Source organism: Danio aesculapii, chromosome 3 (genome assembly GCF_903798145.1).
Source record: "Danio aesculapii chromosome 3, fDanAes4.1, whole genome shotgun sequence".
Lineage (NCBI taxonomy): Eukaryota > Metazoa > Chordata > Actinopteri > Cypriniformes > Danionidae > Danio > Danio aesculapii.
The window spans coordinates 43,417,435-43,489,523 of NC_079437.1; the positions used below are offsets into that span (position 1 = coordinate 43,417,435).

The 72,089-nt window shown below is 36.9% G+C and overlaps 4 protein-coding genes across 4 annotated transcripts; 3 read left to right on the top strand and 1 right to left on the bottom strand.

Annotated features, from left to right (window-relative positions):
• The first annotated feature begins 22,546 nt into the window (after positions 1-22,546).
• LOC130221518 (KN motif and ankyrin repeat domain-containing protein 2) lies at positions 22,547-50,026 on the top strand. Its single transcript, XM_056454049.1, has 11 exons — positions 22,547-22,609; positions 22,745-24,118; positions 24,776-24,988; positions 25,080-25,185; positions 26,462-27,166; positions 27,264-27,351; positions 33,038-33,257; positions 35,386-35,528; positions 38,216-38,416; positions 42,132-42,230; positions 42,323-50,026. The coding sequence occupies exons 1-11, from the start codon at positions 22,564-22,566 to the stop codon at positions 42,377-42,379; spliced, it is 3,252 nt and encodes a 1,083-aa protein (XP_056310024.1). The 5' UTR covers positions 22,547-22,563; the 3' UTR covers positions 42,380-50,026.
• Positions 50,027-57,159: 7,133 nt separating this feature from the next.
• On the top strand, positions 57,160-58,708 carry hbae3 (hemoglobin alpha embryonic-3). Its single transcript, XM_056451942.1, has 3 exons — positions 57,160-57,306; positions 57,551-57,758; positions 58,493-58,708. The coding sequence occupies exons 1-3, from the start codon at positions 57,212-57,214 to the stop codon at positions 58,619-58,621; spliced, it is 432 nt and encodes a 143-aa protein (XP_056307917.1). The 5' UTR covers positions 57,160-57,211; the 3' UTR covers positions 58,622-58,708.
• A 6,327-nt stretch (positions 58,709-65,035) lies between these two features.
• On the top strand, positions 65,036-65,764 carry LOC130219527 (hemoglobin subunit alpha-1-like). The gene is made up of 3 exons (XM_056451953.1): positions 65,036-65,171; positions 65,256-65,463; positions 65,547-65,764. Exons 1-3 carry the CDS (start codon positions 65,077-65,079, stop codon positions 65,673-65,675), a joined length of 432 nt encoding a protein of 143 aa, XP_056307928.1. The 5' UTR covers positions 65,036-65,076; the 3' UTR covers positions 65,676-65,764.
• Positions 65,765-70,378: 4,614 nt separating this feature from the next.
• On the bottom strand, positions 70,379-71,153 carry LOC130221519 (hemoglobin subunit beta-like). The gene is made up of 3 exons (XM_056454050.1): positions 71,011-71,153; positions 70,688-70,910; positions 70,379-70,590 (listed from the first exon to the last, which is right to left on the bottom strand). The coding sequence occupies exons 1-3, from the start codon at positions 71,100-71,102 to the stop codon at positions 70,462-70,464; spliced, it is 444 nt and encodes a 147-aa protein (XP_056310025.1). The 5' UTR covers positions 71,103-71,153; the 3' UTR covers positions 70,379-70,461.
• Between the last annotated feature and the right edge of the window lie 936 nt (positions 71,154-72,089).

Genomic DNA, 72,089 nt, shown 5'->3' on the forward strand with positions numbered 1-72,089 from the left:
GTATCATCTGCATAGCAGTGAAAGCTGATCCCATGTCTTCTAATAATGTCTCCCAGGGGTAGCATGTATATTGTAAACAGCAAAGGGCCTAAAACTGTGTGTTTTTCTGTGTGTTTTTTTTCTGTGTGTTTTCCTGACTGGTCAGAGGAATGTATTGAATACAGTCACTGTCATACGAGCCATTTTAATGTGTGCTGATTTTTCACGCCATAGTCCTGCGGCTTAGTTAAGTTTTCCTTAGGCCTCATCAAGTCCTGCTGTGCTTTTAGAAGCGTATGGTCAGCAGAGAGCACAAAACGTAAAGCCAATGGTATTTGAAATGACTCACGCTGGGTTTCTTAGTCTGAAAGTATTTTTGCTGTCTCCTTTTACGCATCAGCCTTTGCTGTTTTAGGTGTTTGTCCTGGACCTACAGCCTTTGTGGGCTGATATTCCCTCCTTCCTGCAAAACTTTCACAGTGTATATTTTCAGTTTTTTTCTTTTCCTCCCTGATTTTGAAGTCTCCCCTGCTCCTGGACTGGGAGGAAGTGACCAACTAGTTTCAGGGTCTTTGGGGAACTGCAGCTCCTTTTCCTGTAACTCTTTCTGAACCTGAACTCATACGCTGTACGTACACATGCACACACTTGCTTTCAATGGACCGTTACCTTGAACTGCCCTCATAATGCTCAGAGCACAGTATCGTGCTCATCTATCTGAGGGTCGTGAACTTTAGTTGAGTACGTGCTTGACGGTTTATGGCATTTGCATTAGCCCCCACATGTAGTTGCCTAGTGTTTTAGTTTTTAAGCATGACGTTTGCTATTGTTCTTGTTACACTTGGTAATACGATACGTTTTAGATGATCGGATTACAAGTAGACATGAGAAACACATTCCTGTTCACACCTGGTGTTTTAATCTGTTTTATTTAATTTTTTGTCCACTTTCAATCACTTTGCTGATTTCTTCAAGATGACAGAGTATGGGTGGTTGGTATCTACAGTACCTACCTACAGTATCTACAGTATTTATGGGCTTTTTCTGAACAAATGTTGCAAATATCAGCTGTGTACCATTCAAGTGTTGTGGGTAAATTGAGTATGATTATTTACATAGCAAGGATCCACTAAATTTATTTTAGAAAAGTGATTTTTATGTGCTTTATTATGAATTTATCATTTATTCATGGATCATCCATAAATGTTTAAACTATAATATTCTGCAAAACAACTTTGAAAATAATCTGAAATTGCTGAGAAAAAATATTTGAAGGATAATGTGACACTGACGACTGTAATAATGCTAAAGATCGCATTTTTAAATATAGTAATAGTTTAAATAATTAAACAGAACTTTATATGACTGTTCTACTGTACACTACCTGACAAAAGTGTTGTTGCCTATCCAAGTTTTAGGAGCAACAAGTAATTACAAGTAATTCTAGTTGGTCATTTGGTATCAGACGTGGCTTGTATGAAAGGCAAAGTCGTCTAGATTTCGCTTTTTTTACCCAAATAAAATATGATCATGTCTTCATTTTTAATTATTAGGACAGTACGGTCTGACTTTGCTTAGACAAAAGTCTTGTCACTAAACAGAAATAATGTGCAGTATAGAATATAAAGTCATGGTGCAGTGGAAAAATAATTCATATTGTGTCTGACTCCCATGAGCTTGAGGGACTGCATCCATACATCTCTGCAACGACTCAAATAACTTACGAATAAAGTCATCTGGAAAAGCAAAGAAAGCGTTCTTGCAGGACTTCCAGAGTTCATCAAGATTCTTTAAATTCATCTTTAATGCCTCCTCCTTCATCTTACCTCAGACATGCTCAGTAATGTTCATGGCTGGTGACTGGGCTGGCCAATCCTGGAGCACCTTGATCTTCTTTGCTTTCAGGAACTTTGATGTGGAGACTGAAGTATGAGAAGAACACTATCCTGCTGAAGAATTTGCCCTCTCTTGTGATTTGTAATGTAATGGGCAGCACAAATGTCTTGATACCTCAGGCTTTTGATGTTGCCATCTACTCAGCAGATCTCTCACACGCCCCTATACCAAATATAACCCCAAACCATAATTTTTCCTTCACCAAACTTGAATGATTCCTGTCAGAATCTTGGGTCCATGCGAGTTTCAATATGTCTTCTGTAGTATTTGTGATGATTGTACACTGATGTAGTTCAACAGATGATTCATCTGGAAAATCTATCTTCTGACACATTTGTTATTATTTTTTGCTCTTACAACTGGGATCAACCTTTGTCGGGTAATGTATTTTTGTTCCAATGAATGCAGCTTGTTGAGCATTTGCACTTTTTGAACAGGTTGTTGAATTGATGTCTTTGAATCAGTATAGGGACCAATTTTTAGGATTAATGGTTTGTTACCTTCCTACTATTATGATATTGATAGTTCATTAGTACTCAAAAAGTACATTTTCCTCATGATCTTATTCTGCATCCTTAATCCTAAAAATCTGTGGATTTATGCAAAATGATTTAGGAAATATCGCAACTAAAAACTTAATATATAAAATAAATAATAATACCTTTTTAACTTTTATTTATGTTTACAATGCAAATGCAATTAGATCAGTTTTTTATATAACATATCTACTAAAAGACAAAAAAATGACTTTACAAACTAAATTGTAAATAAATCATATGAACATTTTCATATTTGTCAATAATATTACTGAAAATAATTTAAAAACTGAATTGATACAAATTTACCCACATTTACACAAGTAAATAAATAGTCTCTGTGGAAAATCTGCGGATTTCTGTGCGTGCAGATTCCATGTGGGCCTAGCTATAAGTCATATAATGGTTTATTAATAGCAAGAATTGTACCTTATAATAAAGTGTGACAGGTGTCTTCACATTATTTATTAAAAAATAAATGCAACAGCATTTAAGTATGTGTAAAATGTCTTGTTAATCTTAATGTTTCTTTGTTGTTAGATTTTTTAAAGGTCAAAAAAACTTGCACAAATTCACATTAGATTTTGAATTTAAAATGAGCTGTTTAAGGTATTTAGTGAATATAAAATTTCAAGCTTTAATGTATGTTTGTTACATTATGTCCTCAAACAAATGTCCACGATTTTTCCATAAATTCACACATATTTAACCCATAGTGAATACATCCAGAAACTGGCACACTGAACCAGTTTGTGATTACAGTAAGTTACTATTTTGTTTTCCAGAAAGTATAGAACTTTCTTAGCAGTGTGTTTTAAACGCAGTGTCTCTCTCTCTTTTTCTTTCTCTTCTACCACCCCCCCCTCTCTCTCTCTCTCCCAGCTCTATATTAGAACCAGCTGTGGAGTTTTAGGCTGAATGAATGGCTCTTTGTGATTTTGGCTGTCACTCCCGTATAAAGCTCTGTTTCTTTCTCCCTCTAGATACTGGCATGACAAAAGTGTTGGAACAATGTAACCTAATGTTCCCATTTTGACATTGTAACTCCATTAAAAAATGTATCAATTCACCACTCAGACTGAAGAAATGCATTTTTGATGTTGTTCTTTAGAAGGATGTGTGCTTGAATGATGGATGGCTACGTTTAGATGAACACTTCTATGAAACGTCTGCATCAGATTTTCAGTAGAATTTTTTTTTCAGTTGTGCAGTTTTTAGCCACAGAGTCGGTTGAGCCCCGCTGTTGAGGAAATCTTTGCAGTGTAGGAGTGTTTTTGTGAAGGTCCACGACGTTCTGGAATGTTTCTGGATGCCGTCTGGTGTCCGGCAGGGGTGTGTCTGTCTTTTGGGTTTAGGCGGGTGACTCAGTAGAACTCTGGACTAAAAAATATAACTCGGAGAGCTTTCCCAGGCTCAGGACGATTTGCCAAGAAACATGTTGTTGTGGTTGAGGGAGATGAGGGGTGTGTTGTGGTGGTAAGCAATGATGATAGGGAGCCAAGTCGAATTAGTCTCTCAGAGAAAAGCCTTTTTTGGATCCACAGGAGTGGCTTCTCGGGAGCTTAAGATGACGACGAGTGTCTAAAATGAAGGGTGCGACTGAAATCCCACCGTTATGTAAATAGATCATCATTTTTTTTCCTTTTCAGGATTTTGGTGGCACCCATAAAAGAGTTGCAGAAATCGAAAGAGGAGAGCGAGGAGGCCGGGGAAGAGAGACCATAATTGCAGCACAGTGAGTTCAAGTTCTTACGTTGTGTTCTTTCAGCTCATTGCTATTGCTTGCTGTAACAAATTAAGCAAGTTAAGGTTGTGAGCGTGTGTGGGAATGGGTAGAAGTGTAAAAATAGACACCTCAAGGACGTGAGGATGTCTGTAGGGAAGAAAAGGACGTCAGGGGTCACTGTCGGGGCTCTGTTGATACTATGACAAAGAATGGGAGTGTGTGTGCAAAATAGACAACTTGCTACTGTGATGAAGACTATGGTGAAGTACTGGCTGTTAAATCACCCCAGACACGAAGGGTGCTTTCATATCTGTGGTTTGGTTTATTTGGCCCAGACCAAGGGCACCAAATGATACATTGTAGCATTTTTCTGCCATTTTTGGGTCCTTTTCACACCACACTGATTGCTTTGGTCTGAACTAGTTGAAAAAAACAAAATGCAAGTAAACAAACCGGCAGACCCAAAATGTCGCTTATTACTATGGAGGGATGACTGCGCTGGCTAATTGTATCCCTGGTCATCGTATACTAGATAGTTTATTTACATCACTTTTGACAAACTACATTTCGAGAATAAAGTGTGGCTCTGGCTGGAAAGCAATGTTTTAATGCTATGCAAACAGCGAAGGCGCATCGCAAGTCACTTCAGGAGGAGGCGTGAGTTAATTTAGCTAAACTGTGACATGGTCATCTTCTGGAAATATTATTAATGATCCATCAGGTAATATTTTTCTCTTGGTTTAAAATTAAAGTAAAGCGATGTCAACAAATATTTTTCCTCCACAAATATTTGTCCCCATGGGACAGCACATCGGACTACAGCAGCTGGATTAGTCCAAAAGGGTGCAGTACTTTTTGCGGTTGGAAATGTTTTAGTTTTGATCATGTTCTCACCACAAACAAACGGCTCCAGGGTCCTCTTCCAGGTGGCCTCAGTACGCTTTTTTGTCCACTTTTGGTGTACACTCGAGTACGATTGCTACATTCATACCTGCCCAAACAAACAGCACCAAGAGGGAAAACTAACTCTAGAGCGATTCAACCGAACAAGGCAGGTGTGAAAACACCCTAAGAATAGGAGGCTCAGTGGGCAAAATAAGCACTTTGTTGACTTAAAGAAGACTATGGTTGAGAGGAGGGTGTTGGGGCACAGCAAGCATTTGTACATACAAAATGATGGTGAATTGCACTAAAAGTGGTTCTTTGATCTGTAATTTTAGGGGAACCACTTTATGTGCTACATAGCACATATCTTTAAAGACGGTGATATTTAGCACCTTAACCACTCCAAAGAACCCACTAAAGAACCATTACTGGTGCTTTATAGCACTTACATTGACTCCCCTATGATTACAAGCCAAATAACCACTTAGTGGAGCTAAATAGCACCTCAACTACCACAAAAAAACTGCTGAAGAACCATTTTTTGTGTGTAGATTAGGCAATTAGGAAGCAAATAAACAGATTGTGGACATGATGAAGACTATAGTGAAGAAGAGGCTGTTAGGGCACCACATATCTTTGCTAACACAGGATGAATAGGAAGTAGTAGGGCCAAAAAGGCAGCTCATTGATGTGAGGAAGACTGTGGTGAATAACAGGCTTTTGGGGCACTTTATCCCAGCAAACAATTTTGTTTAATAGACATCTAATGGACATCTAAACGTAGACAGCTTGGCTAAAACAAGGCTAAACTTGGGCTGTCAGTGTAAATCTACTAGACATCTAAGAATAGCCCAAAACTAGACTAGTTGTCAAATAGACAGACTTTAAATGTGTAGTCATTCATTTCTTTTTATTTGATGACTACTGTAGCTTTGGCCTATTCTTAGACATCCATTAGATTTTCACTGACAGCCCAAATTTAGCCTTGTTTTAGCCAAGACGACTATGTTTAGAAGTCTATTAGATAAAAAATGCTTGCTTGCAAAAAAGTAGATGTGAGGAAGAACATGCTGGGGGCCAGAGCAAGCCTTTATTGAGACAAAGAATAAAAGGTTAGGAAGCAAAATGGGCATCTTGTGAGGAAGAGTATGGAGAAGATTAGGCTTTTGGCTCTTCAGGTCTTCTTTGACAAAGAGACAGAAGAGGTACCTTTATTTGACTGTGGTAAAGAGCACGCTGTCAAGAGTCAACACAGACTTCATTGACAAAATATATTGAAAATTTTCTGCAAATTAGGCACTTAGTGAATGTGAGGAGGACTATGAGGGAGGGAGGGAGAGTCATTCTGGAACGTGCCTGAAAAATCAGCATAGATCTCTTCCTGCGGGATTTTGTGGGCGTGAATGGGACAAAATGTGAAAGTTGCGCTCAGATGTAAATACAACCTCCGTTTAATGAGGGCAAGACTGAACCTTAAGGGAAATTGATCCCACAGAGTTCTGCATTGACTTATTTAACTCTGACTTCAGTCTTTAGACAAGATACAAATTACTCAAGAGGCTTCATTGAGTTTAAGGAGTCAATTATGCCTAGTTTACAGATAAGCATCCCAAATTCCACGTCATAGCCAAGAAAAATGAAGCAACTTGTTGCAAGCAGACCTTGAGTTTCACACAGTGATAAAGAGACCTTTGAACATCATCGGCAAGCATCAAAACGAAACGCCCCTCAATGTTTATCCGTTCCTCGGAAAGCTTGTTTGAGTGAAACTAATGAGCAGGCATTCTTCCTGACAGGTTTTCATAATATGAGACAAGCTTTTGAGGAATCCTGTTTTTCCTGACTCCACAAGCATGGCATTGCTGAATGTAGACCGATATAAGATTCCCTACATCCTCTTTCTCTTGATTGCTAATCTTAATAATGTGGCCGTGGGTGGGGAAGACTCTGGAGGCAGGAGATGTCAACTTCCGCAGCTCTGGAATGTAAAGCAGGAGAGTTTGGAGAGAGAGGCATGAGTTTAAGGGATGCATTCCTTCTGGAGGAGGGTAGAGACTACAGCGTGCCACTGAGAAATGGCAGGGCGCTACTGTGGAGGGGGCACACTGGGCTCTGTTCACCGTCATCTCAATGGGACACTGTTTATGAGCAGACAAAGAAGGAGGAAGGTCACTGCAACACATGACCGCATGCCTTGATGTGCCCGGTCTAACCCTGTACTTTGACAGGAGTGTAGGCTGGGGAAGGGGGTTGTTTGGGAGCATAAGGCACAGGACTGAATGACTAAAGTCAAGAGAAAATGTTTTATCTAGTTGTCATGTGAATGGCCCAGATTTGAATCCAATCACAGTGCTGGCAATTATGTGATTTGTTATTTGGTTTGTGTGGTTGCTAGGACATGTGGCTGCTAAGGAGTTCTAGTGCCTTGTTTCCACTGAGCGGGACAGTTAATGTCAGTACAGTACAGTACCTATATGGCCTGTTTCTACTGAGTGGTACAATACCGTACGGGTCGGTATGGGTCACCTTTATCAGGCTTGCGTTTCCACTGCCTGAAGGGTACCAATGGCTAACCATTCTATAAACAGGATTTGATTAAAACTGCAGATAAATGACAGATAAATGCAGATAAAGTGCGAAATAGCCTACTGTAACATCTTCAGTTGTATAAAATATATAAATAAATGCAGCATATATGAATACATACAGACCCTTACAGTCTCCGATATGTTACCAATTACAGAAAAACTACACACCGCACACATTTAGTCCTTATTTGGTTTTCAAACAACACGCAACATATAACCCACAGTCAGTGCAAACCTCTCATCTGTGTCTTTAATCTTCAGCAACACATGTAACCTCTTGTTAGAAAGTAATTCCATCATTCTGAGTTCATAATAGTCCAAAAGGTGATGATAATAGTTAAACATGGCTGTTTGGTTATGTTTTAGGATGTTGAAACTATCATTTGCTCCGTTGTTTTTTCCGGCTTCTCCTTTGTTTTTTCGCACGTCACTCTTGAGTTTGTCAGTTTCTGAAAGGATCAGATGTCAGAAGCACTTCAATATTCACACGGATGTTATTTCATCAGCTCAAAAAATTTGTTATTTCAAATATAGACACAGACGCAAGTGAAAAAGCTAAACTTGCTTTGCCTTTGGTACCCTTTTGTTGTGCTAGGTACCCTTCCGAAAGGGTACCCAAAAAGTGTACTTTTTGACAGTGGAAACGGCCATAAAAGCGTTCTGTACCGTGCCGTACCACTCAGTGGAAACAGGCCATTACTGGTTTCCCACAGAAAGTTGCGATCGACATCATTCTCACTGGAAAAAGCAAGCCTTACAGGGCCATTCACATATCAGTATGGGCCGGTATAAGTTTCTGATGGTATGATAAACTTGGATAAAGATAACATGGTTTCACTGTATTGCGATTAAAACTGTAAAATAATTTCTTTTTATATATCTTATTAAAAAAGAAAATCAAAGCAAAAACATTTTTGTGATTTTAATACCTTGAATTTTCCAAACCGTGCTAAACCTTAAAAACCGGTTATCATCCCATCCCTACATATCACATCTTTTGCAAACACAAGTTTATTATCATTTTAAATGTAGACTTATGTTAATCTCACAGTTTCCACACATTTAGACGTGGCATGTCTCATAAAAAACAATGAAGGACACACAGCAGACCCTGTTGTTTGATTCTTGGCATGTGGTTGTTTGTCACAGGAAAGGACAAGGTTTGTTTGAGCATAGATCAGTGCTGCATGTCATCATTGTAATATTACAGTCACAGTGTCATGTTGTCATTCTTGGGTTGTTGCAGGCAATGCTGACGATTCTCTGTAGACCTATAGCATTCAGCAGCGAGTCTACCTTCACCCTTTAGTATCATGCTATTGTGCTAGTTAGCTTTAGAAAAGGGTGCCAAAAAGTGGTATGGTACAGTTCACTGTTTTGGTACTGTACTGTATTGAACCATACCACTCAGTAGAAATGAGGAATGCTGAATAACAAAAGTCAGAATGTGCAGCAAGTTCCCTCCAGTTCCCCACTTTACATTTGTATTGTATTTTAAAATGAAAATCTCTTCGGCATCTCCTGCTCACAGCAAACTAACAGCAAACAGATCATAAAATCATAAGAGAGCATCATCCGAGATGAAACCTAGTGACTTTTTACAACCCATGCTCATTCTGATTATGTACCCCTACATACATTTCTGGAGAGCGCCAAGTACATCCCAGGAGCTACGTTTTTTTTATTTATTTATTTTTTTAGCAGTTTTTGTTTTCACTAATCCACCAGAGGCCGCTGTGTTCGCTTTTTGAGATCTCACATTTTAATCTCACAATAACATCCAATCTCACAAGTGCCATTCACACCTGCTGTTCTTGCGTAAAGCCACCAGAGGCTGCTGTCGACTGACTGACTAACTGAATGACTGACCAATCGACTGAACCCACACTCCTCCCAACTGATAGTGTTCCCAAAAGCATTGATTGACCCGCCCACCCACTTCCCTAACATATGTACATGACGAGCTACTGGACAAACTGGTAACAGCGGGAAAACTGTCCATACAAAGGTAAGCGGTCCACTGGTAAGAGCAATAAAGGAATGGCATCATACCGCCCTGTAGAGTTCATTTTAAATACAAAATGCAGCCATTCATAATTCTGGCTGCATAATTTGCGATATTCAGAAATGTATATAGAGCTACATTTTCAGAATGAGCCTGTGTTGACTTATTATCACAATGTTTGCTGATTTATGCACGACACCACATAAAAAATAGCAGTTTGTTTTCTAATGCCCCTGAGAATGAATTGTGGGTTAATCTGGAGCAAGGGCATTGTAAAGTACATCAAAATAGCTCATAAAAATACCCCTGAAGTAATTGATTCTTGCTCAAAATAATACAATAATACAACAAGAGCTACAAAGAGAGCTATAATAGACATGGGCTGCTGTCCATTCCTTCTGACAGATGACAGATATAAACAGGTGCTTTCTGACCATAGAGATGGGAGTTTACTGTACTCAACGATTTATTGTACATTCAAAAACACCAAGATGAAATCGCAACATTGTAACCATAGACGAAGTTTAAAGAGGGTCAGGGGCTCCTCCAACCCCATTTTTTAATACTCCCACAACTAAAACGGTGGAGCTCTTTAACTCTGCCCCTTTCAATATTTGTTTTACTGCTGCCATATTACTGACACAGCATTCGAGGCTCTGGCTGAATTGAACAGGTGATTCTCAACTGATGCAATGGCATCAAGTGTGGCATGTGTTCAGCTGTGACAAAAATGGCATCAGTCCTTTACTAAACACGCATGTGAGCTTTAATGCTGCGTTCCAGACAAAGTCAGAGCTTGAAATTTCAGCAGTGAAATGTCCCACTTGAGTTCCAGTCAATCGCAGGTCACAGTCTCACATTCACCGCATGAGGTGTGAATATTTCACATCATTTCATAACCAAAACAGAATAAAACAAAAGAAAATGCTGCCTATCCTTTTAAAAACGGCTGATAAAAACAAAATGTACATGTTGATGCACTATAAAGCTCATATCATGTCAGAAATAGCCTGTAATATAAGGGCTTCCACACATTTTGTGCTGTAAAAATACTTGAGCGTTTATTTTTTTATGTTTCACATAAGCTAGAAGCCAGTGGTGCCCCCAGAAAAAATTCTTATGGGTGGCCAGATAAGGCCACACTAAATCTTGGGGTGGCACACAAAATAATAATGAGTTCAGTGTAATGTTATATCTTTTTGTTTCTTTATTATTTACTCTTAAAATATTGCTATTTACTCCTTGAAAAAAATCAGCAAGTACATGTTCATACCAAATAAAAATCAATATTTAGTTTAAGAAACTTTTTCAGTTCACTTATTTTACACATACGTTTATTGTAAAGCATACAGTATATGCCATGTCGAAAATTAATGAAGCTTAATGAACCAATTAATAAAACAGACATATGAACAAACTGAACAAAAGGAATTACTATACACACACACTCACTATACAGACCCTAATGTCATTTATTCATATTCCCTTTCGAGCCACAATATTATTAAAACAGCTTCTTCTATTGATACCTTTTTGCAAAATGCATCCACAAAATTGTGGCATCACGGTGGCGCAGTGAGTAGCACGATCGCCTCACAGCTAGAAGGTCGCTGGTTCGAACCCTAGCTGGGTCAGTAGGCATTTCTGTTTGGAGTTTGCATGTTCTCCCCGTATTCATGTGGGTTTCCTCTGGGTGCTCCGGTTTACCCCACAGTCCTAAGTCATGCGCTATAGGTGAATTGAATAAACTAAATTGACCATATGTGTGTGAATGGGAGTGTGAATCATTGCTTGAAACATATGCTGAATAGATGGTGGTTCATTCCGCTGTGGCAACCCCTGATGAATAAAGGGACTAAGCTAAAGGAAAATGAATGAATGAATGAATGAAAATATGGTATATGGTGTGTAAAACTAAAGAAAACAGAGCTTGTTGTCTTCTAGTAAAGCAAACTTTCGAAACAGTCTATGAATGTAACATTATTAATTCAGTTCCGGAGCAAAGCAAACAATCTACTGGTGTGAAAACATAATTAGTGTGTTGCTGTGCATATTGCTACGATATCCTAATGGTTGCTAGGCACTGCTAAGTGCATGAAAATCAAAAAAGCCCATCTATTTGGCTCTGTGATATTTTTGGTCTTGAGATGTGAGCAGATATATCGCCTTATCGCTTGCCAGATGAAAGTCATAAGTAGGTTATGGCTGCTTAGAAAATGAGATAAGCTGCTTTATTTGACGTAGAACAAACAATGCGGTACAAATGAAACAAAATGAGCTCCACACTGAGCTAAAAGTAACACAGAGGGGTTTATTCAGATATGAACCGTTAAAAGGGCACCTATAGTGAAAATCATCTTTTGGAAGCTGTTTGGACAGAGGTCTGTGTAGGTAGAGTGTGTTCACAGTCATACTGGTGTGATATAAACCCAAAAAGTCTCTTTTTTTAATTTCCTGACGTTAAAATAGGATCATAACCCCTCCCATTTTGAAGCCCACTGCAACGTGACGTAGGAGTGCGGTTTCCCTGCCCACCGAATTGATTGACAGCTATGTCTCTGTAGTAACGTGTATAATCATATCAACAAGGCAAGACGTGATTAATGGGATTAAAAGATCTGTTCAGCTGTCTGTGATCATCAATCATCATCAAATGTGATCAAGAGTGAGTTTTACAAGTTTAAAACAGTTTAAAACAGTGCATTTTTGTAATGAATTACAGCGATTTTACCATCTTTATCACCACAGCCGCATGTCAGTACCGTAATAAAAGATGACGCTTCAATCTTGGTTTATGGATGTTAAATCAGGTTTATTTTGTACATTAGCATAACGGAAATCCATACAGCAGTGGATATTAACGTGTATCCTGTCATCGTTGCAGAAAGTCTTGAATTAACTTCACAACAAATACATCAAATAATCATCTGCAAAGTTCTTACTGTAGTATTTCTCACAATTTCTCATGTTATGTGAGATCCGCTTCCTTCATGTCTGTCACTGTGCTGTTTATCTGACGCAGCCGAGGCGGAGATTGAGGCACACTCTGACAGGCACATGGGAACGGTGGGTGGGGAGAACTTGCATTAAAGGCACAGGCAACAAAAAACAGCTGCATTGTGTTCAGAGCATGTTCAGAAATGTTTACACACATTCTGGAGACACAAAAGGCTCATCTTAAACCTTGAAAAAGGGGTAAATTAGCTGCCCTTTAATATGAATTAGAGTAACAGAGATGTTTTTTCAGGTAAAAGTTAAGCAGTCTGTAGATAAGAGTCAGAGACAGAGAGAGATCAAGAGTGTGTCTGCTACAGTAAAGTGAGAGAGACAGGCAGTTTGTGTGTTACTGCTGAAGGCTGGATGTTTGTCATGCTGCGTGACTTTACTGGAGTCTCTAATTATGGCTCATCAACCGTCCCCCTGTCAGCACTCTCCACAGCACTAACACTCACTCTTCACACTTACACACACACACAAATCTGTGTTTGCTCTCACTTTCACCCAAACACACACACACACTCTTTCTCAAGCGTACTCTATGTTCATTTGTGACTGTGGCAAGGGAATAAAAAACACTAATTAAGATGATATTGACTTAAGCAGCTTGGCATGTTTTAATCAAATCTTTTGTCTTGTGAGACCTTGTTATCCTCTTTCTGCAGTCTAATATATTTAATTGGCTCACTCAGAAATAACATCCAATGTTTGTTTTTCATGCATTTGCAGACTCCATTTTTTTCCTTTTTTACTACCAAGTGATTGAAATGTCCAATAATGGTAAAAGCGTGTTTTTTTTTACATTCTTCATTGACCTCATGTCATTTTACATTGGAACAAAAATTTGCTTTACCCCTTTTAATGAAAGTAAAAGGTGATGCTACATTTTTAGCTGGCAGCTAGCTCCCTGCAACCCACTGAAGCAAAGCAGCCTGTTCCACGGACGTGCTGTCATGGATTGGTCAGGCTCTCACGACCCCCACTCACGAAGATCACCATCACCTGACTTCTAATGAGCACACAGCTGCATCACATTCACGAGCACCAGATAAAAGCACAGCACTCCAGTCGCTCATTGTCCGGGCTCGTCTCGACGAAAGCGGACAACTGAGCGACCACTCAGCGTAGTCATCCTCAGCTAAAACAACGATTTACTTACCTGTTCTCTTTGTATTCCTCCTAGTCTTCCTGGTCCTCCCGAATCGTCCTGTCTTCCAGTCCTTCCAAGTCTGTGTCATCCTCTGTCAGCTGTATCTGGTGTGTGCTGTCCATCCTCGTGTATTCCTGTTACCCAGCCACGGAGGAAAAGACCCCAACATCATTCCTGATCCTCCTGGCTATCCTTCATGTGCTCCTTGTTGTCATTTAATAAACACCCTAACGTTTCCTTACCTCTGTCTCCTGTCCGCTTCATAACAGAAGCCCGGACCTTTAACGACGACAACATGAGCACCCCCGATCACTTACAAGAGCTGGTGGACCAGTTGAAGCGGATTCTACAGCCACCAGCTCCACTTTCCAACGCACCACCAGCACCGAGCACTTCCGCCTCCACAGTTTCTTCTTCGGCCCTTCCTTCCAGTCCCATGGCCCGACCAGCGCCCTACTCAGGCGGAGCGGGGGAGTGCAATGGTTTTCTGTTACAATGTTCCCTCATATTCGAAATGCAACCTTCTCTATATCCCACAGATAAGTCGAAGATCGCCTACATCGTATCTCTACTCTCTGGACCTGCACTTAAATGGGCTGAGACGATCTGGAACCAAGCCGGGCCGGTCATGAATTCCATCACTACCTTCACGGAGTATTTCAAAGAGGTGTTTGGACGTTCTGATGGGGAAGTAGCCGCTGGAGAGCAGCTGTATCATCTAAAGCAAGGTACTCTATCTACACAGGAATATGCTCTCCGGTTTCGCACTCTAGCAGCTGCAAGTGGATGGAATGAGAGATCGTTGTTGACCACGTACCGGCTCGGCTTGGAACCCACTCTCCGAATCCAACTGGCCACATTAGATGATACAATGGGTCTGGAGAGATTCATCCAACATTCTCTCCGATGTTCCGATCGTCTCCGTTCCTATCAACAGGACACCATCACCCCCTCGTCTGCACTCCTCCAATCGCCTGAGTCAACAGCCTCTCCAGAACCAGAACCCATGATAATAGAGTCTGGAAGACTGACATCAGCGGAACGACAGAGGAGGCTGACCCGGGGTCTGTGTCTATACTGCGGTGTCAGTGGACACACCCGTATGGAGTGTCCCCTTCGTCCCATTCGGACTTCAGTGAGTGTATTCAGTACGAATATTGAACAATGTAAACCACTTACTACCACCGTACAAATAACTACTGCCTCTATTTCTCTCCTTGTCACAGCCCTCATCGACTCCGGGTCAGCAGGGAACTTCATCTCCCAATCCCTCTGTCGTCAACTCCACCTCCGTACTGAGGCATCCTCGCACATATACCAGATACAACCGATAACCCAGTGCACTCGATCTTCGACCCGTATCCATCGACAATGCGAAGACATCCTTCTTCAAGTGGGGTTGTTACATCAAGAGAGGATTCAATTTCTGGTTCTGGAGGGTGCAAATATGGACATCATTCTAGGGCGCCCGTGGCTGGTGAAGCACGATCCCATCATCTCTTGGGGCACAGGAGAGATAAAGAAATGGGGATCTGGATGTACACCTGCCTGTTTTCCAAATCTCCCTCTTCAAGGTCGGAACCCCATTTCTTTGTTTGCAACATCGGTCGAGAGCCCTCCTGAGAAGCAGTCTATCCACATTCCTAAGGAGTACAGCTCCTTTCAAGATGTCTTCTGCCCCAAGAGAGCTTCCCAGCTACCGCCGCATCGGCCATGGGACTGCGCGATCGACCTAGTTCCAGATGCCCAGTTGCCAAGAGGTAGGATCTACCCGCTCTCGCTTCCAGAGAATCAGGCAATGGAAGATTACATAAGGGAGGCTCTGAGTCAGGGGTACATACGTCACTCAAAATCACCAGCCGCCTCAAGCTTCTTCTTTGTGGCCAAGAAGGACGGAGGGCTGCGTCCATGCATCGACTACAGGGTCCTAAATAACGGTACAGTAAAATACCGATATCCCCTTCCTCTGGTACCAGCCGCTTTGGAACAGCTCCGAGAAGCTAAAGTCTTCACTAAATTGGACCTCCGCAGCGCGTATAATCTGATAAGAATACGTGAGGGGGACCAATGGAAGACAGCATTCGTGACCCCTACTGGCCACTATGAATATGAGGTCATGCCTTACGGTCTGGTCAATGCCCCCTCCGTATTCCAAAACTTCATTCATGAAGTCCTCCGGGAGTTTCTTCACCACTGTGTAATAGTGTACATAGATGACATCCTCATTTACTCCCGGAGTGAGGCCGAACATCGCCAACACGTTGCGGAGGTCCTACACACATTGAGAGAACATCACCTCTACCTCAAAGCGGAGAAATGCTCATTCCACCAGAAGTCGATTCATTTCTTGGGATACATCATTGACCAAACCGGTATACGTATGGATGGGAAGAAAATTGAGGCTGTTCTATCCTGGTCAGAACCCACTTCCATTAAGGAGCTCCAGAGGTTTCTTGGGTTTGCTAACTTTTATAGACGGTTTATCAAGGACTACAGCAGGATTACATCACCTCTCACTAATCTCCTCAAGGGTAAACCCAAAGGACTGGAGTGGACCAAAGAAGCAGCCGCAGCCTTCCGCCTTCTTAAGAAGGAGTTCACAAGGGCCCCACTCCTGACTCATCCTGACCCAAATCTTCCTTTCGTGGTGGAAGTGGACGCATCCACCACCGGCGTCGGGGCAGTATTATCTCAACATCATGATACACCGCCCCGACTGCATCCCTGTGCCTATTTCTCTCGGAAGTTGAGCCCGGCGGAGCAGAATTACAGCATAGGAGACAGGGAGCTTCTAGCAATCAAGCTAGCCTTGGAGGAGTGGCGTCACTGGTTGGAGGGAGCCAAACATCCGTTCCAGGTGATCACAGATCACAAAAACCTCCAATACATCAAAGAGGCCAAGAGACTATGTCCACGTCAAGCCAGATGGTCACTTTTCTTCTCACGTTTTGATTTCTCCATTTCCTATCGTCCAGGACCCAAGAATCTAAGAGCAGACGCTCTCTCTCGTTTACACGAGCATCACGATCATGAAGAACTCCCAACGAAGATTCTTCCCGAACACATCTCCATTTGTCCGATCACCTGGAACGCTCCTCCAGTCGTTGCCACTCCGGAAGCCCCTGCTCCGCCGGGATGCCCTCCTCATCGGCAGTTCATACCACCTGAACACCGGGTAGATCTGATCCACTCCTTACATACCTCGCTAGGCACTGGACATCCAGGGATCAACAATACTCTCTCGCTAGTATCCCAACGATTCTGGTGGCCAAACATGGCAAGGGATGTGAGGCAATATGTTCAGGGCTGTAAGGACTGTGCCCAATCCAAGAGCCCACGTCATCTACCCGCTGGAAAGCTCCATCCCTTGCCGATTCCGAACCGTCCCTGGTCACACCTAGGAGTGGACTTTATCACTGACCTCCCTTCGTCAGAAGGTAATACCTGTATTCTAGTCATAGTAGATAGATTCTCAAAGTTTGTCAAACTAATCCCTCTGAAAGGTCTTCCCACAGCCTTTGAAACTGCCGACAATATCTTTAATCAAGTCTTCAGGTCATTTGGTATTCCAGAAGATATTGTGTCGGACAGAGGTCCACAGTTCATCTCACGTCTATGGAAAGCCTTCTTCAAGCTCCTAGGTGTGGCCGTCAGCCTCTCTTCTGGATATCATCCCCAAACCAACGGGCAGACAGAGAGGAAGATTCAGGAGGTGGGACGGTTCCTGAGGACCTTCTGCAGTGGTCACCAGAACTCCTGGAGCCAGTATTTGGGCTGGGCAGAATATGCCCAAAATTCACTGCGGCAACCCTCCACCGGACTCACGCCATTCCAGTGCGTCCTGGGCTTCCAACCACCGCTCTTTCCCTGGGATGGCGAACCATCTGATGTCCCCGCAGTGGATCACTGGTTCCGGGAGAGCGAGAGAGTCTGGGACGAGGCTCATCAACATCTGCAGAGGGCAGTCCGTCGAAGCAAGGTAACCGCCGATAGGAGAAGGTCTGAAGAACCCAGATACACACCCGGACAAAAGGTGTGGCTATCCACCCGGGACATACGCATGCGACTGCCCTCTCGCAAGTTAAGTCCCCGATTTGTTGGTCCCTTCACCATCGTGGAACAGGTTAACCCCGTCACCTACAAACTACAATTACCCTCTCACTACCGTATTCACCCTACATTCCACGTATCACTCCTGAAACCCTATCACGATCCTGTTTCTTCCCTCCACAGAGCCTGACCACGAAGAGGAACCCCCTCCTCCACTGCTCCTAGAAGAAGGAGCCGTCTACGCAGTGAAGGAGATCTTGCGTTCCCGACGTCGTGGTGGCCAGTTGGAGTACCTGGTGGACTGGGAAGGGTACGGCCCCGAAGAAAGGACATGGGTTCCCAGAGCTGATATTCTCGATCCTAGTCTCATGGTGGAGTTTCATGAGAGCCACCCTGAGTTCCCAGCGCCTAGAGGCAGAGGGAGACCACCACGGCGTCGGAGGTGTCGGCCCTCAGGAGCGGGCCCTGGGGAGGGGGGTACTGTCATGGATTGGTCAGGCTCTCACGACCCCCACTCACGAAGATCACCATCACCTGACTTCTAATGAGCACACAGCTGCATCACATTCACGAGCACCAGATAAAAGCACAGCACTCCAGTCGCTCATTGTCCGGGCTCGTCTCGACGAAAGCGGACAACTGAGCGACCACTCAGCGTAGTCATCCTCAGCTAAAACAAACGATTTACTTACCTGTTCTCTTTGTATTCCTCCTAGTCTTCCTGGTCCTCCCGAATCGTCCTGTCTTCCAGTCCTTCCAAGTCTGTGTCATCCTCTGTCAGCTGTATCTGGTGTGTGCTGTCCATCCTCGTGTATTCCTGTTACCCAGCCACGGAGGAAAAGACCCCAACATCATTCCTGATCCTCCTGGCTATCCTTCATGTGCTCCTTGTTGTCATTTAATAAACACCCTAACGTTTCCTTACCTCTGTCTCCTGTCCGCTTCATAACACGTGCAGTCAGGGGAGGCAGATGAGGCATCCTCACCTGCCCCCATTAGATGTACAGTATTCTAATGATCAAATAAATATTTGTCCACTGATCTGTGCTACAGATGCAATTTCTGTATGTTTCAAATGATTTTAATCATTTTAATGATCAAAATGTATGTATTTTGCGTACTTCCTGTTCAATTACAGCATAGGAAGCGAGGTAAGGCCGCCGGAGCTGTGCTCATGTCAGATTGTGCAATTTGTTATTTAGTGTTTGGATCTGATAAAGGATCTTAAATAAAATAGATATGGTATATAAGTATATAAGAATTTCACTTACCTGGGAAATGGAGGCCACTTTAATGATTTGTGAGCACAATTAAGTGCACACAGCATGCCATATTAATTGTAAGAAATAATTCCAAAAGGCAATTGACTGTGTAAAGCCGCATAAAAGCTGGGTCACTTGGCATTTCTGTGTTGAGTTTGCATGTTCTCCCTGTGTTGGTGCCTCCAGTTGGAGCTGGAAGAGCATCCGCTGTGTAAAACATATGGTGGATAAGTTGGTGGTTCATTTTGCTGTGGCGACCCCTGATGAATAAAGGGACTAAGCCGAAGGAAAATGAACGAGATGAATATTATATTTGCACTTTTGCCATTAAATGGACATCTATACTGTTAACCATGTTTTCCAAATTATTACTCAGAATCTTTTAAACCTTTAAAACTAAATCTATTAAAACTACACCTTAAAACTAAAACTATTACACCTAAAATAGATAATTGCCTAGGCAACAATAGAACTTCACAAATTATCCTGCATGAAACAGCTGATGGGAAAAAGACAATAAAAACCAGTATATTCATTTAACACCTGCATAATAGAGATACACCAGAAACATTATTTGGTGCCAAAATTGCAATAGGATATTAAAATATCGACTATGAAACAACTGAGAGTCCTGTTCAATCAAGGTTTAAAGCACACAGGAAGGACAGTGGGAAAGAGAGCTCATTTTGTCAACTTAGGATCTCAAAGAAATACCAAATCAGTTCAGTCAGTGTTTCCGTATGCCCTACTTTCCCCTCAATCAGGCAGGAACATAAACAGAACTGAGAGGGTCATGAGATTAGACTGAGGCAGAAAGTTTTGTGTGAGGCAGCAAGGGAGAAGCGATTTCCCATCATGAACTGAAATGACTGGAGCAGTCAGCGGTTCTCTTTGAGCTATTTGTAAAGTTCAAGTTTAACTGTGTGGTCTAATGTGCTGTTAATGTGGGGAACAGAGATATAGCTCGTGGCACTGCCAGTGCTAGATATTGCTAAAGCATACAGCAACCCCCTAACTAATGACCTAGAAAGTTAATCTTTGGCAAAAAGGCACATTAGCTGGGAAAGATGCAATGCTGCATGGAAAAAGAGAGCAGTCTAAAAGCACAAGACTGAAGGAAGCAGATGAAAGAGAGGAAAAACTGAGCTCAGAAAGGCCTGTATTGGTTTCGTTTTGCCTAATTGATTTATGGCTGGAATGCTTTGCTTCGGTTGAAATGGGCAACTGGGAGAGCGGAAGAAGAAAGATTGAGCAGAGGTCAGCTGCTATCTCCTGATCATCAGCTGACTGAGTGAGGAAAAATAAGGGAGAGAAAAGAAGATAGAAATCATGGAAAAAAAGTGTGGGAGAGAAAGGGCAAGCAACAGTGCCTGTGTCTGTGTTTTTTACAGTACCTCGATTCTGAGAATCACACAGAGCGTATTCAGATGATTCCTAATAAGGCTGTAACTAGAAGCTCTTTCTACTGTTGTCGCCTGCCAGGGAACTTTCCCCTATTTTCCCCTTCTCCTCCAAACAGGAGAACTAGAAACAAACAGAAACAGAACAGCCTAAATTTAATAGATGATCTTGCAGGAAACAAATTACAGGGATTCTCCAAATATGGCTTGAACACCCACCAAAGCAGGTTCATACTAAATAATTAGAATCAAACAGTACAATCATAATTCACCTAAAAATTATGTTAACAATTATTCACGCTTATGTCGCTCCAAACCCCTGAGACATTCATTCATCGTCAGAACTCAAATTAAGATAACTTGGTTGAAATCTGAGAGCTCCCTCATCCTCCATAGATAGCAATGATCTGACTCATTCAAAGTCCAGAATCGTACCTAAAAAATCATCCTCAAAACAGACCAGAGGCCTTCAGTGGTTCAATTGGTAAATCATCAAGAAATGAAAATACTTTTGTGCACACATAAAACAAAAATATTGACTTTTATATGTTAATATCTGAACAGTTTCTTCTCCTCAGTGTGTTCATGAGCTCTGTGCACTGATGTATACTCCAAATGCCCGTGCGTAGCTTCCTCTGTTTGAAACACAGGCGAATCTGGACATACAGTTGAAGTCAGAATTATTAGCCCCGCTGTTTATTTTTTCCCCCAATTTCTGTTTAACGGAGAGAAGATTTTTTCAACACATTTCTAAACATAATAGTTTTATTAACTCATTTCTAATAACTGATTTATTTAATCTTTGCCATGATGACAGTAAATAATATTTGACTAGATATTTTCAAGACACTTCTATACAGCTTAAAGTGAAATTTAAGGGCTTAACTAGGTTAATTAGGTTAACTAGGCAGGTTAGGGTAATTAGACAAGTTATTGTATAACGATGGCTTATTCTGTAGACTATCGAAAAAATAATTAGCTTAAAGAGCTAATAATTTTGACTTTAAAATGGTTTATAAAAGATTAAAAACTGCTTTTATTCTAGCCAGAATAAAACAAATAAGAATTTCACCAGAATAAAAAATATTATCAGACATACTGTGAAAATTTCCTTGCTCTGTTAAACATAATTTGGGAAATATTTAAAAAAAAAAAAATTAAAAGGGGGGCTTATAATTCTGACTTCAACTGTATATGTTAGCAGACGACCGAGCGTGACATGCATAAACAGCATAGCACTCTCGTTCATGGGTACCCTACACTCTCAGAAATAAAGGTACAAAACCTGTCACTGGGGTGGTACCTTTTGTAACTTACAGGGGCACATATGTACTTTAAAGGTACAACTTAAACCTAAAAAGTACAAATGTGTACCTCATAGTACTATCAAGAAACAAAAGTGTACCCTAAAGGTATAAAATTGTACTTTTAAGGTACCAATGTGCATGTTTAAGGTATAAAATTGTACTTTTAATGTATAAATGTGCACATTTAAGGTACAAAATTGTACCCTTTAAAAAGGTAAAAACCCCCATGACAGGTTTTGTACCTTTTTTGTGTATACTGTATACTGACACTGAGAAAAAGAAAGTGTTGAATAAAGATTTTTTATTTTTTTTTGTAAACAAAAGTATTCTCGTAGCTTCATAATATTCTTGATTTATCCACTGAAGGCATATGGTCAGTTTTGAGCATGACTTTTGGGATTTTTTGGACTTTGAACTAGTCGTGACCATTGCTGTTTATTGAGGATGAGAGAGCTCTTACTGTTCACTTAAAATATCTTAATTTGTGTTCTGAAGATGAATGAAGGTCTCAAGGGTTTGGAACGACATGAGAGTGAGTAATAAATCAAATAATTTTCATTGTTTGGGTGAACTAATCCTTTAAGCCTAGATAAAAGTCTGTGTTAACAACAACTTCATTGTTGTTGTTCCAGTGGAACTTTGTTGGATCTTTATGTTTTTCTCAGAGTTGCCAATTAGATTTGGCATCTGGCCATAAAGAGTTAATGAGTTTAAACAGGAAAATGTAACAGTATTTGTGACGTACAGTGCTTCTCTTTTGTTCAGGAGAGACTGGCTGGTGAATGACAATCATGGCTCAGGTGCTTCATATGGACTCCAGTTTTCCTGGTAAGATCCAGAGTTTATCCACAAAAGCTATAAAAGTAAAGCCTTGATCTGGTCACAGCCTGAAGTTTATTCTTGTCTGATTCCAAGATTAGACTGAGATTTCCTGCCGTTTAAAGTTGTTTCCTCTGTCCTTAGGGAAGATTAACCCCCCAGTGCCCCCCTCCTTGCATGCAAAGGACCAAGAGGCTCCATATTCAGTAGAAACTCCTTACGGATACCGTCTGGACCTTGACTTTCTTAAGTATGTCAATGATATTGAGAAAGGCAACACTATTAAGAAGGTGCCAGTGCAGCGCCGGCCACGTTACGGCTCGCTTCCACGTGGCTATGGCTACACAGGCTCCTGGTGGACCTCCACCGAGTCCCTGTGCTCCAATGCCAGCATGGACAGCCGGCACTCGTCATACTCCTACTGCGCACCAGGCTTCCACACCTCGCAGAGACCCAACTTCAGTACAGCACGTGTAGAGAAAACCCTAATGGATGCTCGTCGGAAGCTAGAGGAAGAGAAAGATGGCCGCCGTTTCTCAAATTTGGGCAGCATGCACAGCAGTATGGCCGGCTCCAATACATCTCTTTCCAGTGCACACAGCTTCAATCGTGCCCAAGGAGGGGGCTCCTATACACCAATGAGCTCCGGCTTGTCCACACCCGTCTCCCCGACACCAGCTCACCTGCAGCATGTGCGGGAGCAGATGGCCGTTGCCCTCCGGAAGATCCGGGAGCTGGAGGAACAGGTGAAAACCATCCCTGTGCTGCAAGTCAAGATCTCTGTACTTCAAGAGGAGAAGAGGCAGCTCAGTGTGCAACTCAAGAGCCAGAAGTTCTTGGGACACACGCTGGGGTTTAATCGAAACCGTCCAAGAGGCGAACTCTACATTGACATACCCGAGGAGGAGGCAGGAAATGGGGCAGGAGCTGCAAACAAAGCCACAGGGAGTCTTTCACCCACCACTCCCGGCTCCCTCCAAGACTCAGGATGTGAAATAGAGGAGACTGTAATTGTAGCAGGGGCTCGTCCGGGTGCAAAGCGGGAGGTGCGAACTGTAGGTGTGGGGCCCGAAGCAGAAGAAAGGGGTTATCGTCAAGTGGGGGTAGGAGTGCAAGAGGAAGACTTGGGGCTGCTGCCTGAAGCCGAAGCCCTCAAAACCAAAGTGGGACTTTTAGAAGTTCAGCTGAGGAAAACCATGCAGGAGCTACAGAGCGCTCAGCAGCAAGTGGAAGCAGCACAGAAAGAGAGGCAGACAGTTTGCCCTCAGGTAGACCACGCAGTGAGAGCTACCAGTCTCGGCTGGCAGGAGCAGCAGGGTCAGGCTGGAGCGGGCCTGCATACTGTTGTCAGTTTTACTAAGCAGCCTCATCAGCAGAGGACTGTGGGCATCCAAGTCTACACGCTGGAGCAGCCCACAGTGGTGGGTGTGGGGACACTGCTAAGAGCCCAGGGCTGCACTTATCCTGCTCAACTGGAGGCGTCTCACAGAAGATATGGAGAGTCCCCAGCAGCGGAGGGTGTGTATGAAATGCCATAGTCTCTAGATCTTTATGTGGTTTTCTGTATGTAGACATATCTACAGTATGTTTTTTTAAGCTATGAACATACCTGCTAACACTGCCGTTTTTCTCTGGAGTTTCCCATATTTCAGACCCATCTCCCGCCACCCTCCCATTATTTCTCCCAGAAAACTCCTGTAATTTCACCCAACCCCCACCTTAGGTACAGTTTGAACAGTCTGTTGCACCCCCGGGTAGCCGACTTTTGTGTAGTAGTATTCCATCACGGCGGCCCGCTCGAAACCCGATGCACAATACACTTACCCGGGTCTCAGCTGTTTTATTCAGACATCTACCAACTTATTTTTTGGAAACTGTAGATGTCAATCTTATGTGTCTGAAAAAAGATACTAATAAACAATGACAAAGAAGGACTATTTATATAATACATTGAATTTTGCTGTGTCTGTTTACATGATCAAAATCAAGTGTGGCCTTACTACTTTTATTATTATTTTTGGTCATTTGTTGAGACCATTTTCACATTATTTAGAGTGGTATTCCGCTTTTTGGTACCTTTTTATATCACAGAAAGAGGTCATACCAACATGAGGATGAGAGAATTTACTATTTTGTAAATGGTGCTAATTTAGACCGTTTTTGTTTTGATCTCAGAATTGCCACGTGAGTTTCCCATTGCAATAAGCTCTAAGCAGGTGCGTGAGGTCTTGAGAAGTGAGGTCTCCAAATCAGTGCCAGTGACCAACCAGGCAACTCCTATGGAAACAAAGTGCAACCAAGTGACTGTGGTCTGCCAACGGCTAAAAGAAGGAGAGATTAATCAGCAACCAGCAGAAGAAGCCATCCAAATTGATCCAGCCAACCCAGGTGTGATATGACTGATGATACCAACGAATCAGACATCTATATATTTCAGCTAGTGATTCTCACACTGTGTTTCTGTATTTGTCTTGTCAAGCCTCCCCTCAGTCTAACCTGAGGTCAATCATGAAGAGGAAGGCTGACGGGGAACCTGGCTCTCCATACACCAAAAAGAACCTGCAGTTCATAGGAGTCAATGGAGGGTAAATGCAGAATTCATTCATTTATTCATTCATTTCCTTCTACTTAGTCTCTGCTTTATCAGATGTCGTCACAGCGGAATGAACTGCCAACTATTCCAGCATATGTTTTTTGCAGCGGATGCTCTTCCAGCCAAAACCCAGGACTGGGAAACACCCATACACTCCCACAGTCACATACCATAGCCAATTTAGTTTATTAAAATTTTTTTTTAGAATGATTGCCACTGCTTAAACATTTTGGTAAATGTTTATACTTTTTTGTTGCGGTGTAACAGGTCACAAATTTCACGGTTCGGATCGCATTGTGATTCGGACCATTTTTCGGATCAGCCAAAAAGGGGAGGAGACAAATGTAATTTGCTTTCCATTCATTACAAAAACAGAACTGCAAAACACTTTTGGTTTCACCAAACAGAACGTAGAACTAAGAAATAATCAGCTGAAATAAAATAAATTGTAAATATTCAGCACTGTGAAAAATTCACTGTTACTACCACTGTTGCTGATAACGCTACATGTAAAAAAATTCTAATCATAATTTGTACAATTCATATTTAATTTTTAGTCTCATTTTTTAATAAATGATTCAGTTATTCACTTATAAAGTTTCATAGCTAGATGATCATTTTTGAAGTGCAACTCACCATCATTTACAATTTATGTTGCGTGGGTGTTGAGATCCTGATCTTTTAATGATTAATCATGCAGCTTTACACTGAATGCATTAATGCAGGCTAAACAAATAGTGACAGAAAACACCTTTAATAACCTATGAAGCCCACCACATCCTGAATAACCCACCACAACTTCTTCTGTCATCATTATATTTTACAGCCTAAATGCTTTCATAAATGTGATTTGAATGATGTGAGAGGCTATCTCTCTGTAATCGTTACAAATTTAGGATTAATCTACCAGTAAAAAAAATGTATTCATCCGCCGGGCACGTGTGTTCCGAACCGTGGGTTGTGATTCGTACGAATCACGAATCAGGCGTGATCCGTCACACCCCTACTTTGTAGGTTAGTGCTTTTTTACTATGCATTTTAAGAAATTTGCCAATTAAACTTAAATAGAAAATGCATGATAAGCTCCATTTACACAAGACCAGCAACTATTATTTTGCAGCACCTATTATTTCGCAGCACTTTTGTTTCCTTCAGGAACTACACATGTAGTTTAGACGATACATTTGGGAACCATTTAATAAGATCAGAATATTTTGTGGGAATATTTAGCAACAATCTGGTAAATAACAGCAGTAATGTGCCCTCAGGTACGAGTCAACATCCTCTGAAGAGAGTAGCTCTGAAAGTTCAGAAGATGAGAGCGATGCAAGCGAATACCACGAGGCTACGGAGAAACTACCGGAATCAGCGACACCACAGTCTCAGGTGGCCTCCTGCATCCCACAGCCCATCTCTGAGACACCAGCTGCCCAAACGCCTCAGCACAGCACTGCCCAGATACCAGCCAATCACACTGCAGCACTGCAGACCACCAGCCAATCACACGCCATAGATGCAACTACCCAGCAACAGGTCACCCAATCACCACCAGCAGAGGCTGATGTACAGCACTGTGTCAGCCAATCATCAGTGACTGTCACAGCTCCTCTAGAGGGTGATGTTCAATGTGTTTTCCAAGGGCGTAACTCTCAAAGCATTTCCACTTCTCTTGAACAAAACTCTGTCCAGTTGTCATCTGCGCCGCAGCAGTCCAAAGCCACTGATTCAAACGTTGAGACAGATCACGGTCAAACAGACGTGTCGGACTTCTCCGCTCAGCAATCGATCACTCAAACACAATCCACCAGTGCCAAACCTCAGCAAGATGCTAGCCAATCAAAAACTGCTGACCTCACACCCCAGAAAGGAGCAACACACTCTACTGATGGCTCAGCGAAACAGGACATAGCCATATCCTCCACCACTGAACCAGCTGCAGATACAGCAGCACCTGCTGATAATCAAGACGACAGGTGAGCTGACTCAAAGAAATGACACAAGCTATTGTGAGAATCGTTTGGTTACGTAAGGTGGACGCAAATGCTGAGTGTGTTTTCAATCTCTTTCCAGCCTGGAATTGAGTGTTGGTCTCATGTCGGCTCTGCACATCTTGCAGAAGGCACTCAGCGAACCAAATGCATTCAGCCATCAAGATGCGGTATGTTTATCATGTTTTTATGCTCAATTTCTATAATATTACTAGGGGTGTAATGATACACTCAGTTCACGATACAATGTGTATCACGATATAATGTTCACGATTTGATATGCATCACGATATTTGGAATACAAATTGAGAATGAGTCGCCACCAGTGGTGTAGTGTTTAGTGCGTTGACACATGCACTCTGATGCTCACTGCGACCCAAGTTCGATTCCCGCCTCGTGGTCTTATGCTGATTCTTTCCCTCTCTCTGCTCCCCACACTTTTCTGTCAATACTCTCTACTGTCCTATCAATTAAAGGTGAAAACCCCGAAAAATTAATTATTAAAAAAAACTGAAAATGAAACTGAAATTTAAATAAAAGATTTATTTCAAAAATTACCAACTTAACAAATTTCAATGTATTTCTTTTGATTAAACTTCTTTCATTTAAACTGAACCTTCTTTAAGAATATAAATTAAATGGGCCTGTCTCTGGAAAATAAAACAATTTTAAAACTTTTTATATCATTGAAATGACGGAGACAAAATTAAGAGACAACTTAAAGAACTAAAGGTGCAAAAATAAAAATAAAATATAGCATTCTATTAAGTGAAGTTAACAATAAGATCTTAACAGTAAGATCACCTCCTCACTATCATCATTAATATTATTACTTCTACTTTTGTTAACATTATTAGTATTACTGTTCTGACTTGTCCTCCTGTTATCTCCTCATTATCATTATTATAAGTATTTCTACCATTGTCATTATTCAGGTTGCTGTCGTTGTTGTAGTAGTAGTAGTAGTAGTGATTGTAGTAGTAGTTGTGGTTGTTGAAGTAATAGTTGTAGTAGTATCAGAAATAATAGACGTCATTGGTGTAGTGGTATCAGAATTAATAGATGATGTAGTAGCAGTAGTTGTCGTTGGTGTGGTATCGGAACTAGCAGATGTTGTAGATGTAGATGTTGTAGTAGCAGTCATTGTTGTAGTAGTATCACTAGTAGTAGATGTTGTAGTAGTATCAATAGTAGTAGTCATTGTAGTAGTATCAGTTGTAGTAGAAGTTGTAGGAGTATTAGTAGTAGTAGTAGTAGTAGTAGTCGTCGTTGTGGCTGTTGTAGCAGCAGCAGTAGTAGTTGTCACATTAGTAATTTTCTGTAGTAGTAGTAGTTGTTGTAGTACAGGGGTGCTCGACCCTGTGCCTGGAGATCGCCCTTCCTGCAAAGTTCAGCTCCAACCCTGATCAAACACACCTGAACCAATTAATTAGGACCTGAACAGCACTTGATAATTACAGGCAGGTGTGTTTGATATGGGTTGCAACTGAAATCTGCAGTAAGGTCGATCTCCAGGAACAGGGTTGGTCATGCCTGGTGTAGTACTTGTAATTATTATTGTTGTTGTTGTTTATGCTGTTGTCAGTCGTTGTTACTGTTGTCCTTTCTTTCTTTTCATTACTACTATCCTTACATTACTATCATTGTTGTCACTCCTTACCACTGATTGATTTTTTTTTCTCTATCTATTTTATTTATATCTATGCTATTTGTTTCAGTTAATGACTGTTATACATGTTACCGTTACATGCACACACACACACACACACACACACACACACACACACACACACACACACACACGCACACACACACACACACGCACACACACACACACACACACACACACGCACACACACACACACACACACACACACACACACACACACGCACACATTGTGTTTTCATGTTTTTGTTTTGTTTTCTTTGTATGTGATCCCATTTTGTGTACTACTTGCATATTCTAATAAAAATAAGATAAAAAGTAAGAGCTTAAGGCTTTGCTTGGTCACTTGCAGGGTTTTATTTGCAAAAAAAAAAAATCAAAATATCTACATTTTTAGATAGTCAGCAGTACTTTCTAGAAGATAGTCCTGAACTCTGTGTTTCTGTCTGAGAGGTTTATATGGATGGGTGTCTTCGTGTTGGCTATAGATGTGGAATCTTTGTGTGTCATGCTCTGTACTATCATAGATTTTAAGGGCACGATGAGTGACGGTGGCCATCTTTTTATCAGACAGGACAGTCGTGGCCTTTTTCAGTGGTTTAAGCAAGTTAACTATTTCTTCGGCATCTGTGATGTTGGCGATATCAAGTTGACGTGCATTTTTGCATACCTCTGTGCACAAAAAAGTTGCCGTTATTGCAGCTTGTTGCTCGAGGTGGAGCTCCAGCATATCCATTGAGCTGTTTCATTGTGTAGTAACATCCATGATAAGCTTGTGTGATGCAATCTCAAGCATCTTTTGCTTTGTCGTGAGCACAGCTGTTGCACTGGCACTGCGATGAAAAAAGCCACGTTTTTTCTCACTCGACCAAACAATCGACTAACACGGGGAACATTGAAACCTGCTTGTGATGCGAGATTAAGTGTATGGGCAAAACACTTAATGTGAGGCGTCAATCCGGTTTCTCTTGCTACCCTTTCAAGTCCCAACTCATAAATAGTTGCTTTTAAAACTTCGGCTATGTATGACCCAGTATGCATGTCAAAAAGCAGACGAATCTTAAGCAATGACTGTAAAACCAAAATGTTGCCAGACGTCCGACTTATAAGAGGATGGGGCATCCTCTAATTCAACTCCACTCATCTTGGCCTGCTAACGTGACTGCTGTTAGTACAAGCAATCTGAACTCACACACAACAGCAGGTGGAACGCAGCTCACGTGCAAACAGCTCAGCCAATAAGAGAAAACGGACGTCATATTGTAAAAAAATCATCATAACGCCATGATGCATATTGTGACATTTTTGCATCACAATAAATCGTACCAAGATAAATCATTACACCCATAACCTTTACTTTTTAGTCTTAAACATTTACATAGAAATACGATACAGTAGGCTTAGGAAAAATGTTAAGCCTCACTGTTATTACACTCATTTGAATATAATTCCTGCTCAAATCTTTGCCATGTTTGAAACACTCCCATTTAAGACCTCTGTATACTTCAAGGTTATTATTGTTCCTCATTTGAGAGCAAAAAGTACATTGAAAATGCTGACTGACTGTATAGTGTTTTGAACACCCCATGGTGCAGTAGGTGGGGTTGTAAATGTGCCATGCTACTCATGTGCACCCCTAAACACAACAATGATAATGGCAGTGAGAGAAGAATCATTTTGTAAACATCTGGCAACCAGCCTTTTTCAGCTTGTTGATGCGCACATACATAGAAAACCATGTGTAAAGATGTGTTGTGACATTGTGGTGCTTCTTGTCTGGAAATGTAGAAACGAAATCAACAAAGAATTTCGAAAATCTGGCAGCTCAGTGGTTAGCACTGTCACAGCAGAGCAAGAAGGTCACTGGTTTGACTCCCAGCTGAGCCACTTGGCATTTCTGTGAGAAGTTTGCATGTTCTCCCTGTGTTGGCCTGGTTTTCCTTCGGGTGCTCAGTTTCCCCCACAGTTCAAAGACATGCGGGGTGAATTGAATAAACTAAATATATGTGTGCGCGCGTGTGTGTGTGTGTGTGTGTGTGTGTGCGTGCGTGTGTGTGTGTGTGTAAATGTGAGAGTGTATGGGTGTTTCCCAGTACTGAGTTGCAGCTAGAAGGGCATTCGCTGCATAAAACATATGCTGAAATAGTTGATGGTTCATTTCCGCTGTGGCGACCTCTGAAATAGAGACTAAGCCGAAGGACAATGAATGAATGAATTTCGAAAATCGAAATAGGATTTCGTTCAAATGACATAATTTCAGCTTGTTCTTTGATTTAGTTTGAAGTATATTGGGAGCTTAATGTAGCAGGCAGTTACAATATGTAATCATATACATATTAGTATAGAAGATCTTAAAGATTTGAGGTTAGCCACTTTGCAAATGAAGGCCAGGTTTCGCATAGCTGGGATAAGGCCATAGTTCAAGTAGGACATCTGAGTCATTTCTATAATTGTGCCTTTGAAAAAAAAACACCACTGTTGTCCATCTTCAAACAAAACAAACATGTACACCTCACTTAAACCTGTAAAATGAGGGATAATGTTTTAACCTCAATAAACACCTGCAACCAGTAACAACACCAACCTGCCCTCTGTTACATCTGGTCACTTCCCCATAGAGAAATGAGTCTGAAGTCCTAAAACAATCTCAGAAAAGAGCTTGACTTAAAAGCTTCCGGAAAGATGGCAGAGTAAGAAGTCGCAAGTTGCTGCTCTGAATATTGCTTTCTATCATTTCAATCAGTTTGTCTATACGCATTAAGCACATCTGATATTTTACACAAAACCAATAATTCATTGTGAAAGCATGCTTATAACCTAATATGCAGAGAGTTAATACAAAAAAAGAAAAGAGCGTGCATCTTCATTGCAGAATAAGATCAACAGTACTTTAGACTATTCCAGCTGCAACACTGTGGTAGCAAAATGTGCATGGGTCAGTGGTGTGCATTATTTATTGTCTACTATGACATCATAATGATATCTTTGCAATGTGTGAGCTGAAATTATAAAGTATGTCAATCACTAACGAAAAACCGATGGTAGTGAAGACTTACTTTACTTCTCTTGCTGCCCTTCAACTGAAAATTACAACCAAGAGCCACACAATGTGGAATCGTGTCAGGGTTTTTTTTTCAGAGTTGCATTGTGGTAAAAATAGCAACTAGCAGCGCCAGTAACTCACAGAGTTCAACCGTCTGACTTCATGCACTGCAGGCCTAAAACGATAACAGCCTCACAGTCCAAAATAAACGAGGATTGTACTCAGCAAGCATTTTTTGTTTTTGAAGATGCCTAATAGATGTCTAATAGACATCTAAACATTGTCATCTTGGCCAAAACAAGGCTAAATTTCAGCTGTCAGTGAAAATCTAATAGATGTCTAAGAATAGGCCAAAACTAGACTAGTCATCAGATAAAGAGAAATGAATGACTACACATAAAGTCTATCTAATGTGTCTATTTGACAACTAGTCTAGTTTTAGGATATTCGTAGACCATCTATTTCATCTATTAGATTTTCACTCCAAGTTTAGTCTTGTTTTAGTCAAGCTGTCTACGTTTAGATGTCTATTAGACGTCTATTAAACACAAAACTGTTTGCTGGGTATCCTTTTTTAAATAACGTAAATCTTTCATGGGCTTTCTACTATATGTTTCAGTATTGTGTTATATTAGCCCATACAAGTCTTGATACCCAGAGTTTCTTAAATTGAAGTAAACACTCAAATGAAGAAATCAAAATGTAAAGTCTGCTAAACTGAATTCTTTACTTTCATTGAACAAACTGTTGTAAACATGCAGTTAAATAGGTTTTTATGAGAAATCTCAACCCTGAGGTCAAATATGTCCTTCTTACTTACAATTTTAAACTGAGTTAACAATTTGTAAGCTGGTTTTTAATATGGTTACACTTTATTTTGATGGTCCATTTGAGTATTAGTAGACTGTCTGCTTAATATCTGTTGATACTGCTCTTTCAACAGACATTTAACTGACTATAAAAATCTTTGAAAGTACATATCGACTTACACTAACCCTAACCCTAGCCACAACGTTAACCCCAACTTAACATTCTACTTACATGTAGATGCAATGTAACTTAAATTCAACAAACGGACCATCAAAATAAAGTGTGACCTTTTACAATGTCTGTTTTAAAGGGCTGTTTGTGCCTTGTGTGTTTTCAGAGGACGGCGTACACCAGCGTCCTGCAGGAGTGGCTCCGGGTCTCCTGTCATAAAGCTGCTGACACCGCAGTGGTGAAGGCCTACATGGACGCTTTCGCCTCCATTTCCCCACAGCTCCTGGAGTTCGTCATCAACATGGCTGACGGCAATGGAAACACGGCTCTTCACTACACCGTCTCTCACTCCAACTTCCCCGTAGTGAAGCTGCTGCTGGATACCGGTGAGAGACTGTTCACCGCACTGCTCATATCAAACCAGCCGCATATCCAGAGCACATTTTCTGACACAATACACAATTTTCTGCCTGTTCCTGTTGCAGAAATGACAGAAAAAGGATTGGTATATTATGAATTGGTATGTTAAAAGTGACAATAATATATTTTATCACTGATCACTTTCATGTGTATTGATCGTGGCAATGACTTTTAATGATTTTCCTTTTAAAGTATGTGTGTTTATATTGTTGGCCAAAAGTTTAGGGTTTGTAAGATTTTTGTAATAGTTATTTTAATTTAAAGTGTCTTATGCTCACTAAGACTGCATTTTTTGTTTAGACAGACCAAAAAAAATTGAGATTAAAATCTGAAATATTAAAAAAATTGCTTCTTTTGCAAACTCCTAGACCATTTGTCAAAATATCACCAAATTTTACTCAGATCATCGTCAGACCATGATGACCAAGTGTTTAAATTCGTGTCAATAGGTAAAACGATTTTTGTTTACGGCACCGACAGATGTGCTGGTGTAAAGTCAAACTGCATCTGAGGCTGTCTCTTCACAATGCTTATATATACTGACACCAACCATTAGGTTCTTCATTGTCACCCAACACTGACCACAATACATCAAATTTGTAACTCTGCCACCTATTGGTCAAAAGTTATAAACCAATAAATCATTCATTCATTCATTTTCTTTTTGGCTTAGTCCCTTTATTAATCAGGGGTCGCCACAGCAGAATGAACCACCAACTTATCTAGCATATGTTTTACACAGCCGATGCCCTTCCAGCCGCAACCCAGTACTGGGAAACAGCCACACACTCTCATATTTACACACACACACTCATATATTACAGCCAATTTAGCTTACCCAATTCACCTATAACTCATGTCTTTGGACTGTGGGGGAAACCCACGCCAACACGGGGAGAACATGCAAACTCCAAACAGAAATGCCAACTGACCCAGCCAGGGTTCGAACCAGTGACCTTCTTGCTGTGCAGCGTTCATGCTATCCACTGCACCACCGTGACGCCCCAATAAATCATTTATACATTAATTGTTTTCATGATTTTCTGATAATTTAAGTGAAACATACTTCAAATGAATTGAACATCTCTTTGTTTCATTTGGTCTGATGCTCCTTATTAACCTTGTTGCTTTTGGCCTCTGGACTGCTTTGCTCATTCTGGATCAGCACTGCTTGGCCCCTTAATGGCTGCTTGCAGCTATATTTAATAATATTTTTTTATTAATTAGTACTTCATAATTTGTATCAGTATTAAAAGCTATTTCTGAAACCACAATGTGTTTTTTAAAAGAAAGTTTAATGTTCAAAGTTTATTTATTTGTAACATTTTTTTTACCACTACTTTAACCACAATTTCTGTAAATTTAATGCATCTATGCTGAATAAAATGTAAAAAAGAAATAAGAATAAATTATATGTAGTCTGTTCTTTGTTTAAAGCTTATTTATTTAGAAGTTACCATATTTGTTTTACATTTTTCCTCACTTGTGAAGGAAATAATTCATACTTTAAAAAAATTTAACTGAATTATTTATGCTATTGATGGACCCGTGTGTACCTGTGAAGTTCGAAACATCTGTTGACATAGAATTTATTAACTAAAGATTAATATCAAATGTCACAAGTGCACAAAAGGATCAGAAAAAAAAATAAATAAATAAGCAAACTTTTTTCATACTTTAACACACAGAAATGTATATTAAACAGTAATATATACGTATCAATATATATATATATATATAAAAGGGGGGCTAATAATTCTGACTTCAGCTGTATATACACACACACACACACACACACACATATATATATGGTGACCCTAGATTAATAAAGGGACTAAGCCAAAAAGAAAATGAATGAATAACAAATGGAAAAGGGAAATATGAAACACGAGTTCTCAAATATATTTTTAAAATACATTTTATATCTATGTAATTTTTGGTCACTTTAATGCATACTTTCTGAAGAAAAGTCAGACAGAAAACCGACCCTCTGTTTTTGAACTGTACTGTACTGTACTTGTGGCCAGCTGTATTTTTAGCCTGTGACAGACCTCTTTCTGCAGCTCGCATTTATCAGCTGTCCTTGTTTTGCAGGTCTCTGTAATGCTGACAAGCAGAACAAGGCTGGTTACACAGCCATCATGTTGACAGCTCTGGCTGCCTTCAGCTCGGACAGTGACCTTCAGACCGTCCTACAGCTGCTCCGCACCGGCGACGTCAATGCCAAAGCCAGCCAGGTGCGTCCCCTTCTGGCCCTAAACAAAGAATGTCAATCCACATACTGTTTTAGTATAGCTACCCAATCTGGCCATTAACATACAATCATACAACAATGTTTGCCCAAACATTCACCAACAATCCCAATCTCAATAAACATTTTATTTAAAATTAGCATTTTAACTCTGTTTATGTTTTAATTACTTTCCTTACAGTAACAATTGTTTAGAAGTTCTCCATTTATTTACTGTTGAGGATACCGACCTGACCTATATTTAATATTATTAAATTATTATTGTATTATTAAATGTATTCAATTTTCATCATAGGACAAGTGAAAATCTTTTCCAACTTGGTCTGAAAAAGTCTTAAATTTAGTTTGGTGAAACCTACTGAAGTTATAACCTGAAGTTACCAGTATCTTCAACTATTTCCGGTTAAACAATAAACTGATATCCTGATTCCTTGGGCATTTTAGACACAATAATAAATATTTTTGTAGATTTTATATTTCATAATTTCATATTTTTGCATAGATTTATTAAAGAACACATTTAATTTAAGCCTCAACAGAATTTATTATTAATATCTGATAAACATAAATACAGCATGACTCCCTTCTGAATGAACGCCTGACTCTTTAGACATTTATCGCTACCTACAGTGCTCAGCATATATGTGTACACCCCTCACAAATCTATCTTTTAAATTCATATTTTAATAGGAAGCTCTACTATATTATATTTGTGCATATACATTAGATTAGTACTGAAGCCAAATCTGGAGCTTATCTAACAAAATAACTTCTGATAACGGTCCAAAAACTAGTACACCCAAATTTATGTTATAAAAAATATTAAATACAAATGTAAAAAAGAGGAAAAATCAAGAGAAGCAAAAAAATTGAGAAATTTAGTTGAAATTTTGTACGCTGTAATTTCTTTTTGCAATATTTTGCTTGAATTTTTGTATTATCTTTCAATTTCTAAATATGTTTAGGGAGTAAAATATTTTAATAAATATATCTGTTTATTAAATCTGCACCAAAATACATTGTTAATATTCTCTAAGAAATGGATTCAAAGATTCATTTTCAAAATGGGGTGAACTCAGTTATGCTGAGCACTGTAGATGCAGTTTCAGCTTATTATAAAGACGATTGTTTCATTAAAACTACTTTATATTTTCATATTAATCAAATAAGTGGATAAAATAAAGGGGAACAAGAAGATAATTCAGCCTGCACTCTAAAAAATGTTGGGTTCCACACTATTGATTTGTGTTGGGACAACATGAAGGAATTAAGTTAACTTATTCGTTTTTTTACAATTTAAGTGGATTGAGCATAAAATAATGATGTTGTCCTCACAAAAACACTTAAGAATCGTGTTGTTTCAGCTCAATTTAAATAAGTAGCTTGAACAAAAAAGCAAATGTCATTTTCTGCCTGAAAAAAATTTAATTTTGTCCTCATTTACTAACTTTCGTGCGATTTCAAAGGTTTGTTTTGCAGAACATAAAAAATGTTTTAGAACTCCAGTAAATGCTCTGAAAATATATCAAATATCAGTCAGATGTAAGTTCTGAGTGAGAAAATTATATTGTAACCTAAAGGTCCATGAAAAAAATATTCTAAAGCTACTTTTTTGTAAATGTTTACTTGATTATCATATTTAACACATCAATGACTTTATAATTTCTCAGGTAAATGTAAAATACTACATATTATATAACATATAATAATCAATAGCATCATTTAATTAGATGTAAAAAAAAAAGTAATCAAGAGTCTTCTCTTTATCCTCAGACTATTGTCTTTTAATCTATTACACACAATTAAAAAAGACTTCATACTTAAGTTTGACAGCATAGGGCACAGTATAAGTATGTGAATTGGGATGCAGTATGAGTCTGCTTGCGTTTGTGTGTTCATGCATAACCATTAAAATATATATGCAATTTAAGTCAGAATTATTAGCCCCCCTTAATCATTAGCCCCCCTGTTTATTTTTTCCCCAATTTCTGTTTAATGGAGAGAAGATTTCTTTTCTTCTTTACACCTTAAAGTGACATTTAAAGTCTTAACTAAGTTAATTAGGTTAACTAGGCAGGTTAGGGTAATTAGGCAAGTTATTGTATAATGATGGTTTGTTCTGTAGACTATCGAAAAAAAAATTAGCTTTAAGGGGCTAATAATTTTGACCTTAAAATGGCTTTTAAAAAATTGTAAAAACTATTCTAGCCAAAATAAAAAAATAAGACTTTCACTAGAAGAAAAAATATTATCAGACATACTGTGAATTTTTTTTTCTCTGTTAAACATGGGGGGAGAAGGGGCTTATAATTCTGACTTCAACTGTATATATATTTTGGTGACAAATTTGTACCCAAATGTAAGCACAATTTGACAAAATCTCTAAAAGCCTACCTTTGGTGACATCCTCATTTTAAAATCTGATATCAATAGAAAGAAAGCAAAGTCGTTTGAAAATTTATTAAATGCAGAAAGACCTAATTATTGACCTTGAAAGAACAACAGCTCATAACTCCTCATCAGAATTAAATATTTAAAAAAATAAATGACAGAATGTTTTCTGTGATGGTTGGTATGGTTGGAGTAAGAGGACAAAATATACTGTCTTTACAGTATAAAAATCATTATGCCCCATCAATGAAAACATGGAACTCAATGTGTGTGTTTGTTCAGGCAGGGCAGACGGCACTGATGCTAGCAGTCAGTCATGGCCGAGGGGACATGGTGAAGGCTCTGCTGGCGTGTGGAGCTCAGGTGAATCTGCGGGACGATGACGGCTCCACGGCGCTTATGTGTGCCTGTGAACATGGACATGTGGACATTGTGCGCCAGCTGCTGTCTGTGCCCGGCTGCGACGCCACGCTCACTGATAACGTCAGTATCAACACAGTTTTATTATTTACCTTTCACTCTTATATTGGCTACACTTTTTTTTCTTATCTTTGCATCTTCAGTGTGGTATACAATTGATGATTACAATAAAGCAAACAATAAAGCAGTTTTGGTAAACTATCAACAACATTTGAAAGCTTTTGTCTGCCAAATCAACAACATTCAGAAACATATACATAATTGCATCAGCATAATTGAGTACACCCCATTTTGAAAATGAATATTTGTATCCATTTCTCAGTGAATATAGGCCATGTATTTTGGTGCGTTTAAACAAAACAGATTTATCAAACAGATGTATTTAATAAAATTATATTTTAGTCACCAAACATATTTAGAAATTTAAAGATTATATGATTAAATTCAGCCAAAATATTGAAAAAAAAAATTACAACTTACAAAATTTCAAGTAAATTTTTACTTTTTTTTTTTTTTTTTGCTTCTCTTGATTTTTCCCCTTTTTTAAATTTGTATTTAATATTTTTCTATAATACATACATTTGGGTGTACTAGTTTTTGGACCATTATTGTAAGTTATTTTGTTAGATAAGCTCCAGATTTGGCTTCAGTACTGACTTATTTAATGTATATGCACAAATATAATATTGTATAGCTTCCTATTAAAAATATGAATTAAACGCATTTGTGCTGAGCACTGTATTTTTGCCAGTATAAATGAGCTACAGATACAATTTAAGCTACAGATAACTTTGTGTGTGTGTGTGTGTGTGTGTGCGTGCGTGCGTGTGTGTGTGTGTGTGTGTGTGTGTGTGTGTGTGTGTGTGTGTGTGTGGGTGTGTGTGTGCGTGTGTTTCCATAAATTTAACATACTGCCCAGACATTATAATAGAAACCTTGGTCTGCTTTCGGCTTATTGCTTTGACACATCAAAGTGGCCACCATCTATTACAATGTCTATAGGTACTGCCAGTCTCTATTCAGGCTTTGTTTACGTACGTAAATGTGTGAAGGATCACAAGCAATCTATCAAAATTCCACTTTTTTCCTGAAATAAACTTTGTATTTGGGGATAATCCAGCGCAGCGCTTTAATAATGAGCTGAACTCTCCTTCCTCTCTATGTAGGCTAGTATTAAATGAATTCAATATTCAGTTTATTCCTCTTTTTTTCTACTTTGGAAAAGAGAGAGAAGAAAGTATCACTGCTTAAATTGACTCCAAAATGTTTTGTGTTTTTTTTGTATTAATTAATACGCATTGGATTCAGTGTGCAAGGTTTGTTCATATGTTTGTATATGAATACGAAAAAACACATACGAAAATTTCAGACTTCAGTGTGCAAACCTTTAAAGTTGTCTAAATTAAGTCTTAGCAATGCATATTACTTATAAAAAATTGAGTTTTTATATATCTGCTGAGGGAAATTTACAAAATGTCTTCATGAAATAGGATCTCTGCTTGATGATTTTTGGCATAAATGAAAAATTGTGTCACATTGACCAATACAATGTATTTTTGACTATTTGGCTATTATATTATATTGGCAAGAATTTAAAGATATACCCAAGACTGGTTGGTAACACTTTAGTTGGCAACACTCTATTTTAGATCAAAATTCATGCTATTAACCACACTGTAAAGAAATCCTGGTTGCCTTAAATTTTAGAGCTAAATCAAATTAACCTTATGAGTCCATTGAACTTATATTATGTTAAACTGATTTAAAACAGCTACTTATAAAATGAAGTTAGAACATGATGAACTTAGTTTAAGTTAAGTTACAGTGAACTAAAAACATATGTTAGGACTAATTGATCATATCATTTTTTAAAGCGTACTGGCTTATTACCTGCCTGTTATTAAGATATTAAATATTTGTTAGTAGTTATTAAAAAAAGTATGATCTAATAAATTGTAATGTGATGGGATGCTGACAACAGAGGTGCGGACCCAAATGCAGGATTTATTATGAGAATGGTCAGGCAAGCAATGGCCAACAGCGTCAAACAGATACATGCAGGCAAATCCAGAGTCATGGTCATAAACAGGAGGATGGTCAAAAGGCAGGCAGCAGCCAGGAATAAACAATACAACAAAGCAGGAATCTAACACGGCAAGGCAAACGCGTCTAGATGTTCCCAAACTGTACTACAAGACTCAGCAACTAGTGTGTGTGTGTCTGTGTTGCTTTTAAAGTCCATGTAATCAGTTCAGATCAGCTTCAACCGTGTGTGTTATCAATCAACAGGAAAACTGGAACGGGTGTAAAGGAGCAATGCATGACTGGATCTATAGTCCATGTAATGGCGGATTTGTAGTTCTATGGCGATCTGCATGTTTACCAGCGATCTAGAAGCATTAGATTGCTGGTGATTGTGACATAAATATAATCTTAATATAAAGTATGATCTTATTCTGCATCCCTAATCCTACCCAAAACCTAAACCCAACACTGAAAAAAATTATATCTGTAAAATTGTTGCAAACAATTTATATGTGTTGAATTTAAACAAACAGAATAAATTTAGTAATGTTCAACTTAGTTTGTTTGTTTAAATTCATGTCACGTGTGTGAGCGTGTCGAGGGACAACCAATGTAGGACCCAAGTGCAGGTTTAATAAGAATAGTCGTTCAAGCAGGCAATGGTCAATAAAGGAGTTGCTGGTACATATGGACAATACAAATCGTAGTCATTCAACAGGCATGAGGTCAAAATAGCTGGCAATACAGCATATAACGATAAACAAGGCTAAGGTCAAAACAAAGTGCTAGAAGAAGCTACAACAAACAAAGACTCAGCAACGCCCTAGTGTGTATAAATAGTCCAAATGATCAGCGAACACAATTTTCAGATGCGTGTGTCTTCAGTGGTGATCACAGACTGGTGTGTGAAACGACATGATGGGATTTGTAGTTCATTAAGGTAACAAATGTAGTTTACCAGTGATCTGCCAGAACTGGATCGATGGTAATCATGACAATTCAGCCCAAATAATTTGTTTACAACCACTTAACTTAAAAAAAAAAACTTGTAAATCCAAGGAATCATCTTTAAATCAATTGTTTTCAGTGAACTTCTACCTTATTAACAATTAATAAACAGCAAATTAGTGGTTTATTAAGCATGTAGAGTAAGTTAATGGTTTGTTAATACCGTGAATTGTGACCTAAACTAAAGTGTTACCGACTAGTTTGTGGTACAGGGTCATAAATAGGAAAACTCCACATCTTAAATCAAATTGTGTTTACTTTAGGTATGTCTTTATCTATATTGAAGTGATCAAAAAAATCTATGTTTACATGGCAGATTCTTAATCATAGTATTATCTTAATCATTCATTCATTCATTCATTCATTCATTCATTCATTCATTTTCTTTTCGGCTTAGTCCCTTCACATTCACACACATGCATACACTGTGGACAATTTAGCCTACCCAATTCACCGATAGCGCATGTCTTTGGACTTGTTGGGGAAACCAAAGCACCTGGAGGAAAACTACGTGAATACGGGCAGAACATGCAAGCTTCGCACAGAAATGCATACTGACCAAGCCAAGACTTGAACCAGAGACCTTTCTGCTATGAGGCGACAAGTGATACCCACTGCGCCCTATCTTAATCATGTTAATATTAAAATATTATCGTCCATGCACACATACTGATGTTTATACTCCTTTGTTTATACTTGGCGGTATGTTTAAGTATGTGACCGTGTGTGTGTTTTTGTGTTGCAGGATGGCAGCACTGCTCTCTCTATCGCGCTGGAGGCCAGTCAGAATGACATTGCTGTGCTTCTGTATGCACACCTCAATTTCGCCAAGCCGCCTTCTCCTGTAAGTGTTTTCGCCTGATATTTTCACCCAATATCTAAAGTTACAAATGACAAAATAACATGATCTGCCCCAATTGTTTTCTTCCTCAACAGGTGTCACCAAAGTCTCCAATTCTGGGCTCTTCTCCTCCGTCCTCTGAACTGAAGTAAACAGAAGTCATAAATCTGAGCTGTCTTTTCTTCCAGCAAACCTTCCTTGTCCATTCCACTGTCTATGTGTGTGTGTGTACATGTGTGTGTGCACTTGTTTTTATAACATGTTGGGCACTTGTGTTGACTAAATCAAAGTCCTTACTGGTAAACGTGCTTATAAATCATACAGAATGAAGTATTTTGAAAATGTAAAAAAAAAAAGCAGATTGTTTTAGTCCCCATTGATAGTACCCATCGCGATATAGGAACAAGTGAGAGAGAGAGAGTGTGTGTGTGTGTGTTTGTGTGTGTGTGTGTGTGTGTATACACAGTTTATCATGTACAACTTTTAGAGGTATAAAAATTGTGCACTCTTTTAAAAGTCTTTAGCACTTGACACCATTGGACAACATTTTCTCAACATAGGCTCATTCTGAAAACGTAGCCGTATATACATTTCTGGAGATCGCGAATTATGTAGCCAGAGGTACGTATGGCTGCATTTTGTCTTTAAAACAAACACTACGGGGCAGTATGATGCTGTTCCTTTTCGCGCTTACCAGCTAACCACGTTCTTTCATGTGGACGGCTTTCCCGCTGTTACCAGTTTGTCCAGTAGCTCCACATGTACATTGCATGATTTGAGACGCAGATCGAAGCTGACCGCGGCGACGAGATTTGAGTCTGGCGAATAACGGTTCTAGAAAGCGGGTAAGAATAAAACAGAAGCCAAAAAATAAAATAAACAAATAAATAACAGAAAGAGAAGGTGGTCAAATCTGAAAAACATGGTAAAAATCAGGCGAAAACAAAGACTGCAAAAAAAACGTAGCTCCTGGAACACATTTGGTGCTCTCTCCAGAAATGTATATAGGGGTACGCTTTCAGAATGAGTCTGGGTTGGTTTTTCTGTTCCTTTTGTAGCTTTTTTCCATTATAGCACCAAACACAGGTTTGAGATTTGATTATAAATAACAATGAGCGTGTAACAGCAATATAATTCATCTAGTGCTCTACTTGCTGACATGAGTGTTATCTAATATACTAAGGAAGCCTGTTTTCAGCAAAGAATGAAAACAGAAACAGGAATTGTCCACATGTTTAAGCCCACATCTCACAATTCTTCCTTTATTTCTCAGAAATTCATATTACTATGAACCTATTTTGAGTTATAAACCTCTAAACATTTATGTGTAAACGTACATCCCTGAAAAAAAGTAATAATTATGGGATGTAAACTTAGAATTATGATTTAAAAATCGAATTATGATAAAGTCCTACACTAAACAAAATGATTCATTGAATTTACTAGATTTTTTTAAGGTAAGTGGTTGCAAACATTTTATATGGGCTTAATTTAAACAAGCAAAATTACAAAATTTACATTACTAAATTTAATTTGTTTGTTTAATAGGCGACGCAGTGGCTCAGTGGTTAGCATTGTCACCTCAGCAAGAAGGTCACTGATTCGAGTCTCGGCTGGGTCAGTTGGCATTTCTGTGGGAGTTTGCATGTTCTCCCCATGTTGGCGTGAGTTTCCTCCGTGTGCTCCGGTTTCCCCCAGTCCAAAGACATGCACTATAGGGGGGAATGTGGGAGTGTATGGGTGTTTCCCAGTACTGGGTTGCAGGTGGAATGGCATCTGCCGTGTAAAGCATATGCTGGATAAATTTAAGGTTCATTCCACTGTGGTGAACCCCTGATGAATAAAGGGACCAAGCAGAAGAAAAATGAATGAATGAATTTGTTTGTTTAAATTCAGCCCATATAAGTGATATCAAGTCAAGTCAAGTTGGCTTTTATTGTCATTTCAACGATATATACAGTGCAGTACACAGTGAAACGAAACAGTGTTTCCTCAGGACCAAGGTGCTACATCAAACAACATAACTTGACAACGTAACACAGAATGAAATAAAATAAGACAAACTAAAATAAAAATAAGAATAAGAGTCCAAAGTGTGGTTTGTGCAACAGTTTGTGCAAATAAGACAGGACAGACAAGACAAGACAAGACAAGAAACAGTAACGCCGACCAGAACACTACAGATGTTGTGCAAATATTGGATTGGTTTACAACCACTTTTCTTAAAACATCTAATAAATTACTGTAATTTTACATTTATATCTCGCATTTCTGAGTTTACTCTTAGAGTTTTGTTTATATCTAATAAATTAGTTTATATATCAAATCAGTTCTCAATTTCTCTATATTTTTCTCAGTTTTGAATGGTTTCTATCTTTCAGTTTCAAATAGTTCATTTCAGATGTGCAAGTCACACTGCAAAAAGCGATATTTGACTTTAAAAAAATGAGTAAGTAAATGGTTAAATGCACTGTAAAAAGTGATAGTTACTTAAAGCGAGTAAACCAATTGCCCTAAAAGCAACAGGTTGACTTTACAAAAATAATGTAAGTAAACCCATTGTAACTTGGAACTGTTAAACTGACTTAATTTGTATTATTATGCAAATTGTATTTACTTTTTAAAAAAATAAGAGCTAATCACTTTGTCCAGTACACGTTTATTATAATTTTTTTTTCAGCTTTTCCATATCTAGCAGAAAATCCAGAGTCCAGCGTGTCTTCTAAATTCAATACAGGCTACAATTGTAGATATTATAGACATGATGAAGCACCAAATATGTAATATTGTAATAATTGCAGTAATTATTTGAAAACAGACGTGCTAAAATAGTCTAACACTATAAAAAAGGATTAGTTGACTTTAAAAAAGTGAGTACAATAAGCATAATAATAAAAATTATGTCAGCTTAACAGTTCCAAGTTACAATGGGTTTACTTACATTATTTTTGTAAAGTCAACCTGCTGCTTTTAAGGCAATTGGTTTACTCGCTTTAAGTAACTAAACACTTTTTACAGTGTAAACAAACTGTGTGCATAATTATAAAAATTAAGTCAAGTTAGTTCTAAGTTGCAACAGAAATATTTAAAATTTTGTAAGTAAAATCATCTTGCCACTTTTAGGGCAATTTTTTACAGTTCACTCAGGATTGTGAGATGTTTATTAATAATTAGAATTTCAATTAATTAATTAAATTAATGCTTTTATCTCACAATTTCAAGTTAGAATCGGCTACAAGATTTAATCTTTGAGATAAAAAACAAATAAAATCTTGTGAGATACAAAAAATGATAGAATTCTTAGTTTATATCTCACAATTCCAACTTTTTCCACAGAACATTGCATTTACATCTTGCAATGATGAGTGTATTGAGATAAAAAATCAGAATTATGAGATCATAAAAGTCACTATATTTTTTTAGCCCTGGACAGAAACAGGCTTCCATACTATGTTAAATTTATACGTGTGTATTTACTTTTAACTATCAGCAATATTTACAAATCATGCAGTCACACCCATGCCACACATGATTAACATTTTTAAGAACAACTAATGTAAGTGTGTCTTGATCAAGTGTCCTTTCACGGTTTTTACTATCTTCAGTAAAGCAAGACAAACACATTCTGAGTTTCCACACCAGCGGTTTTTTAGATTAACTTTTGATAGACTGTGATTTTCAATAATAGACTATATTTGTCAAACCCGATCTAGTTTCTGCCCTAGGAGATTTGTAAAGCCATCTTTTACAGGTTACATTGTATCTTTTTACTGAATGAACTGATCACACCTGTTCAGATTCATGTTTATATTCAGTGTTTGAATCATCTGGCCGGTGCAGTATTATGCTCTCTTCAGATTGTAGCCTACTCTGTTTACTCTGATTCATGAAGGACTGCATGATTTTGTCATTTAGTTAAAAAATGGGAACCCTTTACAATAACAGTACTTGAATAATGAGGTATTAATATGTAAACTAAACATTATTATGGACTAATGATGAGTTAATGTGTTCACTAATCATAAACTAACTTTACAAAATGAGTCACAAGAGTTCATGTGTGAATAACAGCCAACTTAATTACTTGTTAGTACATGCTTGTTTGTTAAATAATGTATTAATTACCACATTAGTTTATGCTTAATTTAACCATTATGAACTCAGAACGTTAATGTATGAAATTATATCATGACTTTACTTGGAGGGGCACATCATTAACCCATTTTAAACTACTCATGAACATCTTATACACGTCTGTCTAGCACGTTTACACTAAATAAAGATAGAAAAGTGTTCAGTCAACATCAACATGAACAGTTTAAACACAGGAGTTCAGGAGTAGTTATGATGTGCCCCTGCAAGTAAAGTCGTGGCTTAATTATACATTAACAGCCTATGAGTTCATGTTGATTACATTTAGCTTAAACTTAAATGTTAATTAATACATTAACTAACGACAGGTATAAACCCGATTCCAAAAGGGGACACTGTACAAATTTTAAATAAAATCTGAATGCAATTATGTGGAAGTTCCAAATTTCAATATTTTATTCAGTATCGAACACAGATGACATGTCAAATGTTTAAACTGCGAAAATGAAAAAAAAGTAGATTTTTTTCATGACATCAAGACGTTTCAAAAAAGTTGGGACAAGACCATGTTTACCACTGTGAGGCATCCCCTCTTCTTTTTACAACAGTTTGCAAACGTCTAGGGACTGAGGAGACAAGTTGCTCAAGTTTAGGAATAGGAATGTTCCCCCATTCTTGTCTAATACAGGCTTCTAGGTGCTCGACTGTCTTAGATCTTCTTTGTCGTATCTTCCTCTTTATGATGCGCCAAATATTTTCTATGGGTGAAAGATCTGGGCTGCAGGCTGGCCATTACAGTATATAGATCCTTCTTCTACGCATCCATGATGTTGTAATTGATGAAGTATGTGGTCTGGCATTGTCATGTTGGAAAATGCAAGGTCTTCCATGAAAGATGACATCTGGATGGGAGCTTATGTTGTTCTAGAACTTGAACATACCTTTCAGCATTGATGGTGCCTTTATAGATGTGTAAGCTGCCCATGCCACAAGCACTCATGCAACCCCATACCATCAGAGATGTAGACTTCTGAACAGAGCTCTGATAACAGCTTGGGTTGTCCCTGTTCTCTTCAGTCTGGATGAAATTGCATCCCAGTTTTCCAAAAAGAACTTCAAGTTTTGATTCGTCTGGCCACAGAACAGTTTTCCACTTTGCCACTGTCCATTTTAAATGATCCTTGGCCCAGACGAAACGCCTGCACCTCTGTATTGTTTAAAAATGGCTTATTTTTTGACACAAGTCTGAGGCCATGGTACTCCACTGGAAAAAAAGGTGGTTTGCCATCTCCAGGTTGGAGGAAAGTCCTCCTCGAGTCCTAACCCCAGGTGGAGTAGAGTTTCTTAGGGTTTTGTTCACGAATGAGGGAAGGATGGAACATGAGATTGACAGGCGTATTGGTGGAGTGGCAGCAGTAATGCGGTGGATGTACCGGTCTATTGCGGTAAAGAATGAGCTGAGCCGGAAGGCAAAGCTCTCTATTTACCGATCAATCTATGTTCCTATTCTCACCTATGGCCATGAGCTTTGGGTCATGACCAAAAGGACAAGATCTTGGATACAAGTGGCTGAAATGAGTTTAACTTGCAGAGTGGAAGGGCGCACCCTTATAGATATGATGAGGAGCTTTGTCACCCGGGAGGAGCTCGGAGTAGAACCTCTGCGCCTCCACATCGAGAGAAGTCAGCTGAGGTGGCTCGGGCATCTTTTTCGGATGCCTCCTGGATGCCTACCTAGGGAGGGGTTCCAGGCATGTCTCACAGGGAGGAGACCTCCAGGAAGACCTAGGACACACTGGAGGGACTATGTTTCTTGGCTGGCCTGGGAACACCTCGGGATCCCCCCGGAGGAGCTAGAGGAAGTGTCTGGGGAGAGAAAATGAATGAACTTTTAGTCGACAACAACAAATGGCACGGTTGATTGTGTTCACCGACAATGTTTTATGGAAGTAGTCCTGAGCCCATATTGTGATTTCCATTATAGTAGCATTCCTGTTTGTAATGCAGTGCCGTCTAAGGGCCTGAAGGTCATGGGCATCCAGTATGTTTTCCAACCTTGACCCTTGCGCACAGAGATCTTTGATGAATCTTTGGATGATATTATGCAATGTAGATGATAAACTCCTTTCTGATATTGCTCCACTATTTTTTGGCGCAGCATTGGGGAAATTGGTGATCCACTGCCCATCTTGACCTCTAAGAGACACTGCAACTCTGAGAGGCTCTTTGTATACCAAATCATGTTGCCAATTGACCTAATAAGTGGGAAAAAATGGTCCTCCGGCTGTTCCTAATATGTACATTTGACTTTTCTAGCCTGTTATTGCTACCTGTCCCAACTTTTTACCCAATTTTCCCCAATTTTATACCAACTTTATACCCACAATTTTTTTTGCGCAGCATTGGGGAAATTGGTGATCCACTGCCCATCTTGACCTCTAAAAGACACTGCCACTCTGAGAGGCTCTTTTTATACCCAATCATGTTGCCAATTGACCTAATAAGTTGAAAATTGGTCCTCCAGCAGTTCCTAATATGTACATTTGACTTTTCTAGCCTGTTATTGCTACCTGTCCCAACTTTTTTCAAATGTGTAGCTGTCTTGAAATTCAAAATGAGCCAATATTTAGCTTTCAGCATTTGATATGTTATCTTCTATTGTAAATAAAATATACATTTATGAGATTTGTAAACTGTTGCATTCCCAATTGCATTTAACTGTTGCGTTTTATTCACAATTTGTTCAGTGTCCCAACTTTTTTGCAATCGGGTTTGTACTAACAAGTAATTAAGGCAGCCATTATACACACATGAACTCTTGTGACTCATGTACTAGTTAAAGTTAGTTCATGATTAGCACACGCCTTAACTCATCGTTTATTCATAATAAAGTAATGTTTAGTTTACAAATTAATACATCATTATTCATGTTCTGTTATTGTAAAGTGATACCAAAAAAATAAACAAATAATAATAGCCTATGTAGGTTTATTAAACAAGGGCTCTCCAAAGACATTACAGGTGAAATAATGAGAGCTAATACACCGATTGTTTTGAATCTCCTGCATATTGTTTAACAGCTAGTGAAGGAAATCTGAAGGTACGTGGTTTTCTCGATGGATGAGACCTGATGTTTCTGAGTGATAAATGCACATAATGGTACTGGAACAAGTTGGTTGAGCACAGATTGAACAATGATCTGGTGTATTTTTGGTTTATAGTTTAAATGTGGGCTAAATGTTGGTTTTGTCTGTGACGAATGTAAGATGTTTTCCGAACAAATTAAAATAATATATATACATAATCTCCAAAGTTTTAGAGCAAAGAAGACTATAAAATTGTTTTGTTTTTAGCTTTTTTGTAACCACACAAGTCGTTGGATTTTAACCTTTTAAATGAGGAGCTTTGTTTAATTTGAGACATGGATTGAATTTTTGTTTCGTTTACCCACTTTGTACACATGCTTTCTTATAACTAGTTTAGTGCCTGATTACTTTTATACTCTTTTGTATTTGTTTTATTTAACACTTTGAATATATCTTTAAATTTGTAAGATCTGTTCACAGCTATGTATATCTTTTGGCACCTTTTTCCAGCCATGTACCTTTATGTAAAGTACTCACATTTAAATTGGTTTGTTTGTTTGCCTCGTTTCTTTTTTTTTTGTTGTTTTTTTTTTTTTGGAAAATAAAATTAGATAGTATGAATTGTTTGGCTTGGCGTGGACTTTTATGTGTGAGATGAGCATTGTGTTCCTGCAGGACAATGAAGCTGAGACTTTCTCCGTTTTGTACGGCAGAGGGCGCAATAACACAAGAAAGGAGAAGTGGCTGCTGTTCTTCAGGAGATGAGCAGCTCAAACATGTGCATTCATTCAATTTTTTCGTGCCTTTAAAAGAGTTCAGTAAAACAACAAAAAAGAGTCAAACAGTTTAGGCTTACAGAACAGAATATCAATATTAAGATTTAAGATTTATAGGCCTACCCAAAGATCTTGTCAGGCACATTTAGATCACAAATCATTTGATGACATTAAATATTGAATTTAAGTATCACAGTGAAGCCCCAGATCTTTTAACATATTTAGTATGATCATTTGTTATATATGTATATGCTTCCTATCCATAAAACTCATTTTATTGAAAATTTGTATCTTTTTTACAATGTTGCATATATATATATATATATATATATATATATATATATATATATATATATATATATATATATATATATATATATATATATATATGCTTATTATGGATCTTTTTTTTTTTTGCTTCCTATGAATTATCAATTTTAACACACTGTAAAACCTGATAAGTACTGTTAAATCAAACTGTTTGAGTACACCGATTGCGGCAAACAATTTAAGTTTTAAAACAATATGGTTTGAGTACTAAAAGCTATATGACTATGACTACATAGAGTTATATACACATATATTATTTGTGTTGATAATTTGTGTTGTCAAAATTTTTGAGTATTAGTAACTTTAACATTTTAAGTTCAGTTATCAAATCGCTATAAGTTCAACAAATTAAGTCCAAACAACTATATAGCTACTCGAATGGTTTGGTATTGCTCCTAGTTCTTGCTTTTTATTTTAATATAGTTAATAACTTATTCATTTTGAACTCTTTTTCATTGTGTCAGAGTAACTTTTTAAAAAGTAATGTCAAATTAACTTATTTCATTCAGTGATTTTGACTGTTGGGTTTCACAGTGCAGTAAATTTGATCTTTTTTCAGTTTTGTCATTTTAAGCCTACACAATTGTTGTTAATAAGAAGCAAATGTTTTTAAGATATCAGAATAAAATAAATTAAAAATATTACATGAAAATTGCAATAAACAATGTTTAATAAACTAAATATTCATTACTGTTAACTTTACATTTACTTTAAACTAACTGTGTTAAATGTCAATTTGAAACATAAAACTATTATATTTATTGTTAATAACATGCAATTCAATGTTAGAAAAACATAATTTTTTCCATGTAATATATGCTTTTGTTCAAAAATCATCTTTATGAAAGTCAGGTTTTCTTGCATGAGGTTTTATTAAATTATTTATTAGTTTGATTGTTTCCAAGCATCCAAAATATCTTTGTTACGTTACACAAAAATCACACAGTTAGAATATAATCTTATGATGCATGAATAAAAGATCAAAAACATTAGAATCTTAATTCTGAAAATACTATAAACTATTAATTTATCCTCACAAAATAAAAGCTGGTGTCTTTAAAGTCAAGCCTATATATATATATAATTTATATATGTAGTTTTATTTGCTTCCTATAAAAACATAAGTTTTAATAGTAAATTTGATCTTGTTTTGTCATTTTAAGCCTAAATAATAATTTTTAATAATAAGCAACTGTTTCTTAGATATATCAGAATAAAATAAATTCACATTTTAACATGAAAACTAATTAAATTTAGTCTAATAAACTAAATATTCATTACTGTTGACTTTAACTTCTACATAAAACAAATTAAAAGATTTGTATTTTCACAATATGTTTGCACCACAACAAAACTCTTATGATGTTAGTGCTTAAAATATAAAAGGTCAATACTTGAATAAATGAATTTCAATATTCTCTAGCTAAGCTGTAATCATATTTTCCCTTTGAAAATTAATATAAAATGCTTTCCCAGAACAAAAAAATAATTTACAAGATTTACCAAAAATAAAAAATATAAAGATTTAACTGACAAAAAAGCAGTACAAAGCAAATCTTTAATTTTTTTGTATCATTAATCAGTTCATATTTGTTATATATTTGTTATATATATAGACTACCGGTCTAAGGTTTGGGGTCAGTTTTTGCTCATGTTTTTTTTTTTTTGAAGAAAATTATTCTGTTCATCAGGGCGGCGTTTATTAAATGTACAAAAAAGTTAAACTGTTAAATATTTATTTATTAAATATATATTTATTACTTGTATGTAGTTTCAAATGAAATTATTACTCCAGTCATTATTGGTTTTATTACTATTACAATTAATAATAATAATAATAATTGTTATTATTATTAATAATTTTAATAATGTTAATGTGACTTTTGAACTGTTATTTTATAGTGAATTAACATTTTCTTTGTACTGCATTTTTTATTAAATAAATGCAACCTTGGTGAGCAGGATAAGCTTATTTTAAAACATTTAAAAATCACACTGACCCCAAACTTTTGACCGGTAGTGTATATATTGACATTTATGATGTGTAAACAGCAATAAGGCTGTTTATAAAATTTTGCAGAGCAGCCTATAGACAAGCAGATTATTGAAGATGCATGTGTCTTGTGCATGCACACAGAGTTAAACATCTGTTGATCTGCAAGCATCTAGTTTGCAGCGACGAGATGTTCCTGCACTGAGCGATTTCCCTGTAATCTGGATGAGCCCTGGGTGGATCTCCTTCTCCAACACTGATAAAAAAAAAAAAGCTTCATGTCTCCTAGAGATAAGAGCAGAAATCCAGCCATGCCCTTTCTCTACAGCCACTGCAGTTTGCTCATATAATAATGCCAGTGTTTTTATCTCTCCCTGACAGTTTAAGAAGTCTTTAATTCAAACCAATATTGGCAACAAGCACACAAATCACTGTGCCATTTATCAACTGTGTGCTAATATAACCCAGAAGAGCAGCTCAGAGGTTCAAAACATTAAAAATATAGTAGATGCTGCTGCATTTTAAAGTTTGATGAATGTGTATAGACCTTGTATGTAAAAAATAATCCAGAGTAATGAGCACAGACTCAAATAAAGAAAAGAAATGTGCTTACACACAATCTTAAAAGTGTACTCAGAAAAAAAGTCTGGAGATTATGTAAAAATGATTGAAATAAACTTCATTATATTACACACTTTTAAAATTAGTACTCTGTAATAGTGTCAAATTTATTTAAAACTATTGCACTTTCATTTTGCTATGCATTTGATGGCCATGGCTTTTATATGTAGTAACCATGGCTTTTGGAATATTGATTATGTCATGATAATACTACAAATGCCATGGATAAACTAAGGTTAATCTAGAAATCTACCAAAGTTTTTTAGTTATCATTTCTGTTATTTGATTGTGTGTTTAAAGTTTAAATAAATAAATAAATAAATAAATATTTTATCTTTGCCATGATGACAGTAAATAATATATTTTACTAGATATTTTTCAAGACACTTCTTTGCAGCTTAAAGTGACATTTAAAGGCTTAACTAGGTTAATTGTGTTAACTAGGCAGGTTAGGGTAATTAGGCAAGTTATTGTATAACCATGGTTTGTTCTGTAGACTATCAAAAAAAAAATATATATAGCTTAAAGAGGCTAGTAATTTTGACATTAAAATGGGTTTTAAAAAATTAATTCCAGCCAAAATAAAACAAATAAGACTTTCTCCAGAATAAAAAAATATTATCAGCCATACTGTGAAAATGTCCTTGCTCTGTTAAACATCATTTGGGAAATATATTAAAAAGAAAACAAAATTCAAAGAGGGGCTAATAATTCTGACTGTATATTTATTTGATACATACTTCATCGTTAAAATAAATATTTATTTTAATATAATAAAACTTGCAGTTAAATCTAATCAAAATGTATTTCACTTAAATGTATGTGTGTCTGTACACTTCAATCATATTTCAAAGACAACAGGGGTAATTATTAAATTATTTATACAGATGCACACAAGTGCTTAGATGGGTTATAATAAGCACTCTTTAAGTTTAACTAATTGCTTTGAATGTCAATTTGAAATATAAAACTATTAGATTTATTGTAAATATAATTCAATTCAATAATAGAAAACAAACATTTTTGCATGAAATGTAAGCTTTCATTAAAAAATAATCTTTTAGAATTTTTTTTATATTAGTTATATAGTTTTATTATGTGGATTTATTAATTAGTTTGTTTCCAAGTGTCCAAAATATCTTTGTTACATTACACAAAATTCACACAGTTAGACCATAGTCTTAATAATGCATGAATAAAAGATCAAAAACATTTGAATCTTATATCTGAAAATATAATGAACTAATAATTTCTCCTCACAGTTCACAAGTAGGAATGAACCCATTTTCTTCTCAATGTGATTTCTTTCTTAAAGGGAGCTCTAAAAATGGACTACTGTATCATTTATGAAAATTAAATATAGTTTTTTTGTAGTAAATGTGTAGTAACCATGGCTTTGGCATATTGATCTTATGATCTTACTACAAATTCTGTGGTTAAACTAAGGTTAATCTAGCAAAACCTTGGTTAATCTATAGTTTAAGATAAAAATACTTCAGTAATTTATAGTAAATACTATAGTGTTTTTGAACCACGCTATAGTAATTATGCTTTATATTATAGTATTTAGTAACTTTTTATTAATAAATGCTACAACATACAAGTTTCAAAGGGATAGTTCACCCAAAAATGAAAATTTACTCACTATTTACTCACCTTCAAGTGGTTATAAACCTTTACGGTTCTTCTGTTTTTTTCTTTCTTTAAACGCTGTAACCATGAACTTTTCTTCAAAATGTCTTCTTTTTTATGTTCAACAAAAGGAAGAAACTCATATAAGTTTAAAACAAGTGAGTGGAGAGAGCAAGTGGTGACAGAATTTACAGTTTTGGGTGCACTAACACTTAAACTGCAGTGAACTAATAAACTGTAATACATACTAGAGTATACTTTAGTTTTTACTAAAATTAACAGTGATGTAGTGTTTTGTAATGGGTTATAAGTGTTTTATAAAGACACATTTAAATTAAGACTGCAAACACATCTGTTTAGCTGCGCCTTTACTGAATGAGCACTGCACTAAACCTGTCAGATCGCACTATTATGTATCGTACTATTATGAGCACTGTGCTAAACCTGTCAGATCGCACTATTATGTATCGTACTATTATGAGCACTGTGCTAAACCTGTCAGATCGCACTATTATGTATTACTTTTCTTTATGTATGTCTGTTTTAACACATTTTAATCTGTTTTTATTCTTTTTTTTCTTTGTTTTTTAATTTCTTATAATTGTTTCTTTTATTCATGTCTGTAAAGCACTTTGAATTACTATTGTGTATGAAATGTGCTAATTTTAAGCCTTCATAATATAATTTTAATAACAAGCGACTGTTTTTCTGATATCAGAATAAAAGACTCACATTTTCACATGAAAACTGCAATGAACAATGTTTAATAACTAAATATTAATTACGACTGACTTTATGTTAACTTTTACATGGCATAATTAAAAAGAACACTGATTTTGTACTCTAACATTTGCATAAATTAGCATAAAGTCAAAGTTTCAAATAACATGTCATAATGTACATACAATATAGAAAAAGTTACATTTACATGCTATAATTTTCTATTTTGGATAAAAATTATTGATAAATATACAGTATATGTAATATTCAACTTATTGTATTATGTTATTGTTTGTAAGGACACTAGAATGATATAATACCCCCTTACTGAATGTAAAATTTTAATGAAGAAAAAATGTAATTACTATTTGTCTTACCACTGTTTTACTACAAATACCATGGTTAAACTACGGTTAGCATAACAAAGCAATGGTTGCTTTGCCTGACTTTAATAAGCTTGAGTATTTAACCTGGCAGACAGCAGATATGCAGTGTGAACTTGATAAACAGAAAGATGTTTTGCATTTGTGTGAATGATGGTTTTCATACTGGATATATTATAGTCATCTTTTTTTTTAATGATTGAAATATTTGTGCAAATACATCAACTCAAACACTTGACCAACACACCATATCTGAATTTCAATATTCTCTAGCTAAGATGTATTCATATTTTTGGATTAAAAATGAATATGAAATGCTTTGCCAGAACAAAAAAATGTGCAACATTTAAAAAAAAATAAAAGACATTTAACTGACCAAAAAGCAGATCAAGAAGAACTTTGAATCTTTTATTATTATAATTAAGCAGTTAATTTTTGTTGTATTTACGTTTATTGATGTATTGACATATACAGCCTCCTGTTTAACATGTGTAAACAGCAATAATACTTATAATAAAATTTTGTAAAATTATAAAATGTGTTATAGATCATTTTGAGGGATGCAAATAATAACAATGGTCCTAACATATTTCCTGTTTTGCACTTATAATTTCCATAGCTCTAAAGAATCCTAAAAGGTCCACATATTGATAAATAATGTTATGATTGCTGTTTTAATATTGAAATATCATTGAAATGCCTCGTGTTACAGTTATTAAATAGTTTGACAACATGCAGAAGTGTTCATGGGCCAATGACATGACCATTGAAATGGTCCATATAAAATAGAACACTTGTACATTATTTATTAATCGTTGTTCAACATTTACCAATGCATTATTAACATCCAAATTCATGCTGGTTAACATTAGTCGATGCACCGTGAGTTAACTAACAATGAACAACTGTATTTTCATTAACCAACGTCAACTAACATGAACAAATACTGTAGTAAATGGATTGTTTATTGATTGTTCATGTTAGTAAACGTATTAAGTAACATTAACTAATACAACCTTATTGTAAATTATTACCTTATTAGTAGTAGTAAGCTATAACTTTTTTCAAAATATTATTTGTAGTAAAACCATGCTAATAAAAGTATTATTAATAGGTAATAGTAAATAGTAAAGTAATTGTAAATAGTAAAGTAATATTAATAAAGTTTATTTACACACTAAAACATGACTAACACTTTAAACAGCATTTGTCTTATCAAGATTCAAGCTGCTTGGGGGTGGAGTCAAAAACTGCGTTCAAAACAATGCTCTTCACAGCTTTAAAAAGCCCTGCCAAAAAACTGTCAATATTCGAGTTTCTTGTCAGCCTGCCCACAGCTAACAAAGCAACCATGAGTCTTTCCGCAAAGGACAAAGCGAACGTCAAGGCCTTCTTTGACAAGGTTGCCCCCAAGGCTGAGGAGATCGGCCGTGAGACTCTTTCCAGGTAATGTCCTTTTTTGTGCAGCAGTGAAACGAACAGTTGGTTCAGTTTAAAAGTTCTTAAACTTGTCACACACCTATAAATTAAGAATTCCATAATAATACATGTTAAAAAGTAACGTTTAGGTGTGGCTAACAAACTGAAGTAGCCTATTTTATAAATAGCCCAAAGCTTAAACAAGTCTTAAATGATCGTGCATTTGGTGTATTAGCTGCTGTTATATCTCATTTGTTTGGAATCTTTCCAGGACTTTGTTCGTTTACCCACAGACGAAGACATACTTCTCCCACTGGGCAGACCTGAGCCCCAACTCTCCTCAGGTGAAGAAGCACGGAACCACTGTGGTAAACGGAGTCCTGACTGCCGTCGGGCTGATGGATGACCTGAAGGGAGGTTTGCTGACCCTCAGCGAGCTGCACGCCTTCATGCTGCGCGTGGACCCCGCAAACTTCAAGGTCCGTCTCTCTGCAAACTAAACGAGCCTGTTTTTTTTTTTTTTTTTTTGCCAAGAATAACAAAGTAACTGCGACTTATTTAGATCTGGCCTTTCTCTATTTGACTACAGCTATTTTAACTTCTTGATTTTTTTTGTGGGCAATAAAAGAATAATTTTACTATTTGTAATTGTATATGTTATACCCGTCGCGCGTTTTGTTATCCTAGGATTGCTACACTGTAAAAAGCGATTAGTTTACTTTATACTTTAAAAAGTCTATGTGTTTATTGACTTTTTAAAATCAACTTGTTTTTAAGGCGACGATTTGCCTCTTTTTGCTCACTTTTTAAAAGTATCTAATCGCTTACAGCTAAGCTAGACAATGTTGCCAGTCAATAGGCTTTCTCAAAAATGTAAACTTTTTTCGCAGTTAGTTGGACCTGTATTTTTCAACTATAACCTTATATTTCCCTAAGAAATTATTGTTGTTTTGTCGAATTAGTGGCTCTTGAAAATAAAAATCTCATGCGAAAAGCGATTTTTACAATAATGTTTAGCATAAAATTCATACATTTCAATAATGTAAAATAGTTAATAAATAAACTTTTATGGGATAAAAAGTATTACCTGCATGTTAACCAGTGATGCCAATAAATAGTTAAAAAAAAACTAGGCTACATTTATTTTGTGCATTAAGTGTTAGAAGAAACAAGCTTCCCTAAATTAACTACCGTTTCTTCGTTTTTCTTTCAGATCATCAACCACAATCTGCTGGTGTCTCTGGCCATGATGTTCCCTGACGACTTCACTCCTGAGGTGCATGTTTCCGTGGACAAGTTCCTGGCTCAAGTCAGCCTGGCTCTGTCCGAGAAGTACCGCTAAAGCTGCAGCCTGCCTTCATCTCTGATGCGACACTGTATTCGCCTTAATGAGAATGAAAATAATAAAATTAATTGAAATGAAATGAAATCAACAAATCTGTTTTTCTTTCTGTTTACAAAAAATAGCACAGCACAAATCTTGTTTGGCCGACTTCAACCAGCGCCTTCATCTTTAATTCATCTTTAGCATTTTCTAGTTTTGTTTGTGCTTTAATTATTCAGTGTTTTTACACATGTGTTAAATATCTGCATAAATAAATACTAAAAATGTATTAGTTAATTTGTTAAAAAAACAATCATAAACAATAAAAACAATTCACTCGACTAGTCCTAAAAATAGGAAAATGTCATTTTAACTTAGAAATAGGTTAAACTGTGGGATAAAAAATATTTTAACACTAAAACAACTAACGAAAAAACACATTTTGCGAGGCTGTGGTGAGCGATTAAGTAGAATATTAAATGTCTTGGTATTAATTTAAAAAGCTATCCACTGTGTGTGAATGCAGATCAGGTGAGATTGTTGATGTAGAGTTCAGATGCAAACATCTCTAAATGCCGTCTGAAATTTCCTCTAAAATTTGCATTTTACTTAACCTCGTATGTTTATGCTTAGTTATTTCACTTTAAAGGCTATGAAAATAACCTATTATTGGCACTAAGAATAATTATTACTGAAACTACACACAACAACCTGATAAAAATTTAGATGAAAAATTTAGACGGCACTTAGAGGTTTTTGCATTTAAACTATATATATTCTGAAATAAAAACAAGTAAAAAAAAATAAAAATAAAACATAAATTGCTCTTTTTTTGTTACTTATACAATAATAGCAGACGGGTTTGTCAAAAGAGACACGATAATAGATGATAGATTTACTGTTTTTTTATTTTAAATATATCTGACCGTGACCTTGGTAATATGTTAACTGTAGACATTTAGCTTTTTATCTTTGCGAAAATAATATTTTTAATCATGGGGATTTCAACTATGAAATGCAAAACACAATACAAAATGTAATTATTTAAAAAAATTAAATTATTATTATTGCCAATATGCATTAATCTTTATAAAACATCTGAATGGAAACACTGCAAACTCCAATGTAGAAGTGAAAAATATGGTTTGGCTATTAGCAGTGGTACTTAAATAATAATAGTGTTACTTTCGTCCCCAGAAGAACTTGTGTTACTGCACTGAAACACATAGATTGATCATTAGTGTGACACTTGAAATAGAAAACACAACTTGTAATATAGAAAATTGTTTATATATATATACAAAACGGTTTTTTTTGTTGTTGTTGTTGTTGTTGTTGTTGTTAGATTAGCTCTAGATTTGGCTTCAGTACTGAGCATCCTATAGAAAATATAAATTTAAAAAAAGATTTGTGAGGGGTGTGCCCATATGTGCTGAGCACTATATTGTATATCAGAGGTCACCAAGCTCGGTCAGTGTCTTTTGTTAGTTCCAATCCTAATCAAGCACAACTGAAGAAGCTAATGAAGGTCTAAGGCATACTTTAAATTTTCAGCAAATGTGTTGAGGAAAGACTTAAACTCTGATTTAAACTCTGCTGGACACCAGCTCTCCAGGGTCAAGTTTGGCAACCCTGGTTAATGCTGTCATAACAAATGTTTTCATTTGTTGCTTTTGGAAATCAGGGTTATTCCTCTAAATTTGGCATCCGTTACAACTATTTATTAAAGGAAATCTAAACAAACCTGGAAAGACAGCATATTTATTAATTTTAAAATTTAAATTTTAAATTTGTATTAAAATGCATTCAGTTGCATTGAATTTAATGCAATCAAACTAAATGACAACAATTTTATTTTCCTTTTGACTAAAATATCACCGAGGCTTACACAAAAAACAAAAACTGTTTTACACAAACTATAAATCATAAATCAAGAAAATTTCACAACTTTACAACTTGTTTACATTATAAATGTATTCATAAATATTGGTTGACACATATTGTTTATCAGTATTTGTTGCATGCTTGTTGAGAATGTTTATTCTCATTATAGAGTATAAAATGTTTTTCAATTTTTTAAATGTTGTAGTATTAACAAATGAAAATGATAATAAATGAATAATAAATAATAAATACAATTCTGTTTTAATTTCATTTATACCTCCAGGGGACAACATATTCTGGGGAAAACAACATTAAAATTTCAATTGATAGGTTTTGAAAACAAGTTGATTCATAAGTTGGAAAATATCAATAAATAACTTTCTGATGAATCTTTATGGTCTTGCCTTTTGTATGATTAAAACTGGACATTTGTTTTTGATTATTACAATCATGAAATAATTATAATCCCTTTTTCCAATGAAATCTGTTGTTTACACTGTTTAGAATGAATAATTAAACATGTTTGGCAAGTTTAAAAAAAGAAGGAGAAATCAGGATATTTTTTTCTTGCAAAAAAAGAAGAAATAAATAAAGAATAATCACTTAGTCCTTTTATTTGACCCTAAACAGTCACAATGTCCTGGGAGAAGCAAGTCATAAAATCCTAAATAAATCTAATATTTTCGATATTTTTCATTATTCTGTAGGACGTGTTTTAATTAGGTGCAGATAAAATATAAAAGTACAAGAAATAATTTTTTGCTTATCATTTTCCACTCTTAAATGAGGTTTAATATGATGGTAGCCTATATGTACTTATTTTACATGTTTAGTATGCACGCGCACATACACACACACACACACACACACAGACACACAGACACACACACACACACACACACACACACACACACACACACACACGCACACGCACACGCACACACACACCTACATTATGCCTATTTTATGGCAGCAACAGTTGAGAGTCCCAGTAGATAGGATCAGACAGGAGGCTTGTGGAGCTGTCCAGTGCTGAAACCAGCAGGTTTAAATGTTGTTAATCACTTTGATTTATTTGATTATCTCCAAATAAAACTAGCTTTTGCTTCCCTGCAAAGAAGTCCTTTATGAGCCATGAAGAGCAGCAGGCTGCCAGTGCAGGGCCATTGAGATTTTTCTCACTGGCAAAATGTTGGCACCTTAATGCTGGTCACACACACTGTAAAAATCGTCACCTTAGAACTATAAGGTTCTATCTGACATTTTTGTCAAAATTCGGTTATTGACATATTTTTATTAAAAGACAACTTACCTTATGGGATGATTTTATAAGTTGTTTACATTTTAAGGCTTTTTATTTAAAAAACAAATGTTACACACATACTGTTTGCAGGCGACGCAGTGGTGCAATAGGTAGTTCTGTCCCCTTACAGCAAGAAGGTCGGTGGTTCGAGCCTCGGTTGGAGTTTGCATGTTCTCCCTGCGTTCGCGTGGGTTTCCTTCAGGTGCTCCGGTTTCCCCCACAGTCCAAAGACATGCAGTACAGGTGAATTGGGTAGGCTAAATTGTGCGAAGTGTATGTTTGTGTGAATAAGTGTGTATGTGTTTCCCAGTGATGGGTTGCAGCTGGAGGGGCATCCGCTGCATAAAACAAATGCTGGATAAGTTGGCTGTTCATTCCGCTGTGGCAACCCTAGATTAATAAAGGGACTAAGCTGAAAAGAAAATGAATGAATGAATGACTGAACATAATGTTTGCTGTATACATAGAATGCAAAAACTTTGAAGCTCAATATCTCAAAATCATTCAGAACAGATAGAACCTTATAATTCCAAGGTGACGAAATGCTGGGTTCCACACAATTCCTTCATGTTGTCAAAACACAAGTGGATTGAGTTAACTTCATTATTTTTGCAAATTTAAATGGACAGAACATAAAACAGTTAAGCTTTTTGAGTTCATGGGCAGACTTAACCTAGCCCCCAATAAGCCCTCACTAGTCCCACAACATTGTGAACACTGAAGTTTGAACCTATTGACTGTTGATTTAGTGTTAATTCAAAAAGGTTTTTTCTATATGGGGTTCAGTTAAATAGCTCATATTAAGTTGTGTGAGATGTGTATAAGTGTTAAAAGAAGGATACAAAAATAACAATAAAATAAGAAACACAGTCTGTTGAAATCATGCAGGTCATGCATCATACCATAAAAACAGTCTAAAAGTCAAGGTGTGCTGTAAAAGTCCCAAAGTGATAGTCCACCAGTAGTCCATATTTTCTGGAGAGGAACCATTTAAAATCTTCATTCTTCAAACTATAAAGTTTGGGCTGCATATCCAGGGCCAGTGTGGGCCTAGTGAGGGCCTCCTGTGGTGTAGGTGAGGGCTGCCATCTCTTACACTTTTGCCAATGTTTCACCATTAATCAAACCACTCACAGCCTGCTCTGGGCCAAATAGGCTATTCCACACCAGGCCTTCATGGGATTAATGTGGGTTGTCTGCTAGTATTGTACAGCATGGGCCCTGCACAAGCCTGATTGCTGTGTAATAAAGGTATCTGTGCACTCTGAAGAGTTTAATTCAAAATCAAATCCAAACCCTAATCATAAATGTGTTTATGTGTAGAAATGACATGTGCTAAGACCTCAACAATGAAAATGTTAAATAAATAAATCTTTTTGGCATTAACAGTTCTGTGAAGAACTGTGACATTCACAGAAACCTTCAGTTTTACAAAATGTTAATTTAACTCTTTAACTACTGAAAAGTTATTTAAAGAGCTTCAAAATTAACTTCTATAGTACACTCTCAGAAATAAAGGTAAGCAAGCTGTCATTGGGGTGGTACCTTTTCAAAAGGTACACATTTGTACTTAAACGGTACATCAAAAGTATATTAGTACCTAAAAGTTTTAAGACAAACACTTTTGTACTTTTTAGGTATCAACATGTACCCTTAAGGTATTATTTTGGACCTTTAATGTACAAATGTGTACCTTTTGAAAAGTACCACCCCAGTGACAGCTTGCTTACCTTTATTTCTGAGAGTGTATCATTGCAAGATCTACTATTTTAAAGTTTGAAGTGGCCGTTTATGTTTACAGCTGGAAAAAAGTTTTTTTTTGTTAACTGTGAAAAATATGAGCTACACGGTAAAACCCAATAAGTTAAGGTAACTCAAACCATTTGAGGAAACCTATTGCAACAAACAATTTAAGTTCAAAAACTAATCCAAATAAGTACTGTGAACTTAATCTATTTGAGTAAACGAAGCAATTTGAGCACAGTAAAACCCAATAAATGAAGTGAACTCAAACCAACTGAGTACTGCAAAAACCAATAAGTTAAGGCAACTCACACTGTTTGAGGAAACCAATAGCTACAAACAATTTGAGTTAAAAAAAACTAATCTATATGTACTGTGCACTTACTCCATTTAAGCTGAAGTAATGAGGAATTTAATTAACTCAATTACTTTCAACACTGAGTTCAAAACTCTTTTCAAATAAGTAGAATTAACTTTGAGTAAATTTTGAGTTAACTACAATCATTTCATTTGATAAAGTTGACTATTGGGTTTTACCTATAGTTAGGCCTATATCTTGATCATATGTATTTTGTCGACAAATATAATGCATGTTACATGGCAGTTTTTCATTGCTAGCGTCATATTTTATGTAGTCACTCTACTAACAGAAGAAAAAAGTAGATTCAAAGCACACGATGTCGATGTAGAAGTAATAATACTTTTCAAAATACTGTGTACTTTTCACATGTTACTGTAGGCCTATCTGCATTGACAATGCTTACGTCTTTTTACTTTCAGATAAAGTTGCAAACATTCACGTTAAGTGCTAGAAAATGGTGAACTGTGCGCTCCACTTATCTACACTTTCAAGTGAGAGCGCTCGCCCACAGACAAGAACCTCTTTCGATAACAAGCCATTGCTAAGATAACACACTTTTCTCAATAAGGCGTGGCAAGACATAAAATATTTAATTGGCAAACAATTAAATTTGGGGGAGATAAAACGCAAGTAGACAAATTTGATTGCATTACGCAAATCGCTGGATAGAAGAAAGAAAGAAAGAAAGAAAGAAAGAAAGAAAGAAAGAAAGAAAGAAAGAAAGAAAGAAAGAAAGAAAGAAAGAAAGAAAGAAAGAAAATGCTGCAGAGAAAGGGAAAACGAACAGATCAAGTGTCAAATACGGAAATAATAAAGTGAAGAGCTTTAGCAGATGGTATTTCTGTGGATGTGCAGGAACCAAGTAAGCTCCAACCAACTATTTAACACAAAACAGGTACCGCTGTAGGCTACAGAAGTAACTTCTGTGTTTCATAACAAAAATAGCCCACGTATGATTGATTATTGAACGAACCATCAACTGGACAATTGCTCAATGTAATGAATAAAGACAAGCTTGCAAAGTGAGCTGTATCACGAGTTAACGTTGGCAATTTCCCAAAGTTTGATAAGTCATCTTTGGGTGTGAAGAGGATCTTGGGTGTATCTTCCTGTGAGCTGTATAAAACAGCCCGTCCCCCTGACAGCAGACACAGAAGTTTGCTGTAAAGTCATCCTTCCACAATGAGTCTCACTGCCAAAGACAAAGCTGCCGTCAAAGCCCTGTGGGCCAAGATCGCTGGAAAGGCTGACGACATCGGAAACGATGCTCTCTCCAGGTATACGGCTATTTAATGTGTTGTTATACGCTTAAACATTGTGTTTTCTTCAAGCCTGTTACTGAAAGTCTTGTTTCTGCCTAGGATGTTGATTGTCTACCCTCAGACCAAGACCTATTTCTCTCACTGGAAAGACTTGAGCCCAGGATCTGCCCCAGTGAGGAAACACGGCAAGACTGTGATGGGAGGCGTTGCTGAGGCTGTCAGCAAAATCGATGACCTTAACGCCGGACTCCTGAACCTCAGCGAGCTTCATGCTTTCCAGCTGCGTGTGGACCCCGCTAATTTCAAGGTGAGCGCAATGAACATTTGTTCTCAGGTTTCATACTTTCTTAGTGGCTATAATCTAATTTGTTTTGTTGTGTTTTCCCGTAGATTCTGTCCCACAACATCCTCGTGGTTCTGGCCACTCTGTTCCCCGCCGACTTCACTCCTGAGGCTCATGTTGCAATGGACAAATTCCTCTCAGCTCTGGCTCTAGCCATGTCTGAGAAGTACAGATAAAAACACTTCACTGTGCTCCTGTCGAACCGCGTCAAACCAGACGAACATTCCGTCTTATTGTGATGCAATAAATGATTATTAAAAAAACATTTACACGTCTTTGTTGTGTTTTTTGCAAGTCTTAAACATGTCTGTAATTAATGTGAGGAAAAGTCGTGGAAAAAATTGTGGCAGTATTGCAGAAAAACACTTTTCAAATATGAAAATGTATATTATTGTATCTTGCATTCTTACTTTGAGCAGTTTAATTACAAAAAAATATATACAAGTAAACCAAATCAAACCAACTCATACAAGTAAACCTAGCAAATAATGTACTCTAATTTAAAACCTTTAAAAAGGCATATAAACCGTGTTAATAACCTTATAATTTGAGGCAGTGAAAAAAGTAGGCTAACATTGACTAATTTAACTGGAATTGTCATAATTTAAAACGATATAAATCTATAAAAATTATTTATATTTATATTATTATATTTATTTATAAAAAATAAATCCATTAATTCAAAGATTCAAAATGTTGTCTGTGGTAGCTGAGTTCCCGTGGTCTAGCTACTTTTAATATTAAAATAAACAATGAAATTATTGTATTGTGGTGAAGTATGAAAGTATAGCCTATGTTTACTGAACCTCAACACCAAAACAATTGTATGTAATAAAATAATTGCCATCGAACACGTTTAATTGTAGGCTACCTAAACCGTGAACGCGTACTTTGACTTCAAAAATGTCTGTATTTGCGCTATGACCAAATTAAATTAAATTAAATTAAATTAATTAAATTAAATTAAATTAAATTAAATTAAATTAAATTAAATTAAATTAAATTAAATTAAATTTGTAAGTATATATTTAACATTTTAACATTAATTGCAGAAGATGCGACACTTTAACTAAGAGTTTTAGATCTCTTAGAGTTCGCTTATAGCGGAGACCGGGTATAGTTGATTTACTTTATACATGCTCATTCCACTAATGAAAAAGTAGAATTCTGTGGCAAACAAAGCAGATGTTAGAGGGGGAAAACTAGGCCTACATTTTTATTTCAGTAATTTTTAGGAAAGCAATGCCTGATTTGAAGTTAAACCATTCAAAGTTAAATTATGTTGAGTGTCTGGTTTTTTAATGTTTTTTTTTTTTTTTTTTTTTTTTTTTTTTTTTTTTTTTTGTTATTGGTGATGTTTTAGCTGTTGGCTGTAAGGTGAGCTATAAGACTCTGGATAAGTTGTAACAACAAAACTCTTGGTTAGTTGTAACATCAATGAAGGTTTACCACCAACCCAAGCAAATTTAATTGTAAATGTTTTCATTTCAGTAATTCTATATCTTGAAAGAGAAAGCCCTTAAAGCTTAAGTAGTTTGTGTTCAGTGTTTGACCTGTCATCCTTGGCCTCATGAAACCTGCACAAAGTGTTCAGTTGTTGAACCTGGTGCACATTTACAAATTTTATTCATCTTTGTAACTCAGCCACACATGCCTGAGTGTTTAATACTGAAGTGTTTAATAAGTAGCATTCAAATTAATTTTGGGACATTATCTTATTTTAAAGTGTTACATCTCACCCCAGTGGAAATAATTGTTACTTCTTACCCCAGGGTGTTCAAACTAACCCAGACTATTGAGGTGAATTGTATATTTTCTGTTTGTGCTGCAAACATGTCACCTATGTCATTTAATAGCAGACATTTTCAAATGGTTTGAATCTTATTTCAAACATATTAAAAAATCTCAAAGATATAGAGAAAAGGGTCATAAGAAAACTATCCTCAGTCTACTTTATATCCTACATACACTCAAAATAGATTTTTTTTGCTCCTTCAAAGTACTTGTTTAAAATGAGCTGAAACAACACAATTCTTGAGATTTCATTAGGAATTTTTTTTTATGTTTAATCCATATAAAATTGTTAAAAGTAACTTAATCAATTTGTGTTGGGACATAAATGAATTGTGTGGAACCCTGCATTTTTTACAGTGTAGAAATCTGATATATGGCAATGTATGCAAATTAAAGATATGACATACAAGTTCGTATTTGGATTTCACATAATTAAAATATGTCATACATGCAATATTTAATTCAAAATATTGCATACAAACATATTTTATATATTTTTCTCTCAGAATTCTATATACATATGTAATTAAACCATACACCAACTCTCAGTTAGCAATTTTGCCAACTTCACATCAAATTCTGCCATGTCATGTATGATGGCTTGTGCTGAAAGTGAAAAGTTCACTGTAACAAATTATATGAACAAGTAGTTCTGACAGCATATGTTTTTAGTTCATTGTAACTTATTAAGCTAAATTAATCATGTTCTAACTTCATTTTATAAGTTTGCAAGCCGTTTTAAGTCAGTTTAACATAATATAAGTTCAATGGACTCATAAGGTTAATTTGATTCAGCTTAAAAATTTAAGGCAACCAGGATATTTTTTACAATCTTATAGTGTTGGGGGAAAAGACTTATTGATCTTTACCAATGGTCTGAAACTAAATTCCTGGAGGGCCACAGCTCTTCAATGTTTAGCCCCAACCACCTCCAATTTACACCTGCTTAACAGACTCTAGTAGTCTTGAGGATCAGCTGTGTTTGATTAGTGTTGGAGCAAAACTGTGCAGAGCTGCGGCCCTCCAGGAATCGAGTTTGAGACCTATGATCTACACCCTTAACTTTGATTTGAAGTCAGCATTAGATTTCAGCACTATTTTTGGCCTTTTAGGATCTCATTTGTGTGAATTTTGAGAGTATAGACCCATGTAAGACCCACTTTCTCTTGTAGTGTAGTAAGGGTAAAAACAGTATATTATTTCTGTGAATACATTTTCTCTTTGAAAGCCTTAACCTAATTCTGTAACTCATTCACACTTATTTAATGTTTGTGATACATCACACATGTGTTTCTTTTAATGTAATCATCTCCTTCTGTCTGAGCGTTGTACTCTTTCAGTGCATGGTACAGATTATTTTGTATGTTTGTTTTAACTGAAAATTTTGTAAAATACAGACAAACCCAACCAACAGGTTATTGGTACATCTAAATGAACTTCATTGAAAGTTGATATATTTCAAAAATTAAATTTTAAAATAAGGAAACTCATATATTATATAGATGTCATACTGATATATTTCAAGTGTTTATTTCTTTTAATTTTGATGATTAAAGCTAATGAAACCCTAAGACCTAATAATAATATAATAATAATAATAATAATAATAATAATAATAATAATAATAATAATAATAATAATAATAATAGGAGACCATGGTCCTTTTGGTGTGTGGTCAAGTGCCAAGTCCTGCTGGAAAATAAATCAGCATCTCCATAAAGCTGGTCAGCATGAGACCATGTCAGAGGTATCTTACCTGGGCTAAGAAGAAGAAAGGACTGGACTGTTCTCAGTAAGCCAAAGTTCCTCTTTTCCAATTTCCAGATGTTCCAGAGCATGGAGAGGCTCAAAATCTAATTTGCTTGAGATCCAGTGTAAAGTATTCAGAGTCAGTGGTGGTTTGAGGAGCATGTCATCTCATTTTGGTCCACTGTGTTTATCAGGTCCAATGTCATTGTGGCCATCTATTTCATGCTTCCCTCTGCTGACCAGCTGGAGATGCTGATTTTCCAGCAGGACTTGACACCTGCCCACAATGCCAAAATAAGTAATACCTGGTTTAAGGACCATAGTATCCTTGTGCTTGACTGGGCAGCAAACTACCCCAATCTAAAACTCAGAATCTGTGAGGTACTGTGAAAAGATGTGAGAGACCAGATCAAACAATGCAGAAGAGATAATAATTATTTTAGTCAAAACAATTTTTAACCAAAAGAATTGAAATCCATCCAAACATGATTAAACAGTCCACATACAGCATGAACACCATGCAACAAAGGAGTAAAATGATACATTAGGCCACAGCTGACAGCATGGGAATTTGAGAAGGGTTTTAATGACGTTATGCTATTTATATCAGCTCAATTATTAAAAACAATGATATTATAATATAATTGGAATAAATCATATAATAATAGTTGTAACTCATATATAGAAACATATTAGCAAAAGCAATATGAGCAAATCATAAAGTTCACATAGAGTTCATAGAGTTCACCCTTGTTCTACTTCATATTGAATATTATATCAACATTTAGAACAACATGGTTTTAGGTAGAACTGATTTCTTTACAGCACACAAGAAATTGCACCGATAACACTTTATTTTAATGGTCCAGTTGAGTATTAGTAGACTGTCTGCTTAATATCTGCTGATACTGCTCCTTCAACAGACATTTAACTGGCTATAAGAAACTTTGCAAGTAGGATATATTACAGGTTACAGAAATCAGACTCCACTGTTGCATGATGTGGACATGGATGGACAGTTGATTTTTGGTGAATATAAACTATGTTACTAACAAAGTTTCTTTATAAATTGCTAGCAGATTCATCAAACTTTATTGTACATACAAATATTTGTTTTTACCTCAGATTACTTCTTTGTATACATTTTTTCAAACAGACTCTGCAAGTGAATCAAACAGACTCTGCATGTGAAATTTACAAATTGTCTAAAAGAGGTAATGAGATTAGGATAGGCACAAATTTACTGCATATTATGTCAAATAATTATCTGTTGGAAACAGCTCATACCAAGGCTTGAATTTTGTTTTCAAATCAAGAAACAGAGGATGACACATGATAAAATGTAAACTGAAATATTTATTTGCTTCAACTCAGAATAGCACATTCTTTAGTGGAAACATTAAATCTCTCTGTTTGTATTTAGTGGTACTGTCTTCCCAGAGCGGACACCGCAACTGCGATGAATTTCTGGAAAGCGGCCTGGACTTCAGGTGTGAAACCAGCACCCATCTGAGCAGCAACAACGATGGTCAAGCAATCAGCCAAAAGCTGTGGAAGGACACAAGAGCAGGGTTATATCGACACACATCATGGATACCTAAAGACTTTCTTATAAACATTATCTGTAATCTGGATGCCAGTTTACCCTGAAGTTGTCGGGATCTACGTGGAGCTTTTCGGAGTGCAGCACACTCAAATCAGCATAGGTGGCCTTGATGTTGTCCATGTTCTTCACAGCCAGCTCCAGGCCCTGGAGCACAGTTTTACCGTGGGCAGCAACCATGGGGTTTCCCAAGATGGCAGCGGCATTGTAGAGGTTTCCAAACTTGGCGAAGTACCGCTGGGTCCAGGGGTACACGATGAGACACCTATGAAAACAAAATTTATTAGAGCCCTGTCTCGAAACCAGTCTCCTGCCTTAAGTTAATGTTATGAATATAAGTTAATGTAAGCTCCGGGACTCATTACCTTGCCAAAGCCTGAGGACCAATGACGTCATAGTCAGCCTTGGCAAAGATATCTTGAATGGTGGCCTTCTCGAAGTCTGTCCACACAACCATGATTTCGACTTTAGATGTTCAGACTAAGTGTCCTAAACAGAAGCTGAAGAGTGCTGTGAAGACAGAGTTCATTGTGGAACTTTTAAACGAGGTTCACCGCCACACCCCTTGACAGGCTATTGGGTGATGGGTTTGTGGGATGGTTCAAGCGCACACCCAAAAGATGCATATCTCAACCAGCTTATTTTCTCTTGTAATATCTACAAAGGCAGCGCCTAAACAGTTTTTTACTAATATCATGCAATCATACAATTTAATGATAGAAAAAACATTCTGACAGCCTTTTACATGGTGAAACATAATAAAAAAATAAATGAAAAAAAAAACTTTTTTGATTTGAATATTTTAACACCCACCAAACGAGGCTGAACACAACCTGATATAAACCTTTTTTATTTCAGATGGACTGAACTCTTAATTAATGAAAGCAGTTTAAAAATACTTTTATATAAGTTATTTTGAAACGATACATTGGATTCAGCATTTAGTTAAGAGGGTTATTTTTTCTCAGATCCCTGCAACTATTTTCTACTGTCATGTTTTTTACACACAATAATACACACAAAGCAGAACTGATTATATATATATATATTTATATATATATATATATATATATATATATATATATATATATATATATATATATATATATATATATATATATATATATATATATATATATATATATATATATATCATGACAACAACATAATGTTTTATGTTTTGATGCTATGTTTAATGTTATGTATTAACCTTGTTTCTAACTTAATAATGTTTTAAGATAGCCTATACAAGCTGTTTTAAGTAAGTTAATGTAATTTAATGTAATTTAAGTTATAATGACTCCTAGAGTTAATTTGATTCAACTTGTCTGAAGTGTATTTGATATTATAGCTGCTTAAGTCAAATTTGAATTTGAAAAAATTATCTGTACGTATATCTGAAATTCCACAATGCCATTAATTTAGGATAAAACATATAGGCTAC

What these genes read in the sequence shown, in the direction of transcription:
- LOC130221518 (XM_056454049.1), top strand. Translation starts at nt 22,564, where the DNA reads ATGACAATCATGGCTCAGGTGCTTCATATGGACTCCAGTTTTCCTG. An exon ending in AGAGTCCCCAGCAGCGGAGG is followed by an intron (nt 24,119 to 24,775) that starts GTGTGTATGAAA and finishes TTTTGATCTCAG; the next exon opens with AATTGCCACGTGAGTTTCCC. An exon ending in TCGCCAAGCCGCCTTCTCCT is followed by an intron (nt 42,231 to 42,322) that starts GTAAGTGTTTTC and finishes CTTCCTCAACAG; the next exon opens with GTGTCACCAAAGTCTCCAAT.
- hbae3 (XM_056451942.1), top strand. Translation starts at nt 57,212, where the DNA reads ATGAGTCTTTCCGCAAAGGACAAAGCGAACGTCAAGGCCTTCTTTGAC. An exon ending in GGCCGTGAGACTCTTTCCAG is followed by an intron (nt 57,307 to 57,550) that starts GTAATGTCCTTT and finishes GAATCTTTCCAG; the next exon opens with GACTTTGTTCGTTTACCCAC. An exon ending in TGGACCCCGCAAACTTCAAG is followed by an intron (nt 57,759 to 58,492) that starts GTCCGTCTCTCT and finishes TTTTTCTTTCAG; the next exon opens with ATCATCAACCACAATCTGCT.
- LOC130219527 (XM_056451953.1), top strand. Translation starts at nt 65,077, where the DNA reads ATGAGTCTCACTGCCAAAGACAAAGCTGCCGTCAAAGCCCTGTGGGCC. An exon ending in GGAAACGATGCTCTCTCCAG is followed by an intron (nt 65,172 to 65,255) that starts GTATACGGCTAT and finishes GTTTCTGCCTAG; the next exon opens with GATGTTGATTGTCTACCCTC. An exon ending in TGGACCCCGCTAATTTCAAG is followed by an intron (nt 65,464 to 65,546) that starts GTGAGCGCAATG and finishes GTTTTCCCGTAG; the next exon opens with ATTCTGTCCCACAACATCCT.
- LOC130221519 (XM_056454050.1), bottom strand. Translation starts at nt 71,102, where the DNA reads ATGGTTGTGTGGACAGACTTCGAGAAGGCCACCATTCAAGATATCTTT. An exon ending in GGTCCTCAGGCTTTGGCAAG is followed by an intron (nt 70,911 to 71,010) that starts GTAATGAGTCCC and finishes TTGTTTTCATAG; the next exon opens with GTGTCTCATCGTGTACCCCT. An exon ending in TAGATCCCGACAACTTCAGG is followed by an intron (nt 70,591 to 70,687) that starts GTAAACTGGCAT and finishes GTCCTTCCACAG; the next exon opens with CTTTTGGCTGATTGCTTGAC.